Source organism: Anomaloglossus baeobatrachus, chromosome 9 (genome assembly GCF_048569485.1).
Source record: "Anomaloglossus baeobatrachus isolate aAnoBae1 chromosome 9, aAnoBae1.hap1, whole genome shotgun sequence".
NCBI classification, from domain to species: domain Eukaryota; kingdom Metazoa; phylum Chordata; class Amphibia; order Anura; family Aromobatidae; genus Anomaloglossus; species Anomaloglossus baeobatrachus.
The window spans coordinates 17,523,352-17,590,544 of NC_134361.1; the positions used below are offsets into that span (position 1 = coordinate 17,523,352).

Here is a 67,193-nt window from a genome sequence, read left to right on the forward strand (position 1 = left end):
GTACAGGATACATCAGCAAGCTTAGTACAGAGATCAATTGCAATTTCAGGTCAGCCCCATATGCACTTATATCACATGAGCCTGGAAAATCCTGTATGTTCTTAACAATTGTAAGGAGATACTGGGAGTTGTTACCAGTCCTCTTTAGATTGCGGACCATACAGGAACCACAGTACTGATGAGATGCATGCAGGATCACAAATAAACATTTACATCCTGGTACCTCATAGAGTTACCAAGATGTAAATGTTCATTAAGTGAAGTCCTTCTCATCCCTTTTGTCTCCAACCCTTTTGTCATAATACAGATGCCATGATGAGATTTCATTCCCAGAGCTCATCTCTCTAGACTTGACGCTTCTTCTTCAGCACCACTTCCTGGCACGGTACCTTAAAAATAAAATAACTGTTTTACTGCCCAATTAATAAAAATATCCCCCATGCTTCGCCCTAAATAAATATCTGCCTCTCACTGTGCTTCCTGCACAAAATAACCCCCACACACTGCCCCGATGTATAATACCCCCAAGACATACTGCACCTCTCCATAATATACCACCACACTGCCCCTTTCTATAATTTTCCTGCCACACTGCCCCTCTTTATAATATACCCCCACACTGCCCCTCTCTATAATACACCCCCACACTACCCCTCTCTATAAAATACCCCCACACTGCACTTCTCTATAATGTGTCCCCACACTGTCCTTTCTAATGTTCTCCCGATCACTGAGTATAATTGGGTGTCTTCAGTACAAAGATGATACTGGAAACCAAGTCTGTGTATGTTTTTTCAATAGGGGAAAGAGGCAGTGTATAGATAGAAGACTAGGGGACCTAGGACTGAAACATACGGAACCCCTAACAGTAAGGGTAAGAGGAGGTGATCTAGGAATGAACCCTGAGGGACCATGACAGAGGAAAAAGAGGGAATCTAGGACTGAACACTGAGGCACCCCAAAAGTAAGGGGAGAGGAAGTAATCTAGGAATGAACCTTGAGGGTCCCTGACAGTAAGAGGAAGAAGAAGGAATCTTGGACTGAAACCTGAGGAACCCCAACAGTAAGGGGAAGAGAGGGTGATTTAGGAATAAACCTTGAGGGAACCAGACAGTAAGAGGAAGAAGATAGAATCTAGGACTGAAACCTGAGGAACCCCGACAGTAAGGGAAAGAGGAGATCCAGGACTAAAACCTGAGGATCCATGACAGTTAGGAGTAGAGGAGGGGATCTAGGAGTGAACCCTGAGGAACCCAACAGTAAAAAGAGGGAACCTAGGACTGTATTCTGAGAAATGCTGACAGTAGGGAGAAGAGGAGAGGATTTAGTAATGAACCCTGGTGAACTACCAACAGTAAAGGGAAGAAAAGGGGACGTAAGACTGAACCCTGAGGAACTCCCAACAGTAAGGAGAAGAGGAGAGCACCTAGGACGGAACCCTAAGGAGCCCTTACAGTAATAAGAGGAGGGGACCTAGGACTGAACCCTGAGGGGCCCTGACAGTAAGAAGTACTATACTACTACTTTTCCCCAATAGTAAGGTGAAGAGGAGGAAAAGAAGAGTCAGCAAATGATACAGTGAAGGAGCTGTCAGAGAGAACAGTGTCTTTGAGCCCAATAGAGCGGAGCACAGTGAGGAGGAGCTGGTGATCCAGTGTCAGATGCAGCAGAGATCCAGGAGAATCAGCAGGGAGCAGTGACCATTGGATTTTGCTGTTAATAGGTCATTAGAGACTTTAGTAAAGAGCAGTTTCAGTAGAATGTAAGGAGCGGAAACCGTAGAAGAGAATGATCTGAGAGATAGTGGATTAGACGGGAGTGCACCAAGCGTTCCAGAAGTTTAGAGATAAAGGGGAGATTAGAGACAGGTCTGTAGTTAGCAGAGCAGTTCTGGTCCAGGGAAGGTTTTTAGGAATGGGTTTATGGCGACATGTTTAAAGGAGAAGGGAGAGAGGTTAAATATTTTAGTTACGGTAGGTAGGTGGAAGCCGGGGAGACACACTCAAGAAGGTCATAGGGTCACTGGTGCAGATAGTAGGGCGAGAAGAAGCGAGGAGCTGGGTAACCTCTTATTCTATGACCAGTTCACAGAGAGAAAGTGACCTAGATGAGGTGCAGGAGGGAAGATCCATGATATCGGGGGATTACCAGACAATTTTCTATTGGATATAGTTAATTTTCTTTTGAGTTACTGGTCACATCATCAGCATTGAGGGAGAGAAAAGTGTCAGAGAGTCGAATATTATTGTCTGATAGTGAGATGACGAGGGCAGAGAAGTCGCTTGTTCGGTGAGATGAAGGGAAGGTTTATATGTTTTAGGCATGAACTTATAATGGATGAACTCTTATGCCAATGCGATTCTCTCCAAAAATGTTCAGTGCTGCAGGAGAACAAATGCTAGCGGTACAAGCCTGGTGTGGGCGGCCTGCTTCATCCAGGGCAGTCCTGAGGTTCTTACTATTACGGCCGCTAAATAAAGACTCGGGACAGAGGAGATCGGAGACACTGATGACTGGAAATCCTCTACTAGTTGTTGGGTGTTTATGGCATGAACATTTCTATTTGTGCAGTATATAGCAATGTCCTGGAAAGAGAGACAAATATTAATAAAAAAGGAAGGAAGGTTATGGTCAGAGAACGTCAGAGGAAAGGTATTAAAGTCAGAAACGGAAGTGTCGTCAGAAATATGTGTGCAACATCCAACCTATTTTCCCCCGGATATTATATCAAGCTTTATTGTGTCTGGGGGCAACATCCGAGCTCTGTGACCCTGGTGTATAACATATAGCCCATTGCCCCCGGTGTATAACATCCAGCCCTATTGACCCCCAGAGTATAGAATACTGGCCTATTACCCCAGTGTGTAACATCTGACCTCATTGACCCCAGAGTATAACATACAGGCCCATTGCCCCCAGTGTATAACATCTGACCTCATTGACCCCAGAGTATAACATACAGGCCCATTGCCCCCGGTGTATAACATCTGACCTCATTGACCCCAGAGTATAACATACAGGCCCATTGCCCCGGTGTATAACATCTGACCTCATTGACCCCTGAGTATAACATACAGGCCCATTGCCCCCAGTGTATAACATCTGACCTCATTGACCCCAGAGTATAACATACAGGCCCATTGCCCCCAGTGTATAACATCTGACCTCATTGACCCCTGAGTATAACATACAGGCCCATTTCCCCCGTGTATAACATCTGACCTCATTGACCCCAGAGTATAACATACAGGCCCATTGCCCCCAGTGTATAGCATCTGACCTCATTGACCCCAGAGTATAACATACAGGCCCATTGCCCCCAGTGTATAACATCTGACCTCATTGACCCCTGAGTATAATATACAGGCCCATTGCCCCCGGTGTATAACATCTGACCTCATTGACCCCTGAGTATAATATACAGGCCCATTGCCCCCGGTGTATAACATCTGACCTCATTGACCCCAGAATATAACATACAGGCCCATTGCCCCCGGTGTATAACATCTGACCTCATTGACCCCAGAGTATAACATACAGGCCCATTGCCCCCAGTGTATAGCATCTGACCTCATTGACCCCAGAGTATAACATACAGGCCCATTGCCCCCGGTGTATAACATATAATCTCATTGACCCCAGAATATAACATACAGGCCCATTGCCCCCAGTGTATAACATCTGACCTCATTGACCCCTGAGTATAATATACAGGCCCATTGCCCCCAGTGTATAACATCTGACCTCATTGACCCCAGAATATAACATACAGGCCCATTGCCCCCCAGTGTATAACATCTGACCTCATTGACCCCTGAGTATAACATACAGGCCCATTGCCCCCGGTGTATAACATCTGACCTCATTGACCCCTGAGTATAACATACAGGCCCATTGCCCTTGGTGTATTACATGAAGCTCCATTGCCCCCGGTGTATAATATCCGACACTCTTTCCTCATGTAAATCATCCTGTCTCGTTGCCCCAGCGTATAACATCTGGTCTCATCGTCTTCTGTGTATAACCTCAGCCCCACGACTTCCCGGTGTATAACATCTGCCCCTGCCATGCCATTTGCTTTACTAACGTGATATTATGGTGGGTGCGGCAGAGGTCACTGATACCAGTGCGAGACTGTAATAGGAGCCACCGGGGTAACAAGTCCGTTCATGATATTTCTTCCTCCATCAACTGTGAATGATATTTTTAAGAAATGGAAGGAACCGAAACAACTCAGCTACGAAGAGGAGACCCCGTAATATTACAGAGCTGGGAGCCGAATACATCAGCCTAAACACTGCGCCCCAGCTGGAAGCTTCATGGCTGAGCTCCTGCAGCAGCATCACCAAGCACAATGCTGAACCGTACATCACCAAGCACAATGCCGAGCTGTACATCACCAAGCACAATGCCGAGCCGTATATCACCAAGCACAATGCCGAGCTGTACATCACCAAGCACAATGCCGAGCTGTACATCACCAAGCACAATGCCGAGCCGTACATCACCAAGCACAATGCCGAGCCCTACATCACCAAGCACAATGCCGAGCCGTACATCACCAAGCACAATGCCGAGCTGTACATCACCAAGCACAATGCCGAGCCATACATCACCAAGCACAATGCCGAGCTGTACATCACCAAGCACAATGCCGAGCCGTACATCACCAAGCACAATGCTGAGCCGTACATCACCAAGCACAATGCCGAACCGTACATCACCAAGCACAATGCCGAGCCGTACATCACCAGGCACAATGCCGAGCCGTACATCACCAAGCACAATGCCGAGTCGTACATCACCAAGCACAATGCCGAGCCGTACATCACCAAGCATAATGCCGAGCTGTACATCACCAAGCACAATGCCGAGCCGTACATCACCAAGCACAATGCCGAACCGTACATCACCAAGCACAATGCCGAGCTGTACATCACCAAGCACAATGCCGAGCCGTACATCACCAAGCACAATGCCGAGCCCTACATCACCAAGCACAATGCCGAGCCGTACATCACCAAGCACAATGCCGAGCCGTACATCACCAAGCACAATGCCGAGCCGTACATCACCAAGCACAATGCCGAACCGTACATCACCAAGCACAATGCCGAGCCGTACATCACCAAGCACAATGCCGAGCCGTACATCACCAAGCACAATGCTGAGCCGTACATCACCAAGCACAATGCCGAGCCGTACATCACCAGGCACAATGCCGAGCCGTACATCACCAAGCACAATGCCGAGCCGTACATCACCAAGCACAATGCCGAGCCGTACATCACCAGGCACAATGCCGAGTCGTACATCACCAAGCACAATGCCGAGCCATACATCACCAAGCACAATGCCAAGCCGTACATCACCAAGTACAATACCGAGCCGCACATCACCAAGCACAATGCCGAGCCGTACATCACCAAGCACAATGCCGAGCCGTACATCACCAAGCACAATGCCGAGCCGTACATCACCAAGTACAATGCCAAGCGTTGGATGAAGTGGTGTAAAGCCGCCACCACCGGGCTCTGGAGGAGAAGTCTGTGCAGTGATGGATCGCACTTCTCTATCTTGCATTTGATGGCCCTTTTCTGTTCCCCATGACTGTGCCCAGTGCACATGGCCATACAGACATGGTTGGGGTAATTTGGTGAAGGAACACTACGGCCACATCCCATCCAGCACCACTAATGGAGACCGTGAGCCCGGCCTCCCCCCAACATTAATCTCCAACCTCACAAATGCTCGTCTAGATGAAGGTGCAAAACTTTCCAAAGATGCCTCCAAAATCTTGTAGACATCCTTCCCAGAAGAGCGGGAGCCATTATATCTGCAGACGACACCTCCATTGTAATGTCTATGGATTAAGGGGGGCCAGAAGATCTGCTGCAGGGGGCACATACTTTTCTCCATGCAGTGCACCTATATATACCCTACACACATTATTTACCATATATATATATATATATATATATAAAATCAGGCCTGTTGGGCGCTGCCCCGTGTCTTCGGTACAGGGTGGGATAATGGATGTCCTATTACTTCTTGGCAATAAAACAAGCGACTGTGAGCGACAGGGAAGACATCGGTCACCGTCCCCTGATAATATCCAAGGCCAGACCTCCTGTTCTATATATACCTGCTGTATACTTAATGACCGACCTGACACAGACCGCTTCCCGCGCTCATCCCCACCCTGTCGCCTGCCAATTTCACTACATAAACAAGAAACAAGCACTTTCCGGAGAAAAACCATCAACAGCTCCGGCGCTGCAGGAGTGGATATTAATACTAATTATATCGCCAGCCAACACCACCGCCCCCCCCTTGCCCCCCTACAGGCAGGAAATGGTTTATTCCAGGAATCAGGTCTGGGAACTTCTTAGTTAACCCTTAAATCACTGGAAGGGTCTCTCCTAGGACGGTCGGTGCCCAGTGCAGACGTTTCGATGGATGTTCTCCAACATGGAGATCATGGTGTCCAACTTTGCATCTAATGATCGTTGATGGGTTTGCATTGTGACCTATGGTCCAGAAATGTGACACGGCCAATGAGGAGAAGCCGACCCTGTTGGAATTATGGAATTAGGCGTCATACACATCTTTGCTCTATAGGCTTCAATATAAGAGCTCCAACCCTTTCTGACCATTGGGGGAGCCTCCAGCAGCGTAACTTGACGTACACGGACCCCAATGCATAATCTCCAACAGGGCCGCCAACTATTGGAGGCTTTTCATACTCCAGAGCCTATATGTGATGGCAACACCGACACCCATTATACTTACAACCCTGGGGGCTACTACCGGACCCCCAGCCAATCCTCAGAATCAGATAATAGTGCCACATGGTTGACTTATGACCGCAGCCCTTTCACCGTACTCCTGGTCTTCGAATTTTCTGTAACTTGCAACACTTCATATCTTCACTGCATCCTCTCCAATCTCTGGATCAATGGTGGTCCCAGTAGACAGAAACAGGGGCTAATATGGAGTTAATTCCCGTTGTGGCTGTGACAGCCCCCGGCATTTCACCAGATTTTGGAGTGTCTTCTTCCTTTGTGCGCTCAACACTAATGTTGGAAGATAATTTCTGGCTCCTATAAGTGGGGTCAAGGCCCTGTGCAGACATATTTTTCCTCGAAAAAATCAAGATCCCTGGTCTTTTTGAGACTTGTAATGCGCAGAAAAAGGCCTTCTCCGAATGTTTTTATATTGTGTAACCCTCCTCTCGGAATAGGGTCTGAATCCTAAAATGCCCTCCACCACATTTCCAAGTAGGCATTATACATACCACTAGCATTTTGCAGGCATTCTCCAAAATCAGTTTCCACCATGGTCAGACTGCCAGATTGATAAGCGTGAGTCATCACTCCAGAGAACATGGACGTGCACCACCGGGTACTTGGCATGGGGCTTGGTGATCTCAGGCATGTGTGCAGTGGCTCCACTATGGACGCCCAATATGTTATGCTCGCAGAGCACAATTATTTTACTTATGTCCCTTGCAGGCGCAGTTTGGAACTCCGCAGTGACTGATCTAATGGACGATAAGTTGAATTTTACCTACCACGCGTTTCAGTCGCTAGTGACCCCTCTTTTTTGCATGGTCTACTGCATTGTGGTTAAACTGCTATGATTCTATGAAACTTCCGCTGTATGGTAATATTACCTTAGATATCTATCAGATTAGGTATTTCACAAACTGTCTTTGGGGTAAAGATAATGTAGTGCCCCACGGGGCAGGTGGTTAACCTACTCGTTTGCTGGGCAGTCGCGGGTCGGGTCAGGTGTTGTCATGGGGTGGCCTTGCCGGTTCCCTTGCCCTGAGGTGCATAGTTAATGGTGGGGGAAGTGGGGTATTGGGGAAAGTTTGTTGTGACGCCACTTGTTAAATGTGGCCAGGAGTAGCCGCCGCTGTAGAATTCCTCGCCGGGGCAAGTGTTATGGCAGCCGGGATAGTGTCGCTCCCCACAGGCGGAGTGGGCCCCGGGTGGATGAAGAGGGTTTTAATGGCCGTTGGCACCTAAGCGCTGGGCAGCGACGCCGCTAAGGATGAACCAACACAGTCTCTGCGGGTTCAAGTTGTCGTTTACTCACAAGTTCAGCTGTCAGCCCGGTCACATTGGTCACTGCCGTTATAGGCTCAGGTCAATCCCAGGTAGGTAAGGAGGGTTAGGAGTTTGAAGAAAGAGAAGGAGAGAGAGTCCTATTTCTAGGGTGTCCTCCTCAGTGGTTAGGTACCCCGACTGAGCTCCGCTCCAAGCCCCGGGCCTAGTGAAGTCCAAGAATACCAGAGGTGTCTTGTCAGAACTATGGTCTTGACGGGTCTGTTTGTGTGAGTGTGTTGCGCCTATTTCTACCCCAAGTGGAACCCGCCAAAATAATACCCAATGACAGCCCCAAAATTGGAATGACTCAGCAGTGCTTCCCATACTACAATGTCTGTCTATGAAGATTGCATGGTTATATTCCCTTGGGCATCACGAATATGGTTGAAAAACTATTATAAGCCTATCCTAATGAGGAGAAGAAGAAGGCCAAGAAAAATGGAAAGTTGGATGTAAGCCAAGTGCGCAATTGGACTAGGCTGGAGAGGTGCTTGCCAAGCAGGAAGGCAATGGTAAGAAGAATGGAGATAGCGGAAGAGAGACCATTCATGTCCAGTCCTGCAAGAGCCAAGATGGGGAAACTTAGTGAAGAGGAGTCTGGGGCAATTCAGAGACACCAAGAGTGGTCAATCATGTGTGGTTCTTGGAAAGCATGGCGTCTACATGTGAAAATGGAGATAAAGCCAGTGCTCGAAAAGCTCCACTGTGAGTTGAGAAGGGCGAGAAACATCAATCCCCTAGAGAACAAGAAGAAAGGAGAGGTCACCAGAGGAATCCACCTGCATGCGCCCAGGACAACTGATGATTATGTCTAATGTACAGACCTGATGTGTTCCATACAGTGGCAAACTGTATTCAGAAGTCACAATGGCGCCTTGGAGTGGCCACAGTATAGGAAAGTAGAGCAGATTACAATCACATCTACACTGAGGTATTGTTACGCGGGGGACCCGGGGAAGCGTGCCAAGATGGTATAGAGACAGCTTCCGCCGGTCAAGGTCCACTGTGCGGTGTAGGGGACCGCTGCTACGGTTAAAGAGTGAGCGGGTTGCTGCTGACGATCGACTGCTACATCACAGGCGATCTGCATACACCGGCTCGCCCTAACCCATGAGGGTTGTATGGAATGGGACTCACAGCTCGGTGTACTTGTTGCACGGAGAAGCACAATGGTGCCCACGCACGTGTGCTTTAACAATAAGGTGAGTCCCGAGGAGCTCACCGAGGGTGGGAACACCGCCTACCAACAGGGTACTGCCTGGGCAGTAAGGGCAAAGCCCTCAAGTAGCCAAAATGTCTGAACAGTGGCGTAGCAGCACGCTGCCAGTCATCTAACAATAGAGAACGGTCGCACGCCGCCATATTGGCAAGCGGAGCTTTTAAGAAGGCGCAGCTCCATCCAAAGGCGGGCACGAGGCGGTGACGACGGACTTGGCCCAATCAGGGTCCACGACGTCCCAGCCCGGCCAGTCAGCGTTCACCACGTCATCAGCCTCACTGATGTCAAAGCAATCGGCTTGCGGCGCGTCATCAAGCCGTGTGACGTCAGTGGGCGAATCAAAACATGCCACGTGGTGCACATGCGCACCTTCCCGCCTCTGGGACATAGAAGCGGGATCCGCGGTTTCACGATGTGCAGGGATAACGGAACTCTTGCTGCTTCCCTGAGCAGCTATCCTCTGCACATTGCGTAGTCTCTTAGACCTTCGGCGCTGCTGAGCAGGAGGGCTCGTGGTAGGCAAGGAATAGGAGACCACATCATTCCTTGCAACACGGGAGCCACGAGGTGTAACAGGTATAGCCACATTTTCCAGCCCAGCATAAGACTAAAGGTTGGAAATCTATGGAGAATGTCTGGCACATTCCCGTAACATGGTGGATAGTAAGATGTAACAGAGCCTATGTGTGTGTTGCAGAGTGACATCATCATCCTTATATATGTGCCTACAGAGTGACATCAACACTATGTATGTGTATCTGCAGAGTGACATCACCCCTATGTATGTGTATCTGCTGAGTGACATCACCCCTATGTATGTGTATCTGCAGAGTGACATCACCCGTATGTATGTGTATCTGCTGAATGACATCACCCCTATGTATGTGTATCTGCAGAGTGACATCATCCCTGTGTATCTGCAGAGTGACATCATCCCTGTGTGTATCTGCAGAGTGACATCATCCCTGTGTGTATCTGCAGAGTGACATCATCCCTGTGTGTGTATCTGCAGAGTGACATCACCCCTATGTATGTGTATCTGCAGAGTGACATCATCCCTATGTGTGTGTATCTGCAGAATGACATCACCCGTCCCTTATGTATGTGTATCTGTAGAGTGACATCACCCCTATGTATGTGTATCTGCTGAGTGACATCACCCCTATGTATGTGTATCTGCAGAGTGACATCATCCCTATGTGTATGTGTATCTGCAGAGTGACATCATCCCTATGTGTGTGTGTATCTGCAGAGTGACATCACCCCTATGTATGTGTATCTGCAGAGTGACATCATCCCTATGTGTGTGTGTATCTGCAGAATGACATCACCCGTCCCCTATGTATGTGTATCTGCAGAGTGACATCATCCCTGTGTGTGTATCTGCAGAGTGACATCATCCCTGTGTGTGTATCTGCAGAGTGACATCATCCCTGTGTGTATCTGCAGAGTGACATCATCCCTGTGTGTATCTGCAGAGTGACATCATCCCTGTGTGTGTATCTGCAGAGTGACATCATCCCTGTGTGTATCTGCAGAGTGACATCATCCCTGTGTGTGTATCTGCAGAGTGACATCATCCCTGTATGTGTATCTGCAGAGTGACATCATCCCTGTGTATGTATCTGCAGAGTGACATCATCCCTGTGTATGTATCTACAGAGTGACATCATCCCTGTATGTGTATCTGCAGAGTGACATCATCCCTGTGTGTGTATCTGCAGAGTGACATCATCCCTGTGTGTGTATCTGCAGAGTGACATCATTCCTGTGTGTATCTGCAGTGACATCATCCCTGTGTGTATCTGCAGAGTGACATCATCCCTGTGTGTATCTGCAGAGTGACATCATCCCTGTGTGTGTATCTGCAGAGTGACATCATCCCTGTATGTGTATCTGCAGAGTGACATCATCCCTGTGTATGTATCTGCAGAGTGACATCATCCCTGTGTATGTATCTACAGAGTGACATCATCCCTGTATGTGTATCTGCAGAGTGACATCATCCCTGTGTGTGTATCTGCAGAGTGACATCATCCCTGTGTGTGTATCTGCAGAGTGACATCATCCCTGTGTGTATCTGTAGAGTGACATCATCCCTGTGTGTGTATCTGTAGAGTGACATCATCCCTATGTGACATTATCCTTGCGCGTGTGTCTGTAATGTGAGATCAGTAGTCCACCGTTATTTAACCCTTTATATCTGTCTGTTTCCCGCTTTGATGGCCTCTTTGTGTCCATTGTCCCTTTCATCCATTCCAGAATATTATGAAGCAGAGTGCAGCAATCTGCGTGCGGCGCCAGCTGAGGCGAGTGTGCGCTGATGGCGTCCATTCCTCCGCAGTAATGTAACGTCTCTCAGGAATATGATACATTTCCAGGATTGTTAGACGTCTCTGCGCTTTGATGATCACAATGAGACACGCGGAGGTGACGGCGGCACGATGACACCCACACAGCTATATATACATATATACACCAGCCTATATTTAGCCTTTCCACCTAATAAAGAACGCTGTGTTCTATGATCTGGCCGTGTCGCCGTCTCCACCTACATCACTGTAGTGTGTAATAATAGTGATCGCTGCTCCACATCTACAGCGCATAGGAAAATAAAGAGGAAACGCACAGAAGAGCGGCGCTGCACTGCCGAAGTGTACAGCAATGTGAATCTGTATTATGTAACGAGCACAAAGGCCTAGAGAAGAAAAAACAACAAATATTTAAGACATCGTGCACCACAAGGCTGAACCCGACCACCACTGAGCAACACACAGAAGAACAAGCGGTTCAGTGCTCAGAGACACGGCCGAGGTGAGGAGGCTGAACCCAACCACCACTGAGCAACACACAGAAGAACAAGCGGTTCAGTGCTCAGAGACACGGCCGAGGTGAGGAGGCTGAGCCTGACTACCACTGAGCAACACACAGAAGAACAAGCGGTTCAGTGCTCAGAGACACGGCCGAGGTGAGGAGGCTGAACCCAACCACCACTGAGCAACACACAGAAGAACAAGCGGTTCAGTGCTCAGAGACACGGCCGAGGTGAGGAGGCTGAGCCTGACTACCACTGAGCAACACACAGAAGAACAAGCGGTTCAGTGCTCAGAGACACGGCCGAGGTGAGGAGGCTGAACCCAACCACCACTGAGCAACACACAGAAGAACAAGCGGTTCAGTGATCAGACACACGGCCGAGGTGAGGAGGCTGAGCCCGATCACCACTGAACAAGACACAGAAGTACAAGGTGTTCAGTGCTCAGAGACATAACCGAGGTGAGGAGGCTGAGCCCGACCACCACTGAGCAAGATACAGAAGTACAAGGTGTTCAGTGCTCAGAGACACGGCCGAGGTGAGGAGGCTGAGCCCGATCACCACTGAACAAGACACAGAAGTACAAGGTGTTCAGTGCTCAGAGACATAACCGAGGTGAGGAGGATGAGCCCGACCACCACTGAGCAAAACACAGAAGTACAAGGTGTTGAGTGTTCAGAGACACGGCCGAGGTGAGGAGGCAAAACCTGACCACCAGTGGGAAAGACAGAATTACAAAATATTCGGTATTCAGGGACACGGCGGAGTGAGGAGTGTGAGCCTGATCACCACTGAGAAAGACACAGAAGTACAAGGTGTTCAGTGCTCAGAGACACGACCGAGGTGAGGAGGCTGAGCCCGATCACCACTGAGCAAGACACATAAGTACAAGGAGTTCAGTGCTCAGAGACACAGCTTCTCTCCAGCTGCGCCAGCTTTCTGAAATACAGACGATCCGATTAATACCTAGCCCACACATTTTTAAGCTTTCTTTCTTTTTACACCGGCTGATCACCTCAACTCACTAACCTCACTCTCCTCTGTTCCCTCCTTCCAAATACTCTGCTCCCTCCGGTTCCTCTGTCTCCACATCCTCCATGCACCCAACAGCACCGGGCACCTGCACCTAGATCCCGGCTGATGACGGATCCTGCAGCTTATCTGAAATGCCTTATTAACTATCTAATGATGGCGGACCGTTCATGACGAGGGAGAGACCTGTCACTTACCGGCAGCGGGCGGGGAGGCGCTGCTGGGGACCCGCCTGTCTGATTAGTCGCCCCTACAGCTCAGTCCACAATGGATAGTAAAGTATGTTTCTCTATAACGCCGCAGCATTTCGGGGTCAAACATACCAGACTGGAGCCATACAGCCAGCGTCTGATGCTCGCTGCTTGTGGACCGGGCACCATATGTCAGATGTCAGGTTCTCTTTAATCGTTTGCATTGACCGACTGCACTGTAATTGTTCAATAATAAAATGAATGATCAATAATAATAATTGTGCACAGAGTGTAGTGTATAAATTTAGTGATGTCCCACCTATCACTGCAGCAGGTGACACCAGTGGTCCCCAGTGGTGTCACTAAAGTCCTATGGGTCCCAGGGCACTATATGTTGCTCAGATGCGTGGGCCCCGGCAGTGTTCGGGAGCTAGGTCTAGATTTTCCCCCGGAGTTCATAACAATATTTCCTGCTTCTCCTTCACACGTTTCTTGGATTACTTCTGTTTTCTTATTCTGATGGGGTTAAATCCGTGCACATGGCCACCGTCCTATCGGCCGCCATCTACACAGGATGCGATGGTGACCTCTGCCGCCTGTTCCCTCCTGTATCCTGTTTATTTTGCTGTATCCCCTCATTGACACTTCCCTGTCACTTTGAGAAGAACATTCCAAGACCCATAAAAGTTTGTCATAAACCACTTCCAAGACCCCTCCTTGACCTGCTGATGAGTAAGAGCCCTCCTGAAGTATCTGGTTATTCTACAAGTAAAATATATCTTTGTACCGTGTTAGCCAGTAGAGATAAAAAAATTGTTTAAAAGAACAGAGAGTCCTCAGTGGTTGATACCTTTTAATGGCTAACTGAAAAGATGGTAATAATTGCAAGCTTTCGAGACTACTCAGGTCTCTTCATCAGGCATGGTATAACACAAAATCTGAAGAGTCACGTATTTATACACAACAGGACTTAGAATAGTGCAGTAAAAAAAAAAAAAAAAAAAAAAAAAAAAAAGAACAAGTTATATGAAACAGAACTATCTCTATGGCAGGGGGACAAGCTGTTCTAGCCATAAATACTGATGCAGTTCAGTGTGAAAGTTTTATTGTCCTCTGATTAGGGTCTGGTCCGGGCTGTGACACGCTCGGATGGTCAGAGGAGCACATCTTTTAACTGATGTAAAAAGACATGAATCCATGAGACACATTCATTCCTTCTCTGAATGTGTCAAAGGTCATCATAAGTTTGTACTCCCATAGTCTCCTGTCTCTCTGGGACTTGAAGTTTCCTTTCAATACCAGCAATTTCATGTCCATGATGCTGTGGTCTGGGTTACAAAAATGTTTGGCCACAGGTAGATCCATCCTTTTTTCTCTAATTGTGTGGCGGTGAGAATTCATCCTTGTCCTGAGCTGTTGTCCTGTCTCCCCTACATACAGACCCCCAGTTGGACATTTGGTACATATAATTAAGTACACCACATTGGTTGTGGTGCAGCTGAACGTACCTGGGATCTTGTAGTCCTGATGTGATCTGGGAATCTTTATCTTGTCCGTTGTCAATATTAATGGACAGGTCTTGCATTTTTTCTGGTTGCAGGGAAATGTTCCTGTTGGTGTTGGAGAGGACAGGGAGCTTCTGACAATGATGCTTCTTAGATTTGGGGGCTGTCTAAAACACAGAAGTGGGGGGTCTGGAAAAATAGATTTTAACCGGGCATCTTTTTGCAGTAATGGTTGTAGTTTCCGTGCAGCTCCTCTAAACACCTCCAGATGTGGATTGTAGGTGACTACAAGAGGGACCCGGTTGTTCTCTTCTTTGGTTTTATAATGTAGAAGATAGTTTCTTGATATTCTGGTGGCTCTTATAATCTGGTTTTCAATTGTTCTTGGGTGGTAGCCTTGATTCAAAAAGGTTTTTCTGAGGCCCTCAAGGTGATTGTCTCTATCTGTACTGTTGGAACATATCCGATTGTACCTGATAGCCTGGCTGTATACAATAGAGTTTTTTATGTGTTTTGGATGAAAACTGTCCCATTTCAGGTATGTTGGACGGTCAATTGGCTTCTTGTACAGGGATGTCTGTATTTCATTGTTCCGTAGTTTAATGATGGTGTCCAAGAAGTTGATTTCCGTGCAGGAGTAGTTGAGTGTTAGGTTGATGGTGGGATGAAACTGATTAAATTGTTCATGGAAGGTCTTCAGCTGCTCCTCAGACTCTGTCCAGATGATTAGAATATCATCAATGTAACGGTAGTAGGCCAGAGGCCTGATAGGACAAGAGGATAAAAAGTCACTCTCAAGCTTGGCCATGAAAAGATTTGCATATTGTGGTGCCATTTTGCTTCCCATTGCAGTCCCAGTCTCCTGTAGATATATGTCATTGTCAAATTCAAAGTAATTATGGGTGAGGATAAATTTTGTAAGCTTCACCACAGAATTGGCATCAGTTCCTGTATTTTCCATGAAAATTTTGCAAGCATTTAATCCATCCTGGTGTGGAATATTCGAGTACAAGGATTCCACATCCATGGTGGCAAGGATGGTTCCCTCTGGAAGAGGACCTATTGCTGATAGTTTTTTCAATAGGTCAGTAGTGTCCTGGATGTAGCTGGTTGTATCCCTTACCAAGGGTTTAAGGATACCCTCTACCCATCCAGAGACTTGTTCAGTGAGGGTGCCCACACATGAAATGATGGGTCTTCCTGGGTTTCCAGATTTGTGAATTTTGGGAAGCATGTAGAATGTGCCTATTCTTGGACTCACCGGTATCAGTTCATCAGTTCTTATGGATATGTCAGGCAGACAAGAGGCCAACTTGTTAAGTTCCTTGTAATAGTCCTGTGTAGGGTCAGACTCCAATTTCTTATAGTAGCGTGTGTCCATCAGTTGTCTGTGTGCTTCCTTCATGTAGTCTGATTTGTTCATCATGACGATTGCACCCCCCTTGTCTGCAGGTTTAATGATGATTTCTTTGTTGGTTTTCAAAGATTTTATGGCCCTTCTCTCCTGGGCACTGATGTTGGATGGTTGCCTCCTGTGTGTGTCTAGGAAAGTGGATTTTACCAAATGTCTGGTTATTCTAGGGACTCTTGGAGGCTCCAGAGGGACATAATCCTGGAAAGGAAACCATTGTAATCTATGGACCAGAAGATAAAACAGGGAAGCCGCTATAGGGGGCGCAGAGGTGGTATCTGCCCCAGACCCTGATGAGGTCCCAGTCTTCATACTAGACAACAATGGAAGCTGGTGACCTGCCCATCATTCTGGGGTCCAGGAGTGTCCATGTTCCTGCCCGCTATGGGGAACCTCTGATGTGGTCACTTCTTGGCTTTTATTGCATAAATAAAATACAGAGGAAAATGAGCATCTATTAATTCAGAATATCTAATAATCCAGCATCACTTCTATACTACCGGCCATTGGACATTTGGTGGGATGTGTCTTGAGAGAAATGACGAGGACAATACGGACTGTTAAATTAATCTTTATTACATTGACTATTTAGAATATATACTACATATACATAGATAACATCTTATTACTCTCCAAGAGAAGCCTCCGTGCCACCACCTGATACCCCGCTCAAGAATGGTGGAGTGTCCCTCAAGGCCATGACTCTACTGGAGTGCAGGGAAGAGAACTGGGCTCTCGCCATTGCCCATAATGTCAATCGGACATAGTAAGACATCTCACGTCCATCACTCTTGTAGCTTCAGCTTTTATCCATGATATTGGCCAAACATGTCTGTGGCCATCTAGAGTTGCGTGTTCTCTTCTCCGTTACCTAAACCACCACCAGCAGGGCTTGAAATGTTTATTCCCCGACGGCTCAGCCGATTGAAAGTCCTGCGGCCAAACTGGGAGACTCGAGAGAGATTGATATTTACGCAGCGGGTGTCTCGTGTGAAGCTAATGTCAGTGAAGAAGCCCGGAGCTCCCCGACACAAAGGGAACGCATCTGCACCTTCTAAGTCATGGAGGACGCCCAAGATCTGCTGTCTGGAGCTTGGATCCCAAAGGCCACGAACATCAAGTAGAGAAGACAGATGACGTTTCCTGATAGAAGAACAGTCATCAATGGAGACAATATAAGAATCGTGGGTGAGACGGACAAAAGTGAGACAAGATACAGAGAAACACAATGAGTAATGACGCGCTCAGGACCGTGCACTCACCTGAAATCCGGGAAGTCAGACACCAGCATCCCAACTTCCATCTGGATGGACGCAGTATCCTCTAGCACAAGAATCTCAGTGAGACGGGGTATGACCTGGTCCAGGGTGGTTTCTGGAGATTCCTATAGAGAGAGAGGAGACGTGATCCTATATTGGGTTTGACCACCGGCATGTTGACTTCAACTCAGGATCTTCAGAAAACGTCACTTACCAACCTGCTGAAGATATGTCCCAGCTGCTTGGACTCTTCCCTCAGCTTGGAGGCCACTTTCCTCCTGGTCTTTGATGTGGTGCAGGACATTTTGCCTTGTATGAGAGGACGAACCAGCTCCAGTAAGATTCTGCGATGGAGCTCCGATATGGCGGCCTGCAGAGAAATACATCATCAACCTCCACGACCCATCTAGGAGCCATAGAATTGGCCGTGCTGAGGACACGTACCTGGTAAGGGCCTGGGCTTAGTTTGCGGAGGGCAGCTGTTCGCTCTCCCAGGATGGACACAATCCCATCACATGCATCTGAATTGCTCAGCCAGCGTCGGCCCAGGAGCTTCTTGGAAAATGGCTGTTGTGAGAATAGATAGACCCTCAATCGGGATGATAATTGCCCCATGCATCCTGCTAAGAGCGCGTGCATGCAGAGCCCACTTGGATTTTAAAGCCTAGTTAAAAAAAAGGTGTCCACATCCCAGCCCAAGGTAAGATGCCAGCGTCATGCCCGTGGTACTAGGAGGATGCGGTCACCGAGCATACAACCCAAATCTGATGTGAGCCAAGACAACCACGTTACAGGACCATACCTTTATGTCAAGCAGGATCAGGTCGGACATGGCCCTCGTGGCCAGAGCGGTAATCCGGATCAGAGATCCCTCAGCCTGACTCTTCACATCTGCTCCATCTCCTTTTGCGATCTGCGCCATGCGGCCGGCGAATTCCCTGAGAATGAAGTGTAACAACTAAGATGCTGCAGGATTTTATTTATTTTTACTAAACAATAAATGAATGATTGATAAAAAAATGGAGTTTATAGAAAATATGTATTAAATGCAAAGGATTCCCATGAGCTGGGAGAGAGCATGGTGGCTCAGTGGTTAGCACTGTACGGTGGCTCAGTGGTTGGCACTGTACAGCGGCTCAATGGTTAGCACTGTACGGTGGATCAGTGATTAGCACTGTACGGTGGCTCAGTGGGCAGCACTGTACGGTGGATCTGTAGTTAGCACTATATGGTAGCTCAGTGGGTAGCACTGTAGGGTAGCTCAGTGGGTGGCACTGTATAGCGGATCAGTGGTTAGCACTGTACGGTGTCTCAGTGGTTAGCAGTGTACAGTGGCTGAGTGGTTAGCACTGTATGGTGGATCAGTGGGTAGCATTGTATGGTACCTCACTGGTTACCACTGCACGGTGGCTCAGTGGTTGGCACTGTACAGCGGCTCAGTGGTTAGCACTGTACGGTGGAACAGTGGTTAGCACTGTACGGTGGCTCAGTGGTAGCACTGTACGGTGGATCTGTAGTTAGCACTGTATGTTGGATCTGTAGTTAGCACTATATGGTGGCTCAGTGGGTAGCACTGTAGGGTAGCTCAGTGGGTAGCACTGTACAGTGGCTCAGTGGTTAGCACTGTATGGTGGCTCAGTGGTTAGCACTGTATAGTAGATCTGTGGTTAGCACTGTATGGTGGCTCAGTGGTTAGCAATACTGCTTTGCATCATGGGGTTCTAGGTTTAAATCCCACCACGGACAACATCTATAAGAAGTTTGTATGTTCTCCCCGTGTTTGGGTGGGTTTCCGCCCCACATTTCAAAAATATACTGTTGGGGAATTTATAGTGTGAGCCCCAATGGGGACAGAGATGCTGAAGTCTGTAAAACGCTATTGAATTAATGGCGCTATTTAAATGAATGAATAATAAGTTACTGGCTGTAATTTGCCCCTATTATCATTAGCTGGTGCTGTGCTGTACATTGTCTATATCAGTGATATTATATATTAGTTGCATTGCTTCTGCCGTCAGTAGGTGGCGCTGTACATTGTCTATATCAGTGATATTATATATTAGTTGCATTGCTTCTGCCGTCAGTAGGTGGCGCTGTGCATTCTCTATATCTGTGGGTTACAGATTGGCTGTCATCTGCTCATGCGACCATTAGGTGGCGCTGTGCTGTATGTTGCCTATATCGTCCATATAACCAGGTCGCGGTCATGGTGGATCTTTTCTGGGCTTTTTTCCCTATTCGAGGAATATATTTACACGCTAGAAACAGACAGATTGAAGGTCACTCACTGGAATAGGGGGCAGCAGTTGACGATACTGATGATCCGGTAGATGAAGGCCTCGGCCGTCTCTGTCAGTCCTTCCTGCTCCAAATAAAATCTCTCCACGGACTTGTGGAATCTGGTGAAAGGGAGAAGAAGTGAAGGGAAGACCACGTGGACTGTGAGCCCCCGGAGCAGCGATCCGCTCTGTACCCGCCTGTCCTTCATGTAGTTCATGTGTAGTGTACCGCTGTTAGGTATATATTTCTCATGTACAGCTCTAATTATTTGAAGGTATAAAAATAATGATTGTTAATGACCTGTGACCTCCCATCATGACCTGTGACCTCCTATCATGACCTAAGATGCAGAGCTCATGTTCTGCTTCTTGGCCTTACAGTGGCTGCCCCCCAAAATGTGTCTGTCCAATGTAAAATACCTGCACAAGAAATCGGAGAAGCAGCAAAGGCAGGTGAGAGCCAACATCACCCCGAAACCTTCACTGATCAACGGCGCCCGGTCAATGTGCGGCTTCATGATCTATTAGGAAGAGGAACATCGGTGAGAGATCAGATAGAGAATGGTGGTTGAGAATGGATAAAATAAAATGGTCAGAGAACAAATAATGGACCAAGAGGTCGGAGAACACATAATGGACCGAGAGGTCAGAGAACAAATAATGGACCAAGAGGTCGGAGAACACATAATGGACCAAGAGGTCGGAGAACTGATAATGGACCAAGATGTCGGAGAACAGATAATGGACCGAGAGGTGGGAAAACAGGTAATGGACCGAGAGGTGGGAGAACAGGTAATGGACCAAGAGGTGGGAGAACAGGTAATGGACCAAGAGGTGGGAGAACAGGTAATGGACCAAGAGGTGGGAGAACAGGTAATGGACCGAGAGGTAGGAGAACAGGTAATGGGCCAAGAGGTGGGAGAACAGGTAATGGACCAAGAGGTCAGAGAACAGATAATGGACCGAGAGATCGGAGAACAGATAATGGACTGAGGGGTGGGAGAATAGGTAATGGACCGAGAGGTGGGAGAACAGGTAATGGACCGAGAGGTGGGAGAACAGGTAATGGACCGAGAGGTAGGAGAACAGGTAATGGACCAAGAGGTGGGAGAATAGGTAATGGACCAAGAGGTCGGAGAACAGATAATGAACCAAGAGGTGGGAGAACAGATAATGGACTAAGAGGTGGGAGAATAGGTAATGGACCGAGAGATGGAAGAACAGGTAATGGACCAAGAGATAGGAGAACAGGTGATGGACCGAGAGATCGGAGAACAGATAATGGACCAAGAGGTGGGAGAACAGGTAATGGACCAAGAAGTGGGAGAACAGGTAATGGACCAAGAAGTGAGAGAACAGGTAATGGACCGAGAGGTGGAAGAACAGGTAATGGACCAAGAAGTGGGAGAACAGGTAATGGACCGAGAGGTGGGAGAACAGGTAATGGACCAAGAGGTGGGAGAACAGATAATGGACCAAGAGGTGGGAGAACAGATAATGCACCAAGAGGTCAGAGAACAGATAATGGACCAAGAGGTCAGAGAACAGATAATGGACCAAGAGATCGGAGAACAGATAATGGAAGAAGAGGTGGGAGAACACATAATCGACCGAGAGGTCGGAGAACCGATAATGGACCAAGAGGTAGGAGAACAGATAATGGACCAAGAGGTAGGAGAACAGGTAATGGACCAAGAGGTCGGAGAACAGATAATGGACCAAGAGGTAGGAGAACAGATAATGGACCAAGAGGTAGGAGAACAGATAATGGACCAAGAGGTCGGAGAACAGATAATAGACCAAGAGGTCGGAGAACAGGTAATGCACCAAGAGGTCAGAGAACAGATAATGGACCAAGAGGTCAGAGAACAGATAATGGACCAAGAGATCGGAGAACAGATAATGGAACAAGAGGTGGGAGAACACATAATCGACCGAGAGGTCGGAGAACCGATAATGGACCAAGAGGTAGGAGAACAGATAATGGACCAAGAGGTCGGAGAACAGGTAATGGACCAAGAGGTCGGAGAACAGATAATGGACCAAGAGGTCGGAGAACAGATAATGGACCAAGAGGTAGGAGAACAGATAATGGACCAAGAGGTCGGAGAACAGATAATAGACCAAGAGGTCGGAGAACAGGTAATGGACCAAAAGGTCAGAGAACAGATAATGCACCAAGAGGTCAGAGAACAGATAATGGACCAAGAGAACAGATAATGGACCAAGAGGTGGGAGAACAGATAATGGACCAAGAGGTAGGAGAACAGATAATTGCCCAAGAGGTCAGAGAACAGATAATGGACCAAGAGGTAGGAGAACAGATAATGGACCAAGAGGTCAGAGAACAGATAATGGACCAAGAGGTGGGAGAACAGGTAATGGACCGAGAGGTGGGAAAACAGATAATTGACCAAGAGATGAGAGAACAGATAATGGACCAAGAGGTAGGAGAACAGATAATGGACCAAGAGGTAGGAGAACAGATAATTGCCCAAGAGGTAGGAGAACAGATAATTGCCCAAGAGGTCAGAGAACAGATAATGGACCAAGAGGTAGGAGAACATATAATTGACTGAGAGGTCAGAGAAGAGATAATGGACCGAGAGGTTGGAGAACAGAAAATGGACTGAGCCTTTGGACAACAGATCATGGCTTGAGATGGGAAATGGATAATGGGTACAGTTCGGAGTAAAGATACTCAATAGCAGATGGAAAACAGATTTTGGACATCTGTCAGAGATCATACAATACACAGTGGTCATGGACTGGAGAATGAACAGAACTGGGAGACTAGAGTATCAGAGAAGGAGGCTTCACCTGTATGACCCTCCCGCTGAAGCCTGACAGGAGATCCTCATTCCTCATCGTCTGGGTCCAGCGATCTTGCTCCACCTTCAGTTCTTCATCCAGTCTGTGGGAGACGCGCTGCTGTATGAGGCTGGTGTACTGCTGCTCCAGCGTGGTCCGGGTGTCACTGGTCAGCAGGGGACCCAACTCGTATGGGTTGATGAGTGGGGAGATCTCTGGTCTGGACAGGATATCCCTGCATAGAGAGGTCACGGTCATCCTTATATCCTGCATGTTCCCGTCACCCCTCCCGGCCCCCGGCATCGCTGCCCCTCACCTGCAGTACACGTTACTGTTCCAGTCTAGAATGAAGTAAATGTCATTGGTCTCCAGATCACGTTGGGCTGCCGCACTGAGCCACTCCGATACTACTCGATGGTAGGCAGATAAGTAGATCCGGAACACCTCAAAGTCTTTGGGATATGAGCAAACCTGTGGAAAGAAGACTGTGGTCATCTTCCAGACACATCAGACACCTCATGTCCATTAGAAGTGGTGAGGAGCCGCAGGCAACCAGTTCCTAGCAGTCCAGACAGCGCTCCTCGCCCCTACACAGAGCCAACCTAAAAGAAGTCGGACTAAAAGCCATAAACAATGTAGAAGCAGCCAGCAACGCCATAATGGAGGCAGAGGTGGGATAGTCTCATATCACTGCTAATTTATAGGGCACAATGAAATGTGGAGAAGTACAATTATTGGTGTAGACAGATACAATCATCCATGTAGACAGGAACAATCATCGGTGTAGACAGGTACAATCATAGATGTAGACAGGTACAATCATCCATGTAGACAGGTGCAATCATCTGTGTAGACAGGTACAATCATCGGTGTAGACAGGTACAATCATCCATGTAGACAGGTACAATCCTTGGTGTAGACAGGTACAATCATCCATGCAGACAGGTACAATCATTGATGTAGACAGATACAATCATCCATGTAGACAGGTGCAATCATCTGTGTAGACAGGTACAATCATCGGTGTAGACAGGTACAATCATCCATGTAGACAGGTACAATCATCCATGTAGACAGGTACAATCCTTGGTGTAGACAGGTACAATCATCCATGCAGACAGGTGCAATCATCCATGTAGACAGGTACAATCATCCATGAAGATAGGAACAATCATCCATATAGACATGTACAATCATCTGTGTAGATTGGTACAATCATCCATGTAGACATGTACAATCATCTGTGTAGACAGGTGCAATCATCTGTGTAGACAGGTGCAATCATCTGTGTAGATATGTACGATCATCTGTGTAGACAGGTGCAATCATCCATGTAGACTGGTGGAATCATCCATGTAGACAGGTACAATCATCCATGTAGACAGGTACAATCATCCGTGTAGGTACAAGCATCCATGTAGACAGGTACAATCATCCATATAGACAGGTACAATCATCCGTGTAGACAGGTACAAGCATCCATATAGACAGGTACAAGCATCCATGTAGACAGGTACAATCATCCATATAGACAGGTACAATCATCCGTGTAGACAGGTACAAGCATCCATATAGACAGGTACAATCATCCATGTAGACAGGTACAATCATCCGTGTAGACAGGTACAAGCATCCATATAGACAGGTACAATCATCCATGTAGACAGGTACAATCATCCACGTAGACAGGTACAATCATCCACATAGACAGGTACAATCATCCGTGTAGACAGGTACAAGCATCCATGTAGACAGGTACAATCATCCATGTAGATAGGAACAATCATCTGTGTAGACAGGTAGAATCATACATTTAGACAGATACATTCAACCATGTAGATAGATACAAACATACAATCATCCATATAGACAGATACAATCATCTTGGTGACAAGTATAATTATCCATGTAGACAGATTCTTTCATCCACTCGGACAGATTTATTGTGGGGAAAGCTCCATTTGTTTTTGCCGTCAGATGGCTTCATACACGGACACCTTATTCCCCTAGACGGACATGTCCATCTCCCTGGCCAGGTATGTTCATACACTCAGACACGTTTGCCCATGTGGTCAGGAACATTGATACTCGTGGACATTGCTTTATCTGGTCAGGAACGTGTGTCCATGTGCATGAAGATACTCATATGTGCAGACAGATACGTTCATTTACATGGGCAGGCTCCTTATATCCACCTGGACCAGTACACTCATCCACCTACCAAATAGTTCTTCACGGAGGTCAGGTCTTCCACCACGATCCTCTTGACCCTGTCAGCTTGAGATGGCAGAGAGCCCATCTTGCCCTCCAGGTTGCTCTTTAGCCTCTGCTTCACGCTCCTCTGGATGGCCTCCACCCAATAAGCCCTCATGTTCTTGTTGCCAGAAGGGTTTTCGCGAGCCTCCTCTTGCTGGATGACCCCAATGACCTCGTTGAGTTTCAGATGTTTCCCTTTGTTGTTGAGGGACTCTTCCACCACTGCCCACATCTCCTTCATCAGAGCCTCATACAGCAGAGTCACGTCTTTGGCCTGGCGGCCCGGACTCTTCAGACTCACCGGACTCAGCTCTGCGTCACATTCAGCCTCCAGTTCTATAATATGCTGGTCGGCCGATCGCAGCTCCCGGCGCTGGACGAGCTGTAGGATCTCCAGCACTGGATCAAGGGAAGAGTAAGATTACTTAGCACTATCAGGGGGTGAGTGAAGGCTCTTGTAAAGATTGAATATAGGAATTTGGACATGCATTACTGCTAAGAAAATAAATATAAAACTTAAGACTCTTGGCTTATTAAAAAAAGGCCAGTTTTATGTGAGCCCAGCAGCCAGCATCTAGGTGTATCTTTCTTGCTGTATCCCTACATAATGCCTTTAACGAGACTGAACAGCCTATAATTTTATGAGTGAGCAGGAACCTGCTGACAGAACATTAAAAATCACCTTAAGCTGGTGGGAAGGAGCGCTCAGTCAGAAGGCATGACCCTATAATCCAAAATGAGAAAACTGATGGCACTTCCTGACAGACAAATGTGAATAGGTGCAAACTGAACATGAAATACACTCTACAAATATACAGCTGCACTCTTGAGACACTAAGGTATACAGACATTGAATATAAGAATCTGGACATGCATTACTGCTAGGAAAATACATTTAAAAATAGAGGGACTTGGCTTATAAAAAAGGCCAGTTTTATGTGAGCGCAGCAGCCAGCATCAAGGCGTATCTCTTATGCTGAATGCCTCTACCAGGGCTGAACAGCCTACAACTTTATGGGCAGACAGGAACCCGCTAATAGGAAATTAAATATTGCTTTTAGCCGGTGGGAAGGAGTGCTCAGTCAGAAGACATGACCCTATAATCTAAAATCAGAAAACTGATGGCACTTCCTAACAGACAAATGTGAATAGGTGCAAACTGAACATGAAAAATACTCTATCAAATATACAGCTGCACTCTGAGAAACTAAGGTATACAAGTTCAAAGCCCAACTTTGATGTGCTCATTGGTCATAAATCCGCAGAGAGGATGTGAATGTACAAGATCACCGGACCTGCTCTCTGGTTCTGAAGCTTCCTTGTTCTGGCAGCTAATAGAATACGTCAAATAGACCAGCAGAAGTGGGGGTCTCGGACCCCGGGACCTTCAGGACCTGATACTTACCACTTCTGTGTCAGGGTACGATTACATGGACCGACTATGTCCGATCAAGAGAGGTGAGTAACAAAAGTCCTGTATCTCCCTAATTCTCCATCCACGTCATCCCGAGCTGCATGACCTGTGTCCCCATGACTAATAATGTGGGCCTTATCACAGGGGTCACTATGGGGCCACATCACAGGGGTCACTATGGGGCCTTATCACAGGGGTCACTATGGGGACTCACCAGAGAGCGGCTCGCGAGGTTTCTCAGCTTCTCGGATGACCTCATTGTGTTCAGGAACCACTTCCACCATAGACTCCCTCTGTGACCGGTTCCCCGAGCTTCCTCCACTGCTACCAAGCCATAGAAAGGAGAGGCGCTTGACTCCCCCACCAGGACCACCGCCCTCTTCATCTCCAGCATCCTTTTTGCGACCAAGAGACAAGATACTGACATCCTCCGATTTCCTTCTCCCTCGCCTTTTCTCGGGTGCTCCTCTAACCCCTAATAGACCTTTCCCTCCTTTCCAAAAAGGTGAAAGTCCAGCAATTTTCTCAAGTGTTCCTCGACGCTTTGCATCTGATCCTAAGGTTTCCCTCTTCCCCTCCACCTCATAATCAAGGAAAGGGTTGCCCCCCTCAGGGGCCGGCCGGTCCAGGGGTCTGTCCTCATCAAACGGATTGGGTGCGGTGACTGGCATGGCCTCAGTTCTGGAAATAAGAAAAAACATTTTCAATGAGTTTCAATTTTTGATCTCCAACTCCATAAAGTGATGAATAACAGGAAAAGTGATGTCCAGGTTATACCGGCTGTACATATATAATTATATACAGGAGATGCTCATGTTATACCAGCTGTACATATATAATTATATACAGGAGATGCCCAGGTTATACCGGCTGTACATATATAATTATATACAGGAGATGCCCAGGTTATACCAGCTGTACATATATAATTATATACAGGAGATGCTCAGGTTATACCGGCTGTACATATATAATTATATACAGGAGATGCCCAGGTTATACCGGCTGTACATATATAATTATATACAGGAGATGTCCAGGTTATACCAGCTGTACATATATAATTATATACAGGAGATGCCCAGGTTATACCAGCTGTACATATATAATTATATACAGGAGATGCCCAGGTTATACCAGCTGTACATATATAATTATATACAGGAGATGCCCAGGTTATACCAGCTGTACATATATAATTATATACAGGAGATGCCCAGGTTATACCAGCTGGACATATATAATTATATACAGAAGATACCCAGGTTATACCATCTGTACATATATAATTATATACAGAAGATACCCAGGTTATACCAGCTGTACATATATAATTATATACAAGACAGGAGATGCTCAGGTTATACCATCTGTACATATATAATTATATATGAGACAGGAGATGCCCAAGTTATACCAGCTGTACATATATAATTATATACAGGAGATGCCCAGGTTATACCGGCTGTACATATATAATTATATACAGGAGATGCCCAGATTATACCGGCTGTACATATATAATTATATACAGGAGATGCCCAGGTTATACCGGCTGTACATATATAATTATATACAGGAGATTCCCAGATTATACCGGCTGTACATATATAATTATATACAGGAGATGCCCAGGTTATACCAGCTGTACATATATAATTATATACAGGAGATGCCCAGGTTATACCGGCTGTACATATATAATTATATACAGGAGATGCCCAGGTTATACCGGCTGTACATATATAATTATATACAGAAGATACCCAGGTTATACCATCTGTACATATATAATTATATACAGAAGATACCCAGGTTATACCAGCTGTACATATATAATTATATACAAGACAGGAGATGCCCAGGTTATACCATCTGTACATATATAATTATATACAAGACAGGAGATGCCCAGGTTATACCATCTGTACATATATACGGTAATTATATACAAGACAGAAGATGCCCAGGTTATACTGGCTGTACATATATAATTATATACAGGAGATGCCCAGATTATACCAGCTGTACATATATAATTATATACAGGAGATGCCCAGGTTATACCAGCTGGACATATATAATTATATACAGAAGATACCCAGGTTATACCATCTGTACATATATAATTATATACAGAAGATACCCAGGTTATACCAGCTGTACATATATAATTATATACAAGACAGGAGATGCCCAGGTTATACCATCTGTACATATATAATTATATATGAGACAGGAGATGCCCAGGTTATACCAGCTGTACATATATAATTATATACAGGAGATGCCCAGGTTATACCGGCTGTACATATATAATTATATACAGGAGATGCCCAGGTTATACCGGCTGTACATATATAATTATATACAGAAGATACCCAGGTTATACCATCTGTACATATATAATTATATACAGAAGATACCCAGGTTATACCAGCTGTACATATATAATTATATACAAGACAGGAGATGCCCAGGTTATACCATCTGTACATATATAATTATATACAAGACAGGAGATGCCCAGGTTATACCATCTGTACATATATACGGTAATTATATACAAGACAGAAGATGCCCAGGTTATACTGGCTGTACATATATAATTATATACAGAAGATACCCAGGTTATACCATCTGTACATATATAATTATATATAAGACAGGAGATGCCCAGGTTATACCAGCTGTACATATATAATTATATACAGGAGATGCCCAGGTTATACCGGCTGTACATATATAATTATATACAGGAGATGCCCAGGTTATACCAGCTGTACATATATAATTATATACAGGAGATGCCCAGGTTATACCAGCTGTACATATATAATTATATACAGGAGATGCCCAGGTTATACCGGCTGTACATATATAATTATATGCAGGAGATGCCCAGATTATACCGGCTGTACATATATAATTATATACAGGAGATGCCTAGGTTATACCAGCTGTACATATATAATTATATACAGGAGATGCCCAGGTTATACCAGCTGTACATATATAATTATATACAGGAGATGCCCAGGTTATACCGGCTGTACATATATAATTATATACAGGAGATGCCCAGGTTATACCGGCTGTACATATATAATTATATACAGGGGATGCCCAGGTTATACAGCCTGTACATATATAATTATATACAGGAGATGCCCAGGTTACACCAGCTGTACATATATAATTATATACAGGAGATGGCCAGGTTATACAGCCTTTACATATATAATTATATACAGGAGATGGCCAGGTTATACCAGCTGTACATATATAATTATATACAGGGGATGCCCAGGTTATACAGCCTGTAGATATATAATTATATACAGGAGATGCCCAGGTTATACCAGCTGTACATATATAATTATATACAGGAGATGCCCAGGTTATACCGGCTGTACATATATAATTATATACAGGAGATGCCTAGGTTTTACCAGCTGTACATATATAATTATATACAGGAGATGCCCAGGTTATACCAGCTGTACATATATAATTATATACAGGAGATGCCCAGGTTATACCGGCTGTACATATATAATTATATACAGGAGATGCCCAGGTTATACCGGCTGTACATATATAATTATATACAGGGGATGCCCAGGTTATACAGCCTGTACATATATAATTATATACAGGAGATGCCCAGGTTACACCAGCTGTACATATATAATTATATACAGGAGATGCCCAGGTTATACCGGCTGTACATATATAATTATATACAGGAGATGCCCAGGTTATACCGGCTGTACATATATAATTATATACAGGAGATGGCCAGGTTATACCAGCTGTACATATATAATTATATACAGGGGATGCCCAGGTTATACAGCCTGTAGATATATAATTATATACAGGAGATGCCCAGGTTATACCGGCTGTACATATATAATTATATACAGGAGATGTCCAGGTTATACCGGCTGTACATATATAATTATATACAGGAGATACCCAGGTTATACCATCTGTACATATATAATTATATACAGGAGATGCCCAGGTTATACCATCTGTACATATATAATTATATACAGGAGATGCCCAGGTTATATCAGCTGACTTAGATGTAATATATCAGTAAAGCTTGTGATTGTATTATACCCGGCGATATGCCAAACCTTATGCCCTCATATCCAGAATACTACATCCTGGATCAAACAGTTCATTATACCGTGTATGATATACAGTATATACTCTATATGTATTTATCCCTCAGTTATACTCTGTATTACACCCTGTATTGCACCTTATATATTCAGTTTTTTGTGTAGTACCCATCATTATAACATGAATGGTTCCTTGCAATATACCTTGTATTATACTGTATATTATACCCTTATTATACCCTGTATTGTTCCATGTGTTATACCCTTATAATATCCTGATTATACCCTGTATTGTACCTTTCTACATCTGCATTCTACTCTTTATTATGCCCTGTATTATATCCATATTATGTGTGCATTGTGCCCTGCGATGCACTTTATATTACACCTTATATCAGTATTCTATCGGGCCGTACACCCAGCCTTATATTCTGTATTTTACCCTGTTTTATACTCTATATTATATTTTGTATTTTATTATTCTATCTTTTACCATTGCTTTTTTTCTGGCCATATACCCAGCATTATACCCTGTATTATACCTAGCATTATACCCTGTGTTATACCCCATATTATACCCAGCGTTATACCCCGTATTATACCCAAAATTACACCGTGTATTATACCCCGTATAATACCCAGCATTATACCCCGTATTATACCCAGCATTATACCCCGTATTATACCCAGCATTACACCCCGTATTATATCTGTCCTCATAGTCCGGCAGAGTCATATATGACTTTTCATACGTCGCCGCCTCCGTTGAGCAGTTTCTGGAGGTATAAGTCACCATTTCTGCAGATATTTATTGCTCTGAGCCGCAGGGTTATTTTTCGTGCTCCTTTGTGTGATGTTATCTCTCGCGGCCTCCATTGTGTTTGTAGATCGCCTTCCTCACCGCGTTCTACAAGACAACACAAAGGTCTGGAGAACCGTAAGGCCACAACGCCTGAGATATGAAGCCAAGTCCTGGCCGGCGTCACACACGGAACATGTCGCAGAGCTGACGACGGAGCCATGCATACTCCACCACAACATACATGGACGCTCACTCACCCAGCTGACACCGGCCCGCCGACGTCCTGACCTGATCCTACTGCATCTCTCGGCTGTTCCTGCGTGTGTTCAAGTGTGTGGGATATAAATGGAGACAGGAAATCTCCCTTCCCATCCCATCCCATTCCTGTCACCTCTTTCCCCTCCCAATCTACAGGAAACCTTGGCCAGTCTCAAGGAAATGCCAAGGTCTCTTGACCTGGTGGCCGCCATCTTTAAATACAACGCGGAGGAAATGAGAGGAATTTGAAGCCATGAAAAACACATTTAGAAATGAAAACACAGAAAGTGATTGTTTTCCGTTCCCGATGAGAATTCATTGCACATCGGGCCCTGGGTCTCCATGTGTCTTATCTTTCGTGTGCATCCTGGTGCCATCCAACACGCTTGTTGGTTTGGTCATTATGTTCAGGTCACCTCTGTGTCCTACAGGATGAGGAGAAATCAGGTTCTGATGAAGAGGGGCCTGTGTGGCTGCCAGCCCTTGCCGAGCTTTCCTGACCCCCGTCCTACATCCATACACATTAATATGGAGTCGGCCTCTCGACAGATATAACGGTTCCCGCTCTTCTGGGAAGTATTTCTACAAGATTTTGGAGGGGTCTATGATAATTTTTGCCCCTTCATCCAGAAGATCATTTGTGAGGTGACCCTGATGTTGGGGGGAGGCCGGGCTCACAATCTCCATTATAGGATGGGGCTGGGGTCCAGGCTCTTTGTGGCTGTCATCTTCTTCCCTCGCCATGTCTGTATGGAGCTTGTGCACTGGGCACAGTCATGGGGAATAGAAAAGGGTCTTTCCCAAACTGTTCCCACAAAGCTGAAGCTACAATTGTCCATAATGTCTTGTGCTGAAGATTAAAATTTCACTTCACTGGAACTAAAAGGCTGCGGCCGACCCCTGATAATAGCCCCGAGCATTATCCTCCTCCATCATCTGTACAGCGGGCACAATGCAGTTATGCCGCCCTGGCAAAACCAGGGTGTCACAGAGGTCTGCATACATCCGTTATGGTGCAGAGCTCACTCTCCCTTGGGGAGTTTCCCACACCAATACACACCAGCCAATCAGCCCCCACTCGCCCCCTCCTCAAGAAAACAAGAGGGGGAGAGAGGAGCGTGGAGAGAGCAGAGTGTAGTTTCAGTCAGTCTGCAGGAGGAGAGAGGCCTGGAAGCAGCCCCTGTGTGGGGCTAGGAGAAGTGGCAGTGAGGGCCTCAGGAATAGGCCAGCCGCTTCCTGTGTACGGAGCAGACACAGACACCGACACCAGGCAGGAGAAAAACACCCGAATTACACATACGGGTGTGGGACCCGTCCTCACAGCAGCCGTGGGCACCAGTTACCAGCAACTTGGTTAATTCTTGGACTCGTGTCAGTTATTGCCTTATACTGTGAGTACTCCTGCACCACCCGGTCCAAGCTGTGGACTGCACCCGTTACTCCCCAATCCATCACACCGGGGTCCCGGGACATCAACACCCTACCCGTGGAGGGAAAATCACCACCTTGCTGCCCATTACCATCCCCGGGATCCTGTGACCGGCAGCGGCGGTGCTCCATTACTTCACCGCACACCACGGGTGGCGTCACGGACAATTCCCCTGTACATAATCCCCTTTTTGCTGTGGAGCCTGGGATCACAGACCGGGTCACGCCACCGTACACCTACAAAAGTGACCCCCTTGGCCCGGATCTGAGTACCCCCTATCTCTGGGCGACACACAGTCAGGGGGTAACCTCGTCCATTTCATAAAACCAGACTCTTCCATGAGATGCAAATAGAAAAGTGTGATCCGTCACTGCACAAAACACGTCTCCTCCACCGCTCCATCCATGGCGATGTACGGCTCGGCATTGTGGTGCTTGGTGATGTGTTTGGTGGCTGCAACTGCTCGGCCATGAAGCTCATGGCGGGTGCAGTGTTTGTGCGGATGTTACCAGAGGAGGTCTGGACTCTGCAGTTATGGGGTCAGCAGAGCGGTGGTGACTTTTCTGCCCTCTTCTCCTCAGCACTCGGCTCCCCGCTCTGCAACATTATGGGGTCTCCACTTTGTGGCTGAGTTGCTGCTGTCATGGATGTACTTGTTACCCCGGTAGCTCCTATTACAGGATGCACTGATATCAGTGAGCTCTGCACCTCCAGCAGCTCTGTCACATGGTTGTAAAGGCAGGTGGCATATGGGGGGCTGGAGGTTATACACTGGGCGCAAGGGGGCCGGAGGTTATACCCTGGGGCAAAGGGCCAAATGTATACACCTGTGGTTAACCATGGGGGTAGATGGATCCCTAAACACTTCCCTTGCATCTACAACAATTGTCAATAGCAGGAGGTGGCAATTACAGAGATGGTATAGGACCTCCCGGGGCCACCCTATGGAGGTGGTGTCTGGGTGCAGTTGTTAGAGTGCCTGTGATGTTTGTACAAATACAAGCAACCAGACACAGGGGGGTGAACTTGCAAACATAACACTTTATTGAAGTTTAATAGCATACAATCTGTCTCTGAAAGGCAAAGTGGCGTCAATTCACTGTATACAGTACGCTTAGTATTTTGCCTATGAAAGTAGGTGTCTTCTCATGAAACAAGCAAGTTTGGGCCTTTCAGGGTGGCTGGAGCACAGTTCCCCTCAGTTTGGGCCTCTCAGGGCAGCTGGAGTACAGTTCCCCTCAGTTTGGGCCTCTCAGGGCGGCTGGAGCACAGTTCCCCTCAGTTTGGGCCTCTCAGGGCAGCTGGAGTACAGTTCCCCTCAGTTTGGGCCTCTCAGGGTGGCTGGAGCACAGTTCCCCTCAGTTTGGCCCTCTCAGGGTGGCTGGAGCACAGTTCTTCTCAGTTTGGGCCTCTCAGGGCGGCTGGAGTACAGTTCTCAGTTTGGGCCTCTCAGGACGGCTGGAGCACAGTTCTCAGTTTGGGCCTCTCAGGGTGGCTGGAGCACAGTTCTCCTCAGTTTGGGCCTCTCAGGGTGGCTGGAGCACTGTTCTCCTCAGTTTGGGCCTCTCAGGGTGGCTGGAGCACAGTTCTTCTCAGTTTGGGCCTCTCAGGGCGGCTGGAGCACAGTTCTCCTCAGTTTGGGCCTCTCAGGACGGCTGGAGCACAGTTCTCCTCAGTTTGGGCCTCTCAGTGCCGCTGGAGTACAGTTCTCCTCAGTTTGGGCATCTGAGGGCAGATGGAGTACAGTTCTCCTCAGTTTGGGCATCTGAGGGCAGATGGAGTACAGTTCTCCTTAGTTTGGGCATCTGAGCGCGGATGGAGTACAGTTCTCCTCAGTTTGGGCATCTCAAGGTGGCTGGAGCACAGTTCTGCTCAGTTAAGGCCTCTCAGTGCCGCTGGAGTACAGTTCTCCTCAGTTGAGGCCTCTCAGTGCGGCTGGAGTACAGTTCTCAGTTTGGGCCTCTCAGGGCAGCTGGAGTACAGTTCTCCTCAGTTTGGGCCTCTCAAGGTGGCTGGAGCACAGTTCTCCTCAGTTGAGGCCTCTCAAGGCAGCTGGAGTACAGTTCTCCTCAGTTGAGGCCTCTCAGTGCGGCTGGAGTACAGTTCTCAGTTTGGGCCTCTCAGGGCAGCTGGAGTACAGTTCTCCTCAGTTTGGGCCTCTCAAGGTGGCTGGAGCACAGTTCTCCTCAGTTGAGGCCTCTCAGTGCGTCTGGAGTACAGTTCTCCTCAGTTTGGGCATCTCGGGGCAGCTGGAGTACAGTTCTCCTCAGTTTGGGCATCTCGGGGCAGCTGGAGTACAGTTCTCCTCAGTTTGGGCCTCTCAAGGTGGCTGGAGCACAGTTCTCCTCAGTTGAGGCCTCTCAGTGCGGCTGGAGTACAGTTCTCCTCAGTTTGGGCATCTCAGTGCGGCTGGAGTACAGTTCTCCTCAGTTGAGGCCTCTCAGTGCGGCTGGAGTACAGTTCTCCTCAGTTGAGGCCTCTCAGTGCGGCTGGAGTACAGTTCTCCTCAGTTTGGGCATCTCAGTGCGGCTGGAGTACAGTTCTCCTCAGTTCGGGCCTCTGAGTGCGGCTGGAGTACAATTCTCCTCAGTTTGGGCCTCTCAGTGCGGCTGGAGTACAGTTCTCCTCAGTTGAGGCCTCTCAGTGCGGCTGGAGTACAGTTCTCCTCAGTTGAGGCCTCTTAGTGTGGCTGGAGTACAGTTCTCAGTTTGGGCCTCTCAGGGCAGCTGGAGTACAATTCTCCTCAGTTTGAGGCCTCTCAGGGCAGCTGGGGTACAGTTCTCCACAGTTTGGGGCCTCTCAGGGCGGCTTGGGTACAGTTCTTCTCACTCGCTGTAGGAAGTAATATTCTGCCCAGTCCAGGTAATGCTTCACTGATGGAGGGCCCTTCACAGGTCGGCTCCCCATGGCCACACACTAGTGATATGGTCCTACTCACGATTTTGGCACTACCATTCCCTATTGCAGGGGTAGGGCAGACAGTTTGTGGCATAGAAGTCAGGTAACACTGGTTCTGCCTGGAAGCACACAGAAGACCAGTATGGAGGAGAGCACGTGTTCAGCCTTACCTCTCCTGGCTGGAGGAACTTTACTCCTTTGTGGAGGTAATTATATGAAGAAAAATGTCCCCTTAGCATGGTCTTGGATAGAGATTCTGGAAGCTTCTTCTCTCATGACTAGACTTGTTTGATCCAGTTTACTGGCTGTGTCAGCACTGAGGCTTCTCCCAGCTGTTTGTATGGCAGCTTGTTGTGAGGAAAATGAACACCTAACTTTCATATGTATACATTGACCAGTAGATGGCAGCAAAATACATTTAACAATCCCCAGTGTACGCACAGCATAACACAATGCATAACATACTGCCTGACTCACAGGGTTCAAAGTAATCCTGGCACACTGTAACAGATCTACTGTCACATGACAACTGTGTAACTCAGCAGCAGTAGAACGGGTATCGGGAAACCACACACCTGTGCGGCAAGGGAAGGTGTACACCAGCAACAATGGGACTGAAGGAAAAGGATGAATCAGTGATTAAGATGTGCAGCCTAATACCTTTCCCCATATATTGTATATTATTAACATTATATAACTTATTAAAAAATGTGTGTATGTTACATATTTACTTTCATAGAAATTTAGGAAGGTTTAAACGTATAAATATATCTTATGTTCTACTGACAGAAGTGAATAAGAAGCGATCAGGCCCCTGACCCCGAGCTACTGTCAGTCATGTGACGACCATCCGACCTGGCCAGCCGAATCCTACAGTGGATGATCTGCCTGATGTCACCAGCCTCCGTGATACCAGTGGATGATCTGCCAGATGTCACCAGCCTCCGTGATACCAGTGGATGATCTGCCTGATGTCACCAGCCTCCGTGATACCAGTGGATGATCTGCCCGATGTCACCAGCCTCCATGATACCAGTGGATGATCTGCCTGATGTCACCAGCCTCCGTGATACCAGTGGATGATCTGCCCGATGTCACCAGCCTCCGTGATACCAGTGAATGATCTGCCCGATGTCACCAGCCTCCGTGATACCAGTGGATGATCTGCCCGATGTCACCAGCCTCCGTGATACCAGTGAATGATCTGCCCGATGTCACCAGCCTCCGTGATACCAGTGGATGATCTGCCCGATGTCACCAGCCTCCGTGATACCAGTGAATGATCTGCCCGATGTCACCAGCCTCCGTGATACCAGTGGATGATCTACCCGATGTCACCAGCCTCCGTGATACCAGTGGATGATCTGCCAGATGTCACCAGCCTCCGTGATACCAGTGAATGATCTGCCCGATGTCACCAGCCTCCGTGATACCAGTGGATGATCTGCCCGATGTCACCAGCCTCCGTGATACCAGTGGATGATCTGCCCGATGTCACCAGCCTCCGTGATACCAGTGAATGATCTGCCAGATGTCACCAGCCTCCGTGATACCAGTGGATGATCTGCCAGATGTTACCAGCCTCCGTGATACCAGTGGATGATCTGCCAGATGTCACCAGCCTCCGTGATACCAGTGGATGATCTGCCCGATGTCACCAGCCTCCGTGATACCAGTGGATGATCTGCCCGATGTCACCAGCCTCCGTGATACCAGTGGATGATCTGCCCGATGTCACCAGCCTCCGTGATACCAGTGAATGATCTGCCAGATGTCACCAGCCTCCGTGATACCAGTGGATGATCTGCCCGATGTCACCAGCCTCCGTGATACCAGTGAATGATCTACCCGATGTCACCAGCCTCCGTGATACCAGTGGATGATCTGCCAGATGTCACCAGCCTCCGTGATACCAGTGAATGATCTGCCCGATGTCACCAGCCTCCGTGATACCAGTGGATGATCTGCCCGATGTCACCAGCCTCCGTGATACCAGTGGATGATCTGCCCGATGTCACCAGCCTCCGTGATACCAGTGAATGATCTGCCAGATGTCACCAGCCTCCGTGATACCAGTGGATGATCTGCCAGATGTTACCAGCCTCTGTGATACCAGTGAATGATCTGCCCGATGTCACCAGCCTCCGTGATACCAGTGGATGATCTGCCAGATGTCACCAGCCTCCGTGATACCAGTGGATGATCTGCCAGATGTTACCAGCCTCCGTGATACCAGTGAATGATCTGGCCGATGTCACCAGCCTCCGTGATACCAGTGACTGGGTCTCTACTCTGATCAATTACGGCCGTATGAACACAGAGTAAAATGTTCAAATGAAGGAAATGAGCGCGAAGTGACTGAACACAAAGGCCAAAAATGTCAGTAATTATTATGCTTTTCAACAGAGTTGGTGATTTATCCACAAAGTTGATTCGTCTTCTGCATTAATGATGATTTACTTCCAGTGTTGGTGCATTATCTGCAGCGTTGGTGTGCTATCTGCAGTGTCAGTACATTATCTGCAGTGTCGGTACATTATGTGCAGTGTCGGTGTGTTATCTGCAGTGTCGGTGTGCTATCTGCAGTGTCAGTACATTATCTGCAGTGTCAGTACATTATCTGCAGTGTCGGTATGTTATCTGCAGTTTCAGTACATTATCTGCAGTGTCGGTGTGTTATCTGCAGTGTCAGTACATTATCTGCAGTGTCAGTACATTATCTGCAGTGTTGGTGCATTATCTGCAGTGTTGGTGTGTTATCTGCAGTGTTGGTGTGTTATCTGCAGTGTCGGTGTGTTATCTGCAGTGTCGGTGTGTTATCTGCAGTGTTGGTGCATTATCTGCAGTGTTGGTGTGTTATCTGCAGTGTTGGTGCATTAGCTGCAGTGTCGGTGTGTTATCTGCAGTGTCGGTGCATTATCTGCAGTGTCGGTGTGTTATCTGCAGTGTCAGTGTATTATCTGCAGTGTCGGTGCATTATCTGCAGTGTCGGTGTGTTATCTGCAGTGTCGGTGTGTTATCTGCAGTGTTGGTGTGTTATCTGCAGTGTTGGTGCATTAGCTGCAGTGTCGGTGTGTTATCTGCAGTGTCGGTGCATTATCTGCAGTGTCGGTGTGTTATCTGCAGTGTCGGTGTATTATCTGCAGTGTCGGTGCATTATCTGCAGTGTCGGTGTGTTATCTGCAGTGTCGGTGTGTTATCTGCAGTGTCGGTGTGTTATCTGCAGTGTCGGTGTATTATCTGCAGTGTCGGTGCATTATCTGCAGTGTCGGGGCATTATCTGCAGTGTCGATGTGTTATCTGCAGTGTCGGTGTGTTATCTGCAGTGTCGGTGTGTTATCTGCAGTGTCGGTGTATTATCTGCAGTGTCGGTGCATTATCTGCAGTGTCGGGGCATTATCTGCAGTGTCGGTGTGTTATCTGCAGTGTCAGTGTGTTATCTGCAGTGTCGGTGTGTTATCTGCAGTGTCGGTGTGTTATCTGCAGTGTCGGTGTGTTATCTGCAGTGTCGGTGTGTTATCTGCACTGCTGCTGTGTAAGATAAGAGAAGGTTCCCTGGTATTTGATGTGATCTAGTTCTGCTGTAATTATTTGCAGCTTTTGTCTCCGCAGCAGCAGATCTCATCTCCACTGATAAGCAGTGTCTGCAGCATTAATGGCCGCTCTCAGACTTTATTACAAGGTCATCACTGGAAGACCAAATTCTTCAGATGTTTCTTCCGACAAAGAGGAGCCACGACACCAGGAGTCGGTGCACAGAAGGCCCCGCGCCAGGTCATGGTCCACATGTCATTCTGCAATGTCCTGAAAAACAGCAGCACGACCCGGGGCCACCACAGCTCCGCTGCTATTGCTGGATGTGTCACCAACAAGTGGCCCCAGCACCAAGATGTATCCGGACAAAGGGAGAAATACTAAAGCTGTGTCCAGGTACGAGGATCCTCAGTGATTCTCTCCGCTGCTCCACACATTTACCACAATATCTTACAGATGGTTTCATTACTTGAATTAAATTATCTACGGTTGAGACAAGATCGTGCATTCATCTGCACAAAAACATGTCACATACTGACACTGTTAATACCAACGCCTGGCGTTGTCATCCACTATTCCCCAGATCTGGTCTTTTGAGGCCAGCGTCCTGCTCTCATCCACCATTCCCCAGATTTGGTCTTCTATGGCCAGCGTCATACTGTCATCCACCACTCCCCCAGATTTGGTCTTCTGTGGCCAGGGTCCTGCTGTCATCCACTATTCCCCAGGCCTGGTCTTGTGAGGCCGGCATCTTGCTCTCTTCCAAAAATCTCATGTCTAGTTTTCTGTGGTCAGCATCCTCCTCTCCAAGTCTGGTCTTCTGTGGCTGGCATCTTTTTCTCATCTCCACTACCCTGGTCTTGTCTCCTGTGGCCAGAGTCCTGCTGTCATCCACCATTCCCTAGGTCTTGTCTCCTGTGGCCAGAGTCCTGCTGTCATCCACCATTCCCTAGGTCTGGTCTTCTATTGCCAGGATCCTGCTGTCATCCACCATTCCCTAGGTCTGGTCTTCTTTTGCCAGGATCCTGCTGTCATCCACCATTACCCACATGTAGTGTTCTGTGCCTAGTGTTCTACTGTCATCCACCATTTCCTGATCTGCTTTTCTGCGGTCAGGATTCTGCAGTCATCCACAATTCCCCAGGTTTGGTCTTCTGTGGCCAGTATCACGATGTCATCCACCATTCCTCAGATCTGGTCTTTTGTGGCCGGCATCTTGCTCTCATACACCAAATCCCAGATCTAGTCTTCTGTAGTCAGCGCCTTGATATCACCTTTTACTCCCCAAGTTTGGTCTTCTGTGGTTGGTGTCCTTATGTCATCCACCACATCACAGGTCTGGTCTTTTGTGGCCGATGTCCCAATGTCATTCGCTACATCCCAGGTCTGGACTTCTTTGGCTGGTGTCCTGTTGTCATCTTCCATTCCCTAGGTCTGATTTTCCTTGGCCTGGATCTGGCCAGCTAGTTTTGGTTTGTCACCTGCCCAACTTCCCAATCACACTCATTCTCCAGCCAAAGCCCAGTCTACCAAGGCGTCTGAAGAACTCTTCCCACATCCCCAAGTGCCTGAGCCATAAGACCCCTTAGGTACCAGTAAGACACTTGGTGCTTTTCCGATCTACATTCTGTAGCAAAGACCTGGTTTGCCTTCTTATCTCTTCTACCAAACCTACTGTCCATCTACCATGTTATCCAAATACAGTTTATATATAGAACTAAATATATATATATATATATATATATATATATATATATGTGCCGCCCCCGCATCAGCAGCCGGGCTGCTCGGATCCGCGGTGGCTCGAGGGGTCTCCGGATCCGGGGGGGGGTCGTGCGGCCACTCAAATAAAGGGGGTATTTACAGGGGATAGTGTAGTTAAAGTTCGTGATGCCACCCGTGGTGTGTGGTAAGGTGGAGTACCACCGCTGCAGCTGGGAGTACCCAGGGGCGATGGAGTGGGAAGCCAGTTGTTTAACCCCTCCACGGGTAGTGGGAATGCCCCGGGACTCGGTGATGGTGTTGGGGAGTGTCGTTGGGGGTGAAGGGGTCACTTGTGTACTCACTCAGTCCATAAAGCTGACACCGACAACTTGGTAAACCAAAGTTCTGGACACCGCTGCCGCTGAGGGGAGCACGTTTGGGTCCCGTCCCCGATGGTGTTGCCTGATGATCTGTGACCTTCCTCCTGGCACTAAGTTCACTTCTTAGTTGGCCCCGGTAGCATGAAACTAGTCGGGTCCCGCTCCCCAGTATGGCTAATTGAGGGAGCTTGCTCTCAAGGTTCACGCTTGGAATTTTCGGAACTGTTTTTGTGGAAAGTCCTATCCCCCTCGTTGCGCTAGTACCCCGATTTTGGAGCAGGTGGAGAGCGGATCTTGAAGGCTCCGTTCTCGTTGGGTAAATTGTCAGGTTGCCTGAAGCTACTCCCTGACCTAGGGTCCACGTACCCCGTCGTGCCCTAGTCCCAGCCCGGTGATGGCACAAGGCCGCCAGCAGTCCTCCTCGACAGTTCCGTGCCCCATGTCACGATCCCATGTGATCGGGGGCCAGGTCCTATCAGGCCCAGACCAACGTCTGCCACCTAGTAGTTCCAAGGAGCCCAGCTCCTTACCTCCTCTCTCCTTCACTTCCAACACTTCACTCTCCCTTTCTCTGACTCACTCCTGACCTCCCCTTAACCAACCCCCCAAGTGGGCGACCCTGTTCCACTCAGGCCGTCCACTGGTGGGTCTGGTGCAGAGTGGACCGATGAGGCTGGAGGGAAACAGAAAAGTTGGGAGAAGACAGAGGAGTTTGGAGGGTAACAGAAAGCTTGGGAGGGGACGGAGGCTTCTGGCAGTGGCTTTCTCTGCCCCAATCTCTCTGGAGCAGATTCTTTCGATGCTGTGATATTTGTCAGATGTAGTCCTGTCGATCACAGACTTGAATTTGCCTTTAGATATAACTGTCCATGTTCTTCATTTTGTCCCCATCTACAAATAAATGTGCTTTTTTTGTCTGTGCGCACAGGACATGTAGAGTTTGTCGCCCCCTGCAGGTTCCTTTGGTGACTGCTCTTCAGTAATAAAATATTGCCATTATTAATGTAATGATAGATTGAAGAGGCACAAACTATGAGAAATGTGTAATCTGCAAACATGTCATGAAATGCTGGGTGTTGTAGTCCTTGTATCCTGATCTAATAGTGTTGCTATTCCGGGATCCGGTGCCTTGTAGGACCTGCTGCCATATCTGGTGATGGCACTAGATGGCGGTACAGTACCAGCTGTAACAGCAGCTCCGGCTTGTCCTCAGACACCCTATTGGCCTCATGAGTATAAGGCTATGTGCACACGTTGCGTACAAGCCCTGCAGAAATTTCTGCAGCGATCTGAAGAGCACATGTGCGCTTTAGATCGCTGCAGAAATGTCCGTAGTGAGCGCTGATTCCATGCGCTCTGCCTGCAGCTCCTCCCATAGACAGAGCAGGAGCTGCCGGCAAAGCGCAGGAAAGAAGTGACATGTCACTTCTTTTTGCGCAGCGCTTCGGCAGTAGCCGAAGCGCTGCGCTCTTAAACGCCACGTGCGCACGGCCCCTGCACAATCTCCATAGACTGTGCAGGGGCCGCAGGACGCATGCAGTTACGCTGCGCTACAAAGCGCAGCGTAACTGCATGTTTTTACGCGACGTGCGCACATAGCCTAAGGGTCTGAGCCCCCCCATTAGAAAGTGGAGAACTGGGGACTTTCAGTGACATTTTTGCCAAGGTGAAATGTCGGTTTCTTGCAATTGTCAGGAATAATAAACGTATAACAAGTAACAGCATGGTGCCTCAGTGGTTAGCACTGTATGGTGCCTCAGTGGTTAACACTGTATGGTGCCTCAGTGGTTAGCACTGTATGGTGGCTCAGTGGTCAGCACTGTATGGTGGCTCAGTGGTTAGCACTGTATGGTGGCTCAGTGGTCAGCACTGTATTGTGGCTCAGTGGTTAGCACTGTATGGTGGTTCAGTGGTTAGCACTGTATGGTGGCTCAGTGGTTAGCTCTGCAGCACTGGGGTCCTGAGTTCAAATCCCACCAAGGACAACATCTGCAAGGAGTTTGTATGTTCTCCCCGTGTTTTGTGGGTTTCCTCCGGGTTCTCCAGTTTCCTCCCACACTCCAAATGCATACAGATAGGGAATTTAGATTGTGAGCTCTAATGGGGACAGTGTTCCTGATGTGTGTAAAGCTCTGCAGAACATGTTAGCGCTATATAAAATAAAGATATATTTCAACAGTGTAAGTAATAATGACTGCAGGGCCGGGCTGTACCGGGAGACACTTCCATTAGTCTCAGTCCAAACAGATAAAAGGACCAGTAAATGGTGCAACTCACAACTGACCGTGCCCCCTACTATTAAGGGGGATTATACAGAGCTGTGACCCCCTACCCAAACCCATGTCCCAACACAAAGGCCGGATGCACACAAGACTCTCCCCTCCCCTGAAGACACCGACCATAATGTTTTATGGTAGACAATGTTGTAGCAGAGCTGGGGCTGCACAGTAATCGGCGCCATCTAGTGGCCAATAGGTTATAGTGTCTAAATGAATACTAAGTTTATGGCCAATGTGTGTTTTAGAGATGTTGTGTAAAGTATAAGGGTAATAATAAGAATATTGTAGACAAGGTTTAGTGCAACGTAGGGACAAGTGAGCAGGAGGGGGTTAAGTGGTAGTAAATAGAATCTGCTGGTTAGGATGCCAGAGCCGGGTACCACAGCAAGTGCACCAGGGGTTAAAGAAGAGGTTTAGGGAGTAGTTTGGGTAACAAGTCCCTGGGACAGGGAAAAGTTAGAGGAGAAGAAGATGTGATGTGTGCCGGGGTCGGACCGGTCCCCCTATGAGCAGGTCCCTGTTGTCGGTGGGACTGCTGGGCGAATATAAGGGTACATGGGACTCTAGGTAACAGTCAGGGACCGGTCTGCTGGGACAGAGCGCAGCCCTATATAGAAAGAGGGAACAAGAGAAAGGAAGAGAGGAAGGACTGGAAAATGTACAGGTGTGTTTAGAAAAAGAAAACAGCAGAAGGGGAAAATGGGCCCAGCCCCAGGATCCAAGCAGTAAAATAAAAACATCTTCAATTCAACATGTTTAAAAAATAATAGAGATAAGAATCCATGACATAAAGAAAATGGGCACGAAACGACGCGTTCCTCATACTTTTCTGTTTATACATGCATACACATTCATAAATATACACTCATCTACAAAGCCTCCTCACATATTGCATTATTATTCATTTTTTACATATATATATATATATATCACCATTATCCTTCATACACACTCATCATTTTTTCATCATTATTTGTATTATCACTATTATTATTTTTCGCATTATCTCCTTACATTAGTGTCATTTTCTCTCATTTTTTTCTTATTTGCAATATCACTTTGTATCATCATTTTTTGTACAGATATATTTTTTTATATATTTTTTTTTCAATCTCTTCCATTTTCATTATTTAGCTTCAGTGAGCTTATTATCCTATATTTCCTTGAATTTTTCCTGATTTTTTTTTTTCTTGGTGTTTTTTTTGTCTTTTTTTTTGGGATTTGAACTTCCCTGGATTTTTTGTTTGCAAACCTCTCCCTGTTTTAATTGATGCTTATTTGTTGTGCCCTCCCCCTCCTTCCACCTCATGCGGAACACACCTCTGTTCATTAGTCTACAGACTTTTGGACTATAATATGCGCACGCTGCATATTTGCCGCGGATTTTGCCACGGATTTGCTGCAGAAAATATGTCTAACATTGCTACAGTCATTCCCCAGCAAATCCTATGGGTTTTAAAAAATGCTGTGCGCACACTGCGTGTTTTTATAGATGCGGAATTAATGTGCATGTCACTTCTTTTCCGCAGGTCCCTGCGGCTTTTGCCATAGATAATGGTAAAAATCCGCGGGAACCAACTGGCGGAATATCCGCGGAAAATCCGCACAAAATGCGCGGCAAACTGCGGTAAAACCACATGCGGATTTCGTTGCGGTTTTTTACCACCTAAAGACCATCGCTTTTTGAGCATGTACTTACTTATGATTAAGGGCTCTTGTTTTTAATATGTAAAGTCCGAAACGCGTCAAGTTTCGTGCCCATTTTCTGTATGTTATGGATTCTTATCCCCACTATTTTTTAAACATGATGAATTAAAGATTTTTTTATTTTACTACTTGGACACTGGTGCTGGGCCCATTTTTCCCTTCTGCTGTTCTCTACCTCGGACGGGCCTGTCGGAGGGACCGCATGCCCCCACAAGGCCTGGAATACACGATCAGGTGAGCTGAAAACCCTCTCTTTTTAGAAAAAGAAACCCTGATTTTGACGTCTCTTTGCTTGAAGCTGACCCCAGAGAAGAAAAGGAGCCGAAGTATCCCCAGTGACAAGTAAGTGGACGAACCCCAGACCCCCATGAGGCCGACAACCTGCCTGTAACAGGCGCAGGGGGTGGCACCAGACACGACACAGCCATGACTACAGCGCCCCCTGTGCCCCTGTTACACACAGACCGGCCGCGGGTCTCCTGACACTAACTCCATAGCTCCATAGGCATGTACGAGACTGAGTTTGGGTCCGTGCATCTACGGACTGAGGATCGGTGAACGAGCTCGGCAACATATCACACCGTATGAATGGGACGTGCTGCCGACAATGATCGCTCTGTCCCCATAGGTAATTCAGTGCCCCGCTCTCAGACTCTCTTAGGCCAAAAACACACTTCCACATAAAAAACGTACGTGTGACACGGTCCGTTTTTCAGGTCTGTGTTCTGTGGTCTGTTTTTCTTGGGCGTTTCTCCGGTACGTATGACATTTGTGTGATGGTGTACGCTATCCGTGTGTGCGTGTGGAATGTCAGTGTATGTGTACGTGAAATGTCCGTGTGAAATGTCCGTGTGTAATGTCTGTGTGTGTTGCACAATGTCGTTGCTACATACCCGCTGACAGCAGACAGAGTTGCACAATGAGAATGAACTCGGGTGAAGTTCACCCGACTTCATCCTCATACCGCGGCTCTGTCTGGTTGTCGCATACTGATTAGCGGTCACCCGTGAAGGACTCACCGGTGACCGCTAATCCCCTGAGTGACTGAAGTGAGCAGCACGCTTAGCGCTGCCGTCACTCAGGCTACCCACGGCTAGCTGGATCCTTCACCCGAGACCGCAACTCACCTGTGACTTCATCGCTGTCACTCGGGCGACTTGCTGTCACAGTTGGAGGATCCAGCGATGGCCGCGAGTAACCTCAGTGACAGCTCAGCTGATCGCAATACTCTACTCACCTCAGTTGCTGCGTGGAGCTGTCAGGAGCGGCGGTGTTCTTCTGCAGCTCCTGTCACCTTCATGTAGCAGAGCTGGAAGCGACGCGGGACCTCCGTGTATTACGCCGGACATGGATGGGTATTTGTGGCATAATAAATTGGTGAACGAGGGAATTTGTTATTGTTTTTTATTTCAAATAAAGGATTTTTTCACTGTGTGTTTATTTACTTTAACTTGCAGGTTAATCATTGGGGGTGTCTCAGACACCTGCAATGATAAATCTAGGACTTAATGGCAGCTATGGGCTGCTGCCATTAACTCCTTATTACCCCGATTGCCAACGCACCAGGGCAAATTGGGAAGAGCCGGGTAGAGTCCCAGAACTGTCGCATCTATTGTATGCGGCAAGTCCGGGTGGCTGCTGGCTGATATTGTTAGGCTGGGGGGCTCCCCATAACATGGGACTCCCCATCCTGAGAATACCAGCCTTCAGCCGTATGGCTTTATCTTGGCTGGTATCAAAATTGGGGGGGACCGCACGCCGTTTTTTTAATTAATTAGTTATTTCACTGCACAGTATAGACCCGCCCACCGGCTGCTGTGATTGGGTGCAGTGAGACAGCTGTCACTCAGCGTGGGGGCGTGTCTCACTGCAACCAATCATAGGCACCTGTGGGCGGGGGAAGCAGTGAATACGAGATTGATTAATGAGCGGCCGGCATTTTCAAATTAATTGAAGCCGCGTATTTTCGGCACAGCTGTTCCTTGCCGCGCTGGTGATCGGGGATTGGTAAGTATGAAGAAAAAGACCGAGCGCCAATGTAAGTATGACTGAGAACAGCAGAAAAAAAGGTAAGTATACTGACTTTAATAAAAAAAATAAATAAAAAAATAGATCGTTCGTTTAAAAACGCACACGGACGAAACGTGCAGAACACGGACATGCTCCGTGTGCCAACCGTGTAGGCATGGACCCATTGACTTTAGCGGGTGCCTGCATGCTGACCGCCAAAAACGGACATGTTGTCCATGAGGGAAAACGCACACACGTACTTATCACACGGACACACGTTCCGTGTGATTTTACGCGTGTGTGCCATCACCCATAGAATAACATTGGTCTCCATGTCTCTGGTACGTGCAAATACGTACCAAACACGTACAGCAGGCACGGATGTGTGTTGCAGGCCTTAAATGGACCTATAAGCTGCATTTACTTTACAGGTTGTGCCTGGTTTGTTTTGGGTTTTTTTGCTTCAATCACTGCAAAAACAAATCGTATTATTAAGATTTTCTAAAGTTGCCTCAAAAAAACTTTGTGTTTCTACTGTAATTGTGGCTTAAAAAAATGCACCACGGTCACAAGTGTGAACGCAGCCTCAGTGCATGAAATGTCAATTGGACCCTATCGATATCACCGCTGGGTGTTAAATACAACGTGACTCTAAGCTTGTGTCCTATCTCACCTCAGTCGAAATCACAACCTGCTTCTGAAATCCGAAACCAGAAGTGTTTAAGTGTTTTTTGACAATTGTCACCTGCTGTCGGCTGTTTCACCGGTAACTGGATTATTCCAGCACGGCCGTAAACATTCCGAACTGAGAAACGCTTACTGGAAAAAATGTGTAACAAAGAAATGTTACAGTCAAGGTAACATCTGAAGGTGACGGGTCAGAGCCGAGAGCAGCACAAACGTCAGCTTCCAGAGAATCCTCCGTTATATCACCACCAATATGTGCTGCGACAATGCTATTAGGGGCGGACATGTCACCGGTGCAGCCTGTGCAGCCTCAGAGGGGACCAGGAGGTCAGGGGGCCACATCTACATCCAAACCAGGAGGAATTGTGCATTATCAGGCGCTATTAGACTGCAAAGGACTGAGGCTCTTTCCCTCAGCACCCAGCTTTCCCTTGCTCTGCTATACATCTTCCCCTCGGGATCCAGCTTTCCCATGTTCTTCTATACATCTTTCCCTCAGCACCCAGCTTTCCCATGCTCTGATATCCGTCAGCACCCAGCTTTTCTATATTCTGATATCCATCTTGTCTTCAGCACCCAGCTTTCCCATGCTCTGCTATACATCTTTCCCTCAGCACTCAGCTTTCCCATGCTCGGATATCCTTCAGCACCCAGCTTTTCTATATTCTGATATCCATCTTTCCCTGAGCACCCAGCTTTCCCATGCTCTCCAATACATCTTTAACGCAGCTCTGTGATCCCCCTTGATAAAGCGAGCACTTAGACACGTGAAACGCGCGTTGGGTGGTCCTGACAGTCCACTCCCTGCAGGTTTACCTTTAAAGAGCTGATTTGTATAACTTTTAATGTTTCAATTGATCGATTCTTTATTGTGTTAATTAATACTTCGAAACAATTGACTTACCAGCTCAATTTACTTATGCACTTTGCCCTGCAGGGGGCTGACTGCTCTTTCTATTATATAGGCAATTTAGCCTTTGTGTGTACACCTTATCTATAGATGTCTGCTAACACTTTGAATTTATATGTCTTGTTTTGTTTTGTATGTCTGCATAGTATGTCCATATTTTCTATGCTATTTTTATTGTGATATATTTGTGTCAATTTTTTAAGCTTGTTATCAATAAAATCTACTTTTATTTTCCCAAGTCTGCCTATTTTCTACTTGTTTAATAATCTTTAACTCAGCACCCAGCTTTCCCATGCTCTGATATCCTTCTGCACCCAGCTTTCCTATATTCTGATATCCATCTTGTCTTCAGCACCCAGCTTTCCTATGCTCTGCTATACATCTTTATCTCAGTACTCAACTTTCCCAGGTTTTACTATACATCTTTCCCTCAACACCCAGCTTTCCCATGCTCTGATATCAAGGGTAAGCTGGTGGTGAGGGAAAGATGTATAGCAGAGCATTGGAAAGCTGGGTGCTGAGGACAAAATGGATATCAGAACATGGAAAGCTGGGTGCTCAGGGAAAGAGGGATATTAGAGTATGGGAAAGCTGGGTGCTGAGGGAAAGAGGGATATTAGAGTATGGGAAAGCTGGGTGCTGAGGGAAAGAGGGATATTAGAGTATGGGAAAGCTGGGTGCTGAGGGAAAGAGCCAAGTGTCAGCGTAATTATCCTGTAACCATTGAGGGGCGGAGACGCATGGATCCCAGGTGCAAAATTTGCATCGGAGCCCATCAAACTCTAGTTAGGCCACTGGGGGACAATAGGGTAATGTGTTATACTTCTATTAGAGGACGATGTGGCACTATTATTTAGGGATTTTGTTGCACTGTTATTCAGAGTTTATATGGTTAGATCCATTTTTCTTCTGACCTTGAGCGGTATCACTCCGAGGCTGTAGTGGTTATGGGGGAAGGAGGATATATACAGCCCCGAAGGACAATGTGTAGGGAGTACCATCTGTCTGAACAGACTCCTATTCTGTCCGGTCACCCCCGCCTCATACGTCTCATTACTAGCAATAGGTGACCATGATTATATCATCAGATACTAGCAGTTCTCCATATACAACCTGTCAGACGGGCCATGGACCTCCCAGTCTCAGGATGTCCACCTGCACTATGGACCTGTCGCACCAGTACCATGGGAGAGAGTTCACTCAGTTCTGCTCCATTAGCGCCCTGATCTGCACAGCAGTTCCCAGTCGCAGCCCCCCACCCTCCCCATGAGCAGCACTTACGGTTTCCAGGCTGGTCACTGGCGGTGGCTGCCGGGGAATGATAATGCTGCAGCTCGGGACAGGCTATAAAAGTTAAATATTTATCAGTAAGTCACAGAATTTGCAGAGCAGGAAGTCGCCGGAACCTGTTCCCTCTCACTGGAACGTCATTACAATGCACTTAGACATTTGTATGTGAGGGACGAGGACTGCTGCATGGAGAGGGTTTGCTTCACTTGCGGTTATGTGGGGGAGCCACGTCTTTAAGGAGAGCTGTGAGATGGAATGCCCCTTTAAGTATGACAGCTGGCCACTGTGTGAACGTGCGCTTACGTATTGCACGTATACCAATTTGTGCTAGGGGTAAATGTGGCGGGCAGGGGACGGACCACGGCAGGGGGGCTGCTCGAGACGCTCGGATCCGGGGTCGTGGCGGTGGCTCGAGGGGAAGCCGGACCCGGGCCTGAGCACCTGTCTGTCGCCCGCAAGTGATAAGGGGGATTGATATATAGGGAAGGTTTTGTCAGTGACGCCACCAGTGGTGTGCGGTGATTGTTGGTGACACTGCCGCTGCCGCTGGTGGTGATGCCTGGGACTGATGGAGTGGGGCAGCTGGATGTTATCCCCTCCACTGGTAGGGGAGGTGTTGTCCCGGGGCCCCAATACAGGTGGAATGGTGCTGCGGAGTGCAATCTGCAGGGTTGGACCGGATGGTGTTGGTGTACTCACAGTTCCTGAATAAATTCACACGGAGTCCAGATGGTAAACCAAATTCCCAGTGACCGGCAGGTGTGTTCGTATCCCACACCCTGGTACAGCAGAACAGGTGTCCCTTCCTCCTGCACTTAGTATTTGTGTCCTTTCTGTTAACTACTCCGCGTGAAATGGGGAAGTCCACTCCCGGTGATACTGTGTGTTGGGATCTGTGGCCCGCGAGAACTGACCCATGCGATCCTAGCAGGCAATTGCGGAGCCCTATCCCCCTCATTGGGCTTCTGTCTCGCTCTATCTGGGCCTCCTGAAATCTTGTCCCCGGCTGGTCAATTAGAAAGGTGGTTGAAGCTGTCCTTGCTCTAGGGTCCAGGTACCCTGTCTGTGCACGGCCTCCGGACCGGATTCCCACTGTCGGTATTGGCGGGCTACAACCCTGCCCCGGTCCACTTAAGGCCTCCCGCGACCAGATCTCCATCGCCTGTGGTCCTGTCTGCCGACTGCCACCTAGTCAGTAGTCCGGTAGTCCAGGGGCTCCAGCCCCTGATCACCCTGTCACTTCACACTCCTCTCACTTCCTCTGTACAACTCAGACTGTCTTGTTCCCTCCCAGGACACCTCAGAACCCGTAGGTGGGCAACGCCATCTGCTTGGCCCCGCCCACTGGTGTGTCCCTATTGTAATGGGGGGTGACTGGGCTTTGCTGGCTGGTGTTGTGTACCTGGATGTGGGGTTGTGATGGAGGGTCAAGGAGGAGGGAATCCTGCACCTAGAAGAGGGGTGCAGTCATCTGTGACACCCTGATTTTGTCAGGGCGTCACATAAACATTTTGTGACAACTGGATTACATTTCTGATAGTTTGCTGACACCTGGAATAAGCTGCTTGCACTCTCTTCAGCAGCACCTCCATCACTCAGCAACAATCTTTGTATCTCTACCTCGGCAGCACAGCACATGTTCTCAGCGCTGGTCACAGTCACTCTGAATGTCAGCTCTCAATGGCAGCAATCTCCTGCAGTAACTGGTCTTCTAGTCTTCTGGCATGTCACACCTCTTCACACTCAAGCATCAGCTTCCAGACTGTTCTGCGATGGCTTCTTAGCACCTCACAGGCTTCTTTTCACCCAGCCAGTCTCTCTTTATCTTGCCTGCATCGTTCATGTGTCATGGAAGAGCCGCAGATACTGCGCATCTACGTGGCTGCTTGTCACAAAGAGATTTTCACAAACTTCACCGACTGTCATGGCAGCAGCGGGTTCTGGTCAGATTACAGATTCTGACCCTCCGCCTGATAACTCTTCTGGTGTCTGTGATCTACACAGGCAGACTCAAGCATCGACCTGCCGAGTGTTAATTCAGAGGCAGGCTAGCAAGAGTTAATCTCTGCTAGCCAGTTTGTTAGTCTCCTTTGATCATCTGCTGTGGGGAAGCCAATCACATCTGCTCCCCTCCTATATATGCTGGTTGGATCCTTGCACTTATACCAGCTATAGCTATAGTTTATCTGTCTGTCGGTCTGGTGTGGTGATGGATACCACTAAATTACAAGCTACATTGAAATGGGGATGTCCTGTGAACCTTAAAGCTCTACAGCATTTCTTACGTTTTGCAAATTATTACAGGACGTTTATTAAAAATTTCTCTGCCAAAGTAAGGCCCCTTACTAACATGACTAAAAAAGATATGGACTTCTCAAAATGGGCTCAGGGTGCTTTGTATGGAAAAAATGCTTCACATCGGTACCTGTATTGATGCAGACTGATATATCTCAACCTTTTACGGTGGAGGTTGATGCATCAGAAATGGGGGTGGGGGCTGTGTTGTCTCATGGTCCATCTCTTGGTAAACTGCGTCCATGCACTTTCTTTTCTAAGAAACTATCTTCGACTGAACGCAATTACAATATTGGTAACAGAATTAGTGGCAATCAAATTAGGTTTGAGGAATGGTGACACTTTCTGGAAGGGGCTACCCATCCTGTTACAGTAATTACCGACTATAACAATCTTCTCTACCTTGAGTCTGCACAGTGTCTTACACCGAGACAAGCTCGCTGGTCATTGTTTTTAAATTGGTTTAATTTTTTCGGAACTTATTGCCCTGCATCTAAGAACATTAAAGCTGATGCTTTATCCAGGAGTTTTCCGTGAAGAACCCTGTGAGGAACCTGTCCCCATTCTTCAGAAGGGAGTGGTGGTGTCGGCGCTCAGTACTGATTTTGAGTCTGAAATCGATACGGCTCAAGGGGATGCACCATTAGTGGCTACGGTGAAGAAGTCGTTTGTTCCTCTGAATCTTCATCATAATGTCCTGGGAGAGCATCATGATTCTGTTGTGAATGGTCACGCTGGGGTTAAAGGTACTCTGAATCTCATATTGCGATGCTTTTGGGTGGCCCAGGATCCGGAGGGATATGGTGACCTATTTGTCTGCCTGTGCCACCTGTGCACGCTCAAAGGCATCTACTCTCGATGTTTCCAGCCTTTGAGTATTCTCAGCAAGCCTTGGTCAGAGATTTCTATGGATTTTATAACAGATTTATCCTCCTCTGCCGGTAATACGGTTATTTTGGTGGTGGTGGATAGGCTAAGATGACACATTTTATCGCTTTACCATCCTTATCTAATGCCTTAGCCCAGGTGTTTGTACGTGAGATTGTCAAACTCCACGGAGTCCCCTCTAATATTGTCTCTGATCGAGGAACTCCGTTTATTGACAAATTTTGGAGGGCTTTTTGCTCTCGTTTAGGGATATACTATCTCTTTCTTCAGTCTATTGGGCAAACAGAATACGTGAATCAGAATTTGGAGGAGTATTTACGTTGTTTCGAGTCTGATAATCAGGAATAGTCCTCTTTCCTTCCTTTCGTTGAATTTGCCATCAATAATCGCCGTCATCAATCTTCTTGTATACCTCCTTTTTGGTGTGTCTATGGTCTTTATCCCCAGTTTTGTATACTTCAGGAGGGGCACTCATCAGGGGTACCTGGGGAGGATCAATTTATCTCATCATTATGGTCCACATGGGTCCACATGGGAGAAGGTTCAGTAGCATTTGTGTGACATGGGTCTAAGTATAAACGTGCAGCTGAATGTAGACGTGTGCCTGGTCCGGACCTGAGTGTGGCTGATCTGGTGTGGTTATCTACCAAAGACATTAAATTTAAAATACCTTCATTGAAGTTAGGACCCCCGTATAAAATTACAGAGGTCATTAATCCTGTTGCTTTCTGTCTGGCATTACCTCCATCTTTCAAGACCCATAATACAGTCATGGCCAAAAGTTTTGAGAATGACACCAAAATGCTATTTTCCCATGATCTGTTCCCTCTGGTTTTAATTGTGTTTGTCTGATGGTTACATCTCATACAGAAATATAATTGCAATCATATTATGAGACCAGAAGCTTCTATTGACAGTTAGAATGAGTTACTGCAGCAAGTCAATATTTGCAGTGTTGACCCTTCTTCTTCAGGACCTCTGCGATTCTCCCTGGCATGCTGTCAATCATCTTCTGGAGCAAATCCTGACTGATAGCTGTCCATTCTTGCATAAGCAATGCTTGCATTTTGCCAGAATTTGTTGGTTTTTGTTTGTCCACCCGTCTCTTGATGATTGCCCACAAGTTCTCAATGGGATTAAGATCTGGGGAGTTTCCAGGCCATGGACCCAAAATCTCTATGTTTTGTTCCATGAGCCATTTAGTGATCACCTTTGCTTTATGGCAAGGTGCTCCATCATGCTGGAAAAGGCATTGTTGGGGCCAAACTGCTCTTGGACAGTTGGGAGAAGTTGCTCTTGGAGGACATTCTGGTGCCATTCTTTATTCATGGCTGTGTTTTTAGGCAAGACTGTGAGTGGTGCGATTCCCTTGGCTGAGAAGCAACCCCACACATGAATGGTTTCCGGATGCTTAACAGTTGGCATGAGACAAGACTGGTGCTAGTGCTCACCTCTTCTTCTCCTAATAAGCTGTTTTCCAGATGTCCCAAACAATCGAAAAGGGGATTCATCTGAGAAATGACTTTCCCCCAGTCCTCAGCAGTCCACTCCCTGTACCTTTTGCAGAATATCAGTCGGTTCCCTGATGTTTTTTCTGAAGAGAAGTGGCTTCTTTGCTGCCCTCCTTGAAACCAGGCCTTGCTCCAGCAGTCTCCGCCTCACAGTGCGTGCAGAAGCCCTCACACCAGCCTGCTGCCATTGCTGAGCTAGCTCGGCACTGCTGGTAGTCCCATCCCGCAGCTGAAACCGTTTTAAGATACGGTCCTGGCCTTTGCTGGTCCTTCTTGGGCGCCCTGGAGCCTTTTTGGCAACAATGGAAGCTCTCTCCTTGAAGTTCTTGATGATGCGATAGATTGCTGACTGAGGTGCAATCTTTGTAGCTGCGATACTCTTCCCTGTGAGGACATTTTTGTGCAGAGCAATGATGGCTGCACGTGTTTCTTTAGAGATAACCATGGTTAACTGAAGAGAAACAATGATACCAAGCACCAGCCTCCTTTTAAAGTGTCCAGTGGCGTCATTCTTACTTAATCATGACTGATTGATCGCCAGCCCTGTCCTCATAAACACCCACACCTGTGTTACTGGAACAATCACTAAAACAATGTTAGCTGCTCCTTTTAAAAGGCAGGAATGCAATGATGTTGAAATGTGTTTGGGGGGTTAAAGTTCATTTTCTTAGCCAATATTGACTTTGCAAGTAATTGCTGTTAAGCTGATCACTCTTTATGACATTCTGGAGTATATGCAAATTGCCATTAGAAAAACTTAAGCAGTAGACTTTGTAAAAATTAATATTTGTAGCATTCTCAAAACTTTTGGCCATGACTGTATATTCCACAGATTTCTGTTAAAAAAATATGTCTGTTCAAAAACCTCTCTTCCCTTACCTCCACCTCCGGTCTTAAGGCCCCATTACACGCTACGATTTATCTGACGATATGTCGTCGGGGATAACGGTTTCTGTGACGCACTTCCGGCATCGTTAGCGACGTCGTTGCGTGTGACACCTACGAGCGACTCCGAACGATCGCAAATAGGTTGAAAATCGTTGATCGTTGACACGTCGTTCAGTTTCAAAATATTGTTCGTCGTTTGGATCGCAGCAGACATATTGGTACGTTTGACACCTTCCCAACGACCAATAACATCCACACGACCGCCTTGGTCAAACAATATATCGCTGATCGCTGTTGCGTCGTTTGTCAGATCGTTACGTGTGACCGCAAATAAACGACCTATGAGCGATCTCGGCAAATCGTAACAACGATCTGGGCGTGTCACATCGTTTAAGAGATCGTCAGATAAATCGTAGCGTGTAAAGCGGCCTTTAGTCGATGGCTCTTTTGAATTCCAGGTGTCCAAGATTGTTTATTCTCGTTTTGTTAGCCGTTCATTACAATATTTGATTCATTGGCGGGGTTATGGTTCTGAGAAGAGGACTTAGATACCAGCCTTGGATATCTATGCCGAGCGCCTGGATAGGACCTTTCATCATCTCCATACGGGAAGACCGGTTCAAGAGGCCTCTCTTAGAGGGAGGGGTACTGTCACACAGAGATTTTCACAAACTTTTCTAAATATCACGGCAGCATAAGATTCTGTTCAGACTTCAGATTCTGACACTCTGCCTTATAACTACTCTGGTGCTGTGATCTACCCAGGCAGACTTGGGAGTCAACCTGCTGAGTGCTAATTTAGAGGCAGGCTAGCAAGAGTTAGGGGTACTTTGCACGCTGCGACATCGCTAGCCGATTGTTGCGATGCCGAGCGCGATAGTCCCCACCGCCGTCGCACATGCAATATCATGTGATAGCTGCCGTTGCGAACATTATCGCTACGGCCGCTTCACACACACTTACCTGCCCAGCGACGTCGCTCTGGCCGGTGACCCGCCTCATTCCTAAGGGGGCTGGTCGTGCGGCGTCACAGCGACGTTATACGGCAGGTGGCCAACAGAAGCGGAGGGGCGGAGATGAGCGGGGCGTAAACATCCCGCCCACCTCCTTCCTTCCGCATGGCCGGTGGACGCAGGTAAGGAGATGTTCCTCGCTCCTGCGGCTTCACACACAGCGATGTGCACTGCCGCAGGAACGAGGAACAACATCGTATCTCCTATTGGTGCGACATTATGAAAATGACCGATGCTATACAAATCACCGATTTTCAACGCTTTTGCGATCGTTTATTGGCGCATCTAGGCTTTACATGTTGCGATGTCGTTACCGGCGCCGGATGTGCGTCCATTTCGATTTGACCCCGATGATATCGCAGTAGCAATGTCGCAACGTGCAAAGTAACGGTTAATCTATCCCAGTCTGCTTGTGAGTCTGCTTTGATCACCTGCTGTGAGGGAGCCAATCCCCTCTTTTATATGCTGGCTGGATCCTTCCATCTATGCCAGCTATAGTTTATCTTAGTTGGTATTGGAGGTCAGGTGATCCAGACTATCTAGTGTGATACCTGTCGCTGTGTGCGGTTGTTGAGTTAACCCTTGTTGCCTTTTTGTTGCTACCCTCCTGCTCCTGTTTTTCTCCTCAGTCTCTCTTTGGCTATTCCTGTGTGTGGAGCGTGTCAGAGTTTTGGTGTTCCCTTATCTGTCCTTATCTATTTACCGTCTTGCTCCTGCCCTGTCCCTCCCTGGAGCGAGAAGGGTATTAGACTAGTATTTCTTAGGAGTATAAAAAGGATGGGATTCCGGCTTTTACACCATTAGGAGTAATCTGCATGTGAGGGATAGCTTAGGGTCCCCCCTGTATAAAGAAGAGCATAGAGCCCCCTGTCCCTTGCTATCCCGATGTAACATCTGCTGCAACCAATCCCTGGCTTTAGCAATCTTGGCATCCGGCCTGCGAACGTGTGTCATTAATATTGTAGTGATGTCACAGGCATATAGATCCAAGATAAAACGTCATCACTATCAGAAACAAATGCGGCAACCAAGCACCATATGACCAAGTCAGAGAACCAAGTGAACATAGCTGAATTCTTTATTATAGCTCAGGTGAAAGGAGAAAACGTTGGGCATTCCCTTTAAAACTGACGAGAGTGACATCTGCACGGAGTCTGCATATTCTCCATGGGTATCCGCCAATATTTTACCTGGACGTCCACCTCTTCACTTTTGAATGGACGGACGGACTTCTTGGCACGTACATGATTCAGTTTGGCAATTATCTTGGGCGATAGATCGCTATCGATGAGCTGTATGATGCTGCCTCTCTTTTCTTGGGAAATCTTCTTCATTGCGGCTCCTCGATTAAAAACGGTGATCTTTCGCTTGGGAACCAACCTAATAACACACTGAGCTATTAGGGAATGTGAGAACAGGTTGTAATTTGTAGTATACAGGAAGAAAAATATTTTTTCACCTCCAGGAGCAAAACAGTAACAATGCAGAGACATGGCAAGAATCTTAATCAAATGTTAAATAACTGCAAATCACATTTATGTATGAAAAGCCAAGAGGATTGTCTATAAAATGAAGGTCTTCTCACGCTCAGAGCTGTAGAGGATGGAGAGATATGGAGCCTGAAATTCACAAGTGCAAAACATTGTTACCCTTTTGCTTGTCAGTGTATATGCCTGCAGCACCTCCAGAGGCAAGATTAAACATTACACGATTACAATGAAAGTGAATGGGCTGAGCACATAGGTTACTGCAGATATGAATGCACTTCAGTGACGCTCCTTGTATCTTCTGGTAGATGAGGATTTTAAACAGGAGACACCCCTCTGTTAAAGGTCATCTGTCACCGCTCTTAAAGTGTTTCTGCTTTAGTGAATTCTCCTTATATAATTATTCTGGTGAATTGTAATTTACACCTCAGCCCCGCGCCGTTCCTCTGATATTCCTCTTAGAAATCTATACCCAAATTGATAACTGTTTTTCACAATTGCACAATTTTGCACAATGTAGAGTTATATGAAAAGATTGCGAATCCCAGTGATGTCATTCAGGGTTATCCTTAATACTGTATCTACAATGATGAAAGTCAAGAGTATCCCTAGTGTTGTCAGGGGTATCCTCAGTGATGTGAGTCAGGGGTATCCCCAGTGATGTGAGTCAGGGGTATCCCCAGTGATGTGAGTCAGGGGTATCCCCAGTGATGTGAGTCAGGGGTATCCCCAGTGATGTGAGTCAGGAGTATCCTCAGTGATGTGAGTCAGGGATATTCTCAGTGATGTGAGTCAGGGGTATCCCCAGTGATGTGAGTCAGGGGTATCCCCAGTGATGTGAGTCAGGGGTATCCCCAGTGATGTGAGTCAGGGGTATCCCCAGTGATGTGAGTCAGGGGTGTCCCCAGTGATGTGAGTCAGGGGTATCCCCAGTGATGTGAGTCAGGGGTATCCCCAGTGATGTGAGTCAGGGGTATCCCCAGTGATGTGAGTCAGGGGTATCCTCAGTGATGTGAGTCAGGGGTATCCTCAGTGATGTGAGTCAGGGGTATCCCCAGAGATGTGAGTCAGGGGTATCCCCAGTGATGTGAGTCAGGGGTATCCCCAGTGATGTGAGTCAGGGGTATCCCCAGTGATGTGAGTCAGGGGTATCCCCAGTGATGTGAGTCAGGGGTATCCCCAGTGATGTGAGTCAGGGGTATCCCCAGTGATGTGAGTCAGGGGTATCCCCAGTGATGTGAGTCAGGGGTGTCCCCAGTGATGTGAGTCAGGGGTATCCCCAGTGATGTGAGTCAGGGGTATCCCCAGTGATGTGAGTCAGGGGTATCCCCAGTGATGTGAGTCAGGGGTATCCCCAGTGATGTGAGTCAGGGGTATCCCCAGTGATGTGAGTCAGGGATATTTTCAGTGATGTGAGTCAGGGGTATCCCCAGGGATGTGAGTCAGGGATATCCTCAGTGATGTGAGTCAGGGATATCCTCAGTGATGTGAGTCAGGTGTATCCTCAGTGATGTGAGTCAGGTGTATCCCCAGGGATGTGAGTCAGGTGTATCCCCAGGGATGTGAGTCAGGGGTATCCTCAGTGATGTGAGTCAGGGGTATCCCCAGTGATGTGAGTCAGGGGTATCCCCAGTGATGTGAGTCAGGGATATTCTCAGTGATGTGAGTCAGCGGTATCCCCAGGGATGTGAGTCAGGGATATCCTCAGTGATGTGAGTCACGGGTATCAGTGATGTGAGTCAGGGATATCCTCAGTGATGTGAGTCAGGGATATCCTCAGTGATGTGAGTCAGGGGTATCCTCAGTGATGTGAGTCAGGTGTATCCCCAGGGATGTGAGTCAGGTGTATCCCCAGGGATGTGAGTCAGGGGTATCCCCAGTGATGTGAGTGGTGCAGTATCCCCAGGGATGTGAGTTAGGGGTATCCCCGGTGATGTGAGTCAGGGGTATCCCCAGTGATGTGAGGCAGCTGTATCCCCAGGGATGTGAGTCAGCGGTATCCCCAGTGATGTGAGTCAGGGGTATCGCCAGTGATGGGAGTCAGGGGTATCCCCAGTGATGGGAGTCAGCGGTATTCTCAGTGATGTGAGTCAGGGGTATCCTCAGTGATGTGAGTCAGGGGTATCCCCTGTGATGTAAGGCAGCGGTATCCCCAGGGATGTGAGTCAGCGGTATCTCCAGGGATGTGAGTCAGCGGTATCCCCAGGGATGTGAGTCAGCGGTATCCTCAGTGATGTGAGTCAGGGGTATCCTCAGTGATGTGAGTCAGGGGTATCCTCAGTGATGTGAGTCAGGGGTATCCTCAGTGATGTGAGTCAGGGGTATCCCCAGTGATGTGAGCCAGTGGTATCCCCAGTGATGTGAGTCAGGGGTATCCCCAGTGATGTGAGTCAGGGGTATCCCCGGTGATGGGAGTCAGGGGTATCCCCGGTGATGTGAGGCAGCGGTTTCCCCAGTGATGTGAGTGGTGCGGTATCCCTAGTGATGTGAGTGGTGCAGTATCCCCAGTGATGGGAGTCAGGGGTATCCCCAGTGATGTGAGGCAGCGGTATCCCCAGTGATGTGAGTGGTGCAGTATCCCCAGTGATGGGAGTCAGCGGTATCCCCAGTGATGGGAGTCAGCGGTATCCCCAGTGATGGGAGTCAGGGGTATCCCCAGTGATGTGAGTCAGGGGTATCCCCAGTGATGTGAGTGGGGCAGTATCCCCAGTGATGGGAGTCAGCGGTATCCCCAGTGATGGGAGTCAGCGGTATCCCCAGTGATGGGAGTCAGGGGTATCCCCAGTGATGTGAGTCAGGGGTATCCCCAGTGATGTGAGTCAGGGGTATCCCCAGTGATGTGAGTCAGGGGTATCCCCAGTGATGTGAGTCAGGGGTATCCCCAGTGATGTGAGTCAGGGGTATCCCCAGTGATGTGAGGCAGCGGTATCCCCAGTGATGTGAGTGGTGCAGTATCCCCAGTGATGGCAGTCAGCGGTGTGAAGATGTAATTTACCCTCTCACTGTATATGCTGTACAGATTCCTATTTCAAGCTGGGTTCATTGTCTTATTTGAACTACTTCTGTGTACATTTCTATTGTTGTAGGTAATCACCCCCCTAAAATGCAAGGTTATATCCTCTTGAGGCACTTCCATCCCTGGGAGTAGGGGGAGGTGGGCCTAGAGTCCAACTAGTGTAAACTCTGCTTACCTGGGAGATTCAGGCAGAGTGAGCTGAAACTTGAAGGGAGCAGGAGCTCCAGCCTGTGTGGCTGTGGACACGGACGGAGCTAGGCCTGTGTGGCGGCCCGTGGGATTGTGTGGAACTCTTTGGACTACTGTAAGGACGATTGCTTTGTAATCCGGTCCGAGGATTGTCGGGAAGGGCCCCCGAATCTGTTTTACGTGGACTTATCGTGTGCTGTTCTTGCATTCCTGTTAATAAACCTGTTGGATCGTCCCTCGGCCTCGTCCATCCTTTGCTCTGTTGTACACCCCCGTCACAAACTGGTTGGCAGCGGCGGGATCAGAGCAGAAGAAATGGAGGACAACAGCCAATCGACGTCTGAAACCAGAACCTCAGGATACAGGAACTGGACTGTGGCGAGTCTACAAACAAAGGCCCGTGAATTAGGTGTCGGCTACAAAGGACTCTCTAAGGAGCAACTAATTGAGGCATTGGAACACGCTTGCCTGCAAGATGGCACCGAGGAACAATTTCCACAGCAAGGGGAGCAAAGACGGGAGCCGGAGGTGAATACCCAAAAAAGTCAATGGGTTGTGTGGTACAAGGAAAAGATGGCACTGCTTGGAGATGAGGCCACCATAGAAGATAAGAGGGAGGCCATGCGTGGAGCTGAAGAGAAGGAGCGCAGGATGGAGGAGATGGCATTGCTGGATAAGCAGCTCGCTGTGGAAGCCGCGAGAGGTTCCAGACAGACTGTAACCCCAGCACCCATCATGAGGGAACTTCCCAGAGTGTCCCGCAAAGACTTCAAGCAGTTTAATGAGGCTGCTGGTGACATTGAGGGCTTCTTCCAGGACTTTGAGCATCAGTGTCGATTAATGGAAGTCCCAGAAAGGGAGCGCGTCCGGCATCTGGTTGGGCTCTTAGAGGGTGGAGCTGCTGCAGCCTATAGAGCTATGGACCATCGGTGGAACTGTGAGTATGCGGATATTAAACAGACTATTCTAGAACATTATGCTGTAACGCCAGACACTTACAGGACTCAGTTCCGTACTCTAGCATGTGATGAGGAAGTGTCCTTCAAGATGTATGCCCACAAACTCAAACATCTGTGGCATCGTTGGTTGGAGGCAGAGGAGGCCTTAACCTTGGAGACCGTCCTCCAGGTCCTCCTAAAAGAGCAGTTTTACTTCAAGTGCCCCGCTGAGATCCGGGAATGGGTGCGTGAGAGAAAACCAGCGACAGTGGAGGAAGCTGCTGCTCTAGCTGATGAGGTGCTCACCATCAAGCCTCAGTGGAGGGTTCTGTTGGAGGATGGGGAGACGCCTAACAGCTCCACAACACCGGATGCCCCCAGTTATTCTGTCCCCATTGTTCCCCGTTCCTCTAAGCCACCACATGTTGATACCCGTGTTAATGTGCCTCCAGTTGCTTCTACTGCACTTTCTGGAATACGCCGGGGAGAGGAAGTAACAGAGCGCAGGTGTTATGTTTGTAGGCATCCCGGGCATTTGCAGGCCTCATGCCCAGCCAGGCCATGGAGGAATCATCCTCAAACCCCTACAGCACCTTCAGGTGGGAGCCGGCCTCCAAGTTCCCCTACCCCTTACCCAAGAGGACGCCTTGGATGGAGGGAGACCCAGCTCAGATGCTATCAATGTGGACAGCCAGGGCATCGGCAAGTCTCCTGCCCAGCTGTTCAAATGAGGACTGATCCTGCGCCCAATCGGATTGTTAATTATTTACAGCCCAGTGCCATGGAGGAAGATGTGGCACCGCTATGTGAGGACTGGCCTAGTGACTCAGCCCATGTTGCACCACCAGGAGTTTACGAGGTGCGACCTGCAGTTATGACGACTTCTGCTCATCGAGGTAAGCACTTGCAGGAGGTTGTGCTGGATGGACAGAGACTTGTTGGATTTTGTGACTCGGGTGCTTTCCTCACACTGGCTGATCCCCGAGTGGTTCGGCCTGAGGCAATCCATAGAGGACCTGGGATTGTCATTGAACTGGCTGGTGGACAATGGAGGACTATTCCCACAGCCACTGTGGATCTGAGCTTTGGTTTTGGGGTCAGGCGATGTGTGGTTGGGGTGATGGGTGGTCTGCCTGCAGCTGTTCTCCTGGGCAATGATGTGGGAGAGCTACGATGCCAATTCGTGGCTGCATGAAGCCACATGTAAGTAACGCTCTGCCTGTGTGTACTTAACCAGTGACCTGTAGAGGTCCCTAGTACGTACACAAGTTGGGAGGGGGAGGGATTGTGAAGATGTAATTTAGGGTACCTTCACACTTAGCGATGCAGCAGCGATCCGACCAGCGATCTGACCTGGTCAGGATCGCTGCTGCATCGCTACATGGTCGCTGGTGAGCTGTCAAACAGGCAGATCTCACCAGCGACCAGTGAACAGCCCCCAGCCAGCAGCGACGTGCAAGCGACGCTGCGCTTGCACGGAGCTGCCGTCTGGAAGCTGCGGAGACTGGTAACTAAGGTAAACATCGGGTATGGTTACCCGATGTTTACATTAGTTACCAGCGCACAGCTGTGTGTGCAGGGAGCAGGGAGCCGCGCACACTGAGCGCTGGCTCCTTGCTCTCCTACCATAGCTACAGTACACATCGGGTTAATTAACCCGATGTGTAATGCAGCTACATGTGCAGAGAGCAGGGAGCCGCGCACACTGCTTAGCGCTGGCTCCTTGCTCTCCTAGCTGCTGTACACATCGGGTTAATTAACCCGATGTGTACAGCAGCTACATGTGCAGAGAGCCGGAGCCGGCAGCACAGGCAGCGTGAGAGCTGCAGAGGCTCGTAACTAAGGTAAATATCGGGTAACCACCTTGGTTACCCGATGTTTATCTTGGATACAGCTTACCTCAGCTGTCAGACGCCGGCTCCTGCTCCCTGCTCGCTTCATTTGTCGCTCTCTCGCTGTCACACACAGCGATCTGTGTGTCACAGCGGGAGAGCGGCTTTGAAGAAAACGAACCAGGGCTGTGTGTAACGAGCAGCGATCTCGCAGCAGGGGCCAGATCGCTGCTCATTGTCACACACAGCGAGATCGCTAATGAGGTCACTGCTGCGTCACAAAAACCGTGACTCAGCAGCGATCTCGGCAGCGAGCTCGCTGTGTGTGAAGCACCCCTTACCCTCTCACTGTATATGCTGTACAGATTCCTATTTCAAGCTGGGTTCATTGTCTTATTTGAACTACTTCTGTGTACATTTCTATTGTTGTAGGTAATCACCCCCCTAAAATGCAAGGTTATATCCTCTTGAGGCACTTCCATCCCTGGGAGTAGGGGGAGGTGGGCCTAGAGTCCAACTAGTGTAAACTCTGCTTACCTGGGAGATTCAGGCAGAGTGAGCTGAAACTTGAAGGGAGCAGGAGCTCCAGCCTGTGTGGCTGTGGACACGGACGGAGCTAGGCCTGTGTGGCGGCCCGTGGGATTGTGTGGAACTCTTTGGACTACTGTAAGGACGATTGCTTTGTAATCCGGTCCGAGGATTGTCGGGAAGGGCCCCCGAATCTGTTTTACGTGGACTTATCGTGTGCTGTTCTTGCATTCCTGTTAATAAACCTGTTGGATCGTCCCTCGGCCTCGTCCATCCTTTGCTCTGTTGTACACCCCCGTCACAAGCGGTATCCCCAGTGATGTGTCAGGGATATCCCTATTGATGTGAGTCAGGGGTATCCCCAGTGATGTGAGGCAGCGGTATCCCCAGTGATGTGAGTCAGGGGTATCCCCAGTGATGTGAGGCAGGGGTATCCCCAGTGATGTGAGTCAGCGGTATCCCCAGTGATGTGAGTCAGGGGTATCCCCAGTGATGTGAGTCAGGGGTATCCCCAGTGATGTGAGTCAGGGATATCCCCAGTGATGTGAGGCAGCGGTATCCCCAGTGATGTGAGTCAGCGGTATCCCCAGTGATGTGAGTCAGGGGTATCCCCAGTGATGTGAGTCAGGGGTATCCCCAGTGATGTGAGGCAGCGGTATCCCGAGTGATGTGAGTCAGGGGTATCCCCAGTGATGTGAGTCAGGGGTATCCCCAGTGATGTGAGTCAGGGGTATCCCCAGTGATGTGAGTCAGGGGTATCCCCAGTGATGTGAGTCAGGGGTATCCCCAGTGATGTGAGTCAGCGGTATCCCCAGTGATGTGAGTCAGGGGTATCCCCAGTGATGTGAGGCAGCGGTATCCCCAGTGATGTGAGTCAGGGGTATCCCCAGTGATGTGAGGCAGCGGTATCCCCAGTGATGTGAGTGGTGCAGTATCCCCAGTGATGTGTCGGGGTATCCCCAGTGATAGGAGTGATGCAGTATCCCCAGTGATGGGAGTCAGCAGTATCCCCAGTGATGTGAGGCAGCGGTATCCCCAGTGATGTGAGTCAGGGGTATCCCCAGTGATGTGAGGCAGCGGTATCGCCAGTGATGTGAGTGGTGCAGTATCCCCAGTGATGTGAGTCAGGGGTATCCCCAGTGATGTGAGTCAGGGGTATCCCCAGTGATGTGAGTCAGGGGTATCCCCAGTGATGTGAGGCAGCGGTATCCCCAGTGATGTGAGGCAGCGGTATCCCCAGTGATGTGAGGCAGCGGTATCCCCAGTTATGTGAGGCAGCGGTATCCCCAGTGATGTGAGTGGTGCAGTATCCCCAGTGATGTGTCGGGGTATCCCCAGTGATAGGAGTGATGCAGTATCCCCAGTGATGGGAGTCAGCGGTATCCCCAGTGATAGGAGTGATGCAGTATCCCCAGTGATGGGAGTCAGCGGTATCCCCAGTGATGTGTCAGGGGTATCCCCAGTGATGTGTCAGGAGTATCCCCAGTGATGGGAGTCCCCAGTGACATGATGCTACGGATATTCCACGGTAGTAAGATCATGGAGTATGTTTCCTTGAAATGCTGAGACTCCTGTGTCCTGAGTATAAGGCTGTACCCCATGCCAGTGAAGGGGAGCTGCTCGTGTTGGGGTGTACGTGTCTGGATCTATCAGTTTTGGTCCTGAGTGTCGGCCTCTGAGCACTTGTGATGCAGATGTGACCGGACAATAGGTGAATAGATGGGGGGGCACAGATGGGATCTGGTACAATGAAGCCTGGAACTTAACATTCAGGAGGCGTCTTCCCCCACAGCAGGGATCCCCCTCCTCACACCCAGACTTTCCCTGCCTCCTCCACTCCATTGATGCCAGTTCTTTGTCTGTGTAGCCCCCTTCTAAACCTCATCTGCCCCCTCTAGATGCATTTCTATCCTTTATCATCCAGCGGAACTGACGTGAAGTCCTCGACCTTACACCCATCCCTCGCACACGGGAAACAGTCTATAGTACAAGGGGTGTTCCCCAAAACACAAGGGAAGAATCCTGATCCTACTGGGTGCATTCATATATAACTGATATGCACTGAAATAAGGCCTACACTGTATGACACATTCAGATATACATGATCTACACATTGCTGCGATGCTCTGCGGGTCCTGACACCTTTGTATCATTGAACTTTTCAGCATTTCAGACGCCATCACTCCACAAGTGCATGGATGAACATTAAGCACCTTCCAGCATTTTGGGTTTTTTTTTCAGAGCTGGAGTGATGCTTTAAATCTAAGCCCCCTTACCC

At 48.0% G+C, this 67,193-nt stretch overlaps 1 protein-coding gene across 3 annotated transcripts; it reads right to left on the bottom strand.

Moving 5' to 3' along the window:
• Positions 1–16,848: 16,848 nt before the first annotated feature.
• On the bottom strand, positions 16,849–58,190 carry EXOC3L2 (exocyst complex component 3 like 2). Of its 3 annotated transcripts, none has more exons than XM_075322412.1 (12): positions 58,116–58,190; positions 26,521–26,987; positions 24,858–25,291; positions 22,953–23,107; positions 22,646–22,871; positions 20,246–20,346; positions 19,835–19,945; positions 18,349–18,484; positions 17,991–18,113; positions 17,761–17,916; positions 17,550–17,671; positions 16,849–17,430 (listed from the first exon to the last, which is right to left on the bottom strand). In XM_075322412.1, the coding sequence occupies exons 1-12, from the start codon at positions 58,169–58,171 to the stop codon at positions 17,130–17,132; spliced, it is 2,388 nt and encodes a 795-aa protein (XP_075178527.1). In that variant the 5' UTR covers positions 58,172–58,190; the 3' UTR covers positions 16,849–17,129. The 3 variants fall into 3 exon arrangements, with proteins under 3 accessions (XP_075178527.1, XP_075178529.1, XP_075178528.1); XM_075322414.1 differs by lacking the exon at positions 58,116–58,190 and adding an exon at positions 50,322–50,341; XM_075322413.1 differs by lacking the exon at positions 58,116–58,190 and adding an exon at positions 31,502–31,577.
• Positions 58,191–67,193: the final 9,003 nt, after the last annotated feature.

Bases quoted from the DNA above. Each gene is read 5' to 3' on its own strand.
- EXOC3L2 (XM_075322412.1), bottom strand. From the start codon at position 58,171: ATGTACGTGCCAAGAAGTCCGTCCGTCCATTCAAAAGTGAAGAGGTGG. The intron at 22,872-22,952 runs GTGAGGGGCAGC...CTCTCTATGCAG, and splicing joins AACAGTAACGTGTACTGCAG to GGATATCCTGTCCAGACCAG. The intron at 18,114-18,348 runs GTATGGTCCTGT...TTCTCACAACAG, and splicing joins TGATCCTGCTTGACATAAAG to CCATTTTCCAAGAAGCTCCT.